Source organism: Desmodus rotundus, chromosome 6 (genome assembly GCF_022682495.2).
Source record: "Desmodus rotundus isolate HL8 chromosome 6, HLdesRot8A.1, whole genome shotgun sequence".
NCBI classification, from domain to species: Eukaryota; Metazoa; Chordata; class Mammalia; order Chiroptera; family Phyllostomidae; genus Desmodus; species Desmodus rotundus.
In genome coordinates this window covers 28712537-28763965 of record NC_071392.1, presented here as the reverse complement: position 1 = coordinate 28763965, position 51429 = coordinate 28712537, and the positions used below count along the sequence as shown (strand labels likewise).

The 51429-nt window shown below is 40.2% G+C and overlaps 1 protein-coding gene and 1 non-coding gene across 2 annotated transcripts; one reads left to right on the top strand and one right to left on the bottom strand.

The window, feature by feature from the left end:
• Window positions 1-23018: 23018 nt before the first annotated feature.
• On the bottom strand, window positions 23019-35154 carry PDK4 (pyruvate dehydrogenase kinase 4). The gene is made up of 11 exons (XM_024577164.4): window positions 34713-35154; window positions 33477-33618; window positions 32227-32298; window positions 31891-32075; window positions 31638-31724; window positions 31116-31193; window positions 29236-29312; window positions 27371-27469; window positions 27067-27177; window positions 26657-26770; window positions 23019-25255 (listed from the first exon to the last, which is right to left on the bottom strand). Exons 1-11 carry the CDS (start codon window positions 34840-34842, stop codon window positions 25112-25114), a joined length of 1239 nt encoding a protein of 412 aa, XP_024432932.1. The 5' UTR covers window positions 34843-35154; the 3' UTR covers window positions 23019-25111.
• Window positions 33734-33839, top strand: LOC112319904 (U6 spliceosomal RNA). Its single transcript, XR_002976385.1, has one exon. It is a non-coding gene; the product is annotated as a U6 spliceosomal RNA (small nuclear RNA).
• Window positions 35155-51429: the final 16275 nt, after the last annotated feature.

Genomic DNA, 51429 nt, shown 5'->3' with positions numbered 1-51429 from the left:
CTCAGCAGGGAACATGCTGTTCTCTCTGGGAGGTTGCCAGAAACTTATGAGAGAGTTAGATCAATGCCAAGAATAGACACCAAGGCCTCTCTCCTGCTTCATAAGGGGACAGTGTGTGGTGCTGGGTTGCCACCACCCCCCACCTTGCTCCTCCAGCCTTCCAAACCAAGAGTACAGGATGTTTCTGTGCACTTCTCAACCACTTGGTTACTTTGTAAATGTTTACCAGAGACGGCTATACATTTAAGGACAACTGTAATTATACTATCTAAAGCCAAATGCAAATATGTTCCTTTTATGTGTATTTGTTTTGCATCTGAAAGCCTCCAGCTATGGACCCTAGAAGCTGCCGCACCCAGGGAAAATAACCACCATCTTTTCCCATTTCAAACAGGTCCAGGCAGAGCCTGAGCTGCTACCCTCCCAGGTTAGCTTTGGCAAGGAGCACAAAGGTAAATTGAAATTCTACTAGTGCAGGCAAAGGGGAGAGAAAACTTTAATCTTCTCTCAGAGGTAATAGATATCTCTCTGCTCTCTTTGCTAGGCTCTCTCTAAATCCTCAATGTCTCTGTCTTGGCCCAGCTCTAAAACCAAATATTTAGAAATGTTTCCTGTTCTCTAATAATAGAAAGAATCAAGTGTCCATTCTTAAATAAATATTTTTTAATTTTTCATATAGTCCCTCTATTTGTATAATATATACCTTTTTGTTTGAAACTGCGTAGTTTTTAAGTTTCTAAGATTCAACTGCTTTTTTGGTTTATGACATTGATATGAACCAAGATGTATTCACAAGGTGTCAACTACTTGAAATGTAGGCATTCCCTCCATCCGTCCATCCATCCCTACATCCATCCAGTACTTTCTGAGTTTAAAGTCCCTACAAGTAACTAACCAGTTCTCATAGGCTTGAAGTTGAGAACCTATAGTAATTAAGAGCTGGTAAATGTCACATAGATCCTTCTTGCTTATTAAGCAACTGAAAATAGAAAAGCTCAGGGGAGAATGATCTGTGTAAATGTGAAGGATTCTGCCATGGAGAGATTTCACCAACCATATGTAACTGTAAAATATAGAAAGTCAAGCCCAGGCAGGATACAGCTCCTTCTGGGCCTGGGACCTGCTAATTGGTTTCACATGCATGCGGCTGGAACCCTCAGGGGGCTGGATTCTAATATGGGGAGAGAAATGAGATATTCACTGAAAGATACATCTGAGTCAGACTGAAGGAACCGTTATGACACTGAGCTGCGGCAGTGATCAGTGTTAGTGTGAGGATGACACCTCATTTAGGGAGATACCGATGGCCAAAAAGAACTCCATCTGAATGCCATTTCACGTTTCCAAAGCGTGACCTTGGGTTGGTCATTCATATTATTTATTGATTTGATACTATTTATTGAGCCCTGTTTTGTGCCAAGCCTGAGGTGAGGTGATGGAAATTCCCCTGCCCTCATAGCACAGCATTAATTACCATTTGTGCTTCACTTTCTTAAGGTATAAGAATACCTAACATGTAGAGTGGAGTGGAGTTCGTATACACTGTACGTGGGATAGGATTCTGAATGGGGCTTTCCTTGCTGTCTCAGAATTGCCAACTGGGTTGTCAAGTGGGAGATAAATAGAAGTTTGGGGTCTATTAAGAGGCAAGTTTCCTTGGCTGCCCCAGTTATCACTCTCTACCCACTGATGTAAGTTTGAGGGAATGACTGTATTGTAAACCTTCAGCTTCCAAAAGAGTTTGTGTCTTTTCCTTCCATTCTTGGGCGGGGGGTGATCCTTCTAAATTAAGTGATTGGGGTGTTCCAATAAAATGGTTTGTAGAGATGGGGGTGGAGGGTGCTGACAAGAAGTTAAGCCTGGAGTTTTGTTTTTCAGTTGGCTACCAACTTAGGCAGTGGGCTTGCTGCACTGCCCGATTTAGGCAATGGGAAGAGATTTAGGGAGAGAACTCAGGGTAGAGAAAATGAGCAGTCGAGGAATAGGGCATCCCCATTGTCTGGCAGGAAAAGAACGCACAACTCTTCCTGTAGGTCAAGTGGACACCACGGAAGGCTTGAATTATTGTCATAAAACTCTACTCTAAACTCTGAGTCACTAAGAGAAGAGACCCCAGCAGGGAGTCTGTGTGGCAGATTATACCAGGACGGGAGCCGAGCAAGACTGGAAAACGTCCACTGGAGCCGATTTCCTAGGAAACGTGGCACGGGGAGGCCCCCCAAAGGGCCTTCCAGAGTGTCACCAGGTGTCTCCCAAGGGGGGTGGCATTTGGGTGGCTGCCATGGGGTAGGTCAGAGATCACAATGACAACAGGCAAGTAAAAGCATTCTGCTTCCTTGGTGGATTCTGTCTCTCTGTCCTTGACATACAAAGGGACCCAGCAGAGGCAGGGGTTAGAGGGAACATCAACAGAAGCCCCTTCTCTTTCTCCACATCCATGCCTCAGGCCTGTCCCTGGGTCTAGGGGAGGAGAAGGACATTTAAACTGGGTGAAAAATAAAGTGGATGGCACTGGAGTATATATTTTACAACCTGAAAAGATCAGAAAACTCGCATCTGCTGGAGATGCCATAAAGTCTTGGGAAGGGGAGGTTCGCCGGGGTGTGTTTTATGCCAGTGACTGGAACATAAAGAGCCCGCGTCTTGAGCCCTGCTGGGTTCACAGTGCTCAGTAAACTGCTGACAAATGCTTAGCAAATGAATACTTGGTGCTACACAAATAGATGATATTATTATTCCTAGTCCCTGAAGAGAATAAATACTCAGAAAATATTTATTAAATATTCAGAAAATATCTATGTACATTTAAATAACGAAAAACAAATGCAACATTTTTATGTGCTATTCAACGTGCTAAGTGTCTATTTCCTCAACTATAGAATGGGAGTTTTGACAAGGACCATCCTGAGTAATTGTGAAGGTTAATGAAATGATTATGTAAGCACACAGGTGATGTTAAAAAAATAACTGCTTTCCCCTTCTCACGGTCTGAAGACACTCCCAGGGTGAGAGGGGAATATCTGAAAAAAAAAATACCCGGATGGTTCATTTGCGAATTCAGCTATGAAGAGCTGGTGGTCGTTCGTGTGGCATCCTTAAGAGGAGACACAGAAGATAAGGACTATTGGAGCAGAATGACATGCGGGTATTCTAATATTTATTTCATAACATATTGCTATTCTGATATTAATATTCATAGTTTATTTTAAAACAGTGTTCAGAATTCAGAAAAAGTTAAGAATTATCAAAACTAAATATTTTATATATATTTTGCATATAAAATATAAATACAATAAATACATATTACATAACATTGAATCAAAGTTGAATTTCAAAAACGTAAATGTTAAATATACATATTATCATTCTAATTTGAATTAATGGGAGGGAAAAAGCAATAAAAATAAGTATTCAAAATAAGCTAAACATTTCATAAAATGAAGAAGAATTAGTCTTGAAAATGAATTAAATTATTTGATTTTTTTTTTGGCAGGTATAGTGTTAAGTACAATGTGTATTAATGGTATTATCTTCGGTGGTGAGCCTAGTGTTTGGGCAAACTTTTTCAGCCACTAGAAAAGTTCTTGCATATTTTATATCAGTGGGAGGAATAGTGAGGAGATAAATATAAACTAAACCCAAATATCTTTCTCTGAATTTTATCTACAAATAATCACATGTGAAAATATAAAGGCAATCTTTTAGAACTTTTAATTTTTATTAAAGACTTTTAATATTTTTTTTGGCTATCATTTTTGTTATTAAGGCCCAGCAGTCAATTTGCAAGATGCCTGGTTCTTAGCTTTTGCTATGAAAGAGGCTTTGTTTAAACACACAAAATAAATCAATCTGGCAGATAAGAAGTTTCCACCATTAGAGCTGATTGTGTTCCCTATCAACCTGACCCCATTGGGAACGCAGATATCTCAAGGGTAAGACTGAGTCTTTGTTCTTATAATTCTCTTTTAGGGAGGCTCTCTTTCTTTACATATTCAGGAAACACTAAAAAGAAAAAAAAAACTTTTAAGCATTGGAATGAGAGCGAATTTGATCTGGGAAAATCTGGGTTAGTGTTCCAGACTCATTCAAATACATCGAAAGATTATAAAGCCTCCATTTAAATGCTGAGTTTAACTCTCTAGGTACTTCTCAAAGCATAAATATTTCAGATTTTTAAAATACTGAGATAGTGGCAGCACACTGTAAGGGGGGATTCTCTCTTCTTTTCCTTCATAGTTCTTCTGGCTGGTCTAAGAATCAAACTGACGTGAGACAGATTAATTTAAGAAAATGACCAAATTCAAAATATATGCACATGGGGGGTTTCGTAAGAATATAGAGACAGGGACAAATGGGGCCATTAAGGCTTACATGCCACCTTGAGCTAAGCAGAAGGGAGATGGTGGTTTGGGCTTCCGGGGGGAAGGTGGACAATTCACAGGCAGATGAGAAGGAGCAAATATTTGGCGAAAAACTCCTTGCTGGGTCAACCAGAAACAACAGACACAGACGTGAGTCTCACAAAGAGACTTGCTCGGCTCCTCCCTGTCTCCTCCATTCGTTCTTATTTACCTGTAGTTACTGTGGAAGAAAATGGGGTTAGGTGAAAAGTAACCTAAGTGATCTAATCATAGTTCCTAGCTGCAGGTCATGTTGGGTAACCATGCCCCAGGCACACAATTTCTATGGCAAAAGGTTTACCTTGCCTTAAGCAAGTCCAGTCCACTGTTTCTGAGCATCTAGGTCAACACACCTTTGAAATGTCTCCTTTCAGACCCCTCCCTCTAAAGCCTGAGAGCTAGAATAACTAACCTGTAATCCTACCCCCACTTTGGTGTCTCCCACCTTCACGTAATCTTTACATTTCCTCCTTAGTTTCTTTTATTTTTTGTTTGTTTGTTTGTTTTTAATTCTTTTATTTTTTTAATTAAAAAATTTTTTTATTGTTATTCATATAGAAGAAAAAAGGAACCAAAATATAACCTCCTTAGTTTCAAATGCATAAAAGAAACTGCCAGACTGCCATTCTCTAGAGCATTTGCAATCTTGCTCTGTGGATTACGTCATCAGTTTATCTCAAATAAACTCTTTAAAACTTCTCTACAAGTTGGGCCATTTCTTACGTCAACATCATTTAGGGCAATAGCCTTTTTCCCAGAGCAGGTCCTCTATCTAAATTCTTGAAAGCAGTTAGGAGGACGAAACGTTCTCCCTGAGTCTTTTCTTTCTTAAAAAATAACCAGCTTCGAATAATCAATGTTCCAAACAAGCCTATTTTGGGGAAGTAAACTGTCCCCTTGACACCGACATGCTATACTGGAGTTATAGAATATTGAAAATGGACAGAGTTACTCAGTAAAATCATCTTGCTTAGAACGTTTTTCTCTGTTAAATGACTATAGTGGTGTCTAAGTTCCCTTTTTGAGTAAGTCCACATTGATTTAAGACAACTGTTTAATGACTTGGCATCCATTTTTTACCAGCCAAGTAGTCAAGAATGGGACCTAGACCAAGTCCATTGTTTTTTGAGGCTGGACAGGGGAAAGACAACAATACATAAGCAGGAGCATAATTATGATTTTAGGGTAAAACCCAAGGAAGGAGATGCAGCAGATTGGCCTTGGAAAACCTTGGGTTGCCTCCTGGAGGCAAAGTGGACTTGGAAGAAATGCTGGTAAAATCAGGTATTTAAAAAAAAATTTAACGGAGTAATTTGGAGAACTAATTGACTTTATTAAGTGATTCATGAATCAAGCAGCATCCCCTCTAGCACTTAGAGACATACTCTAAGGGGTTGTATAAAAGGAAACGTTTTTGTAGGAAGAAGGGTGGGACAAGGGAGTTACTAATGAATGAAACGAAAAGATTATTAGGCCAAGTCACCATGTATGGGGGAAAGGGAGTCTTTACTATGCCTCTTCTTCCTCTGGGGGATGGAGAAGGCCTAGGACAGATGACCTTATTGGTGCTGACCAGAAAATTCCAGACTGGTTGATTAATAAGAGTACATTTCTGGGAAGGATGGAAACTGCAATTAGGTCAGATATTAAATCTAGGTTTGGTATCATGGGCCTCAGTGTGAGTGATGCCATTTTGAGCCTGTGGTTTTTCTCTTTCACACAGGAAAGGGCTAGAGTGTAGATGGACACCTCATCTCCACCACCTCATCTTATTGCAGAGCCCTTGTATTAAGTGCACCTGAGAAGATATATCTTTAAAAAGAGATGGTCCATGCTCTTAACAACTTGAGGAAGGGGGAAATAATACGTAGTATGTGCAAGTTAAGAGAAGAGAAGCACACATTAGTATAGTCAGAGAAAATATTCAGGAATAAATGAAGAGTTAATAAGGTCAGAAAAGGAGTAATGAAATAATGAAGTATGGGTTCCTGTGGAGGGGGATATTTTGAGCCAGATTTTGAGAAGTTGGATGTGGGTTGATAAAGAGGAAATATCTTTGGCTCCTCTTTTTGCAAGGTAGTGTCAATTCTGAGTGCCTTCTTTTCTGGCAAAAAGAGGAAAATGGCAAAGCCTGGAGATATTTCTTTATGTAAGTCTAGGAGGTTTCATAAAACTTTCTAGAGAATCCAATGTTTTCCTTGCTGCTGGTTGTTTCCTATAAATTTAGTTTAATTACAGTATCTTCCCAGAAGCATAGTTTTGATAAATAGAGCGATTTTCTTTCTCTGTTGGGAATGAAAAAGAAAGCTGAAGCTTTAACAAGATTTCCTTTAAAGCAACAGCCTTATTTTTCAAGGCAAACAAAAATTTCCTCATTTCACATTTAAGATAAAGGATTTAAAAAAGTCGCATCTAAGTCCTATGAAGAAAATAGAAACATTACAAGAGACGTATCAAATTAGCAGTCATGGTGTTTTAGGTCTGGCAAACGTGAGGTCAAATTTGGCTCAGGCTTTTCCAACTGCTGGGCTTTGAGAGTCTATAGATATCCACCAAATAGTCTTAACCCACCCAATGTTGTTTTCAAATTTCTTATCCAAATTTTAATAGAGTAGTTGTGATTCAGTAAGTAAAATAATTACCAGATCAGCTTTTTAACGTAACATTGAAGGTTCCATAGTAGCTAACGAAATCTCCACTGCCTTCAGCTTCCGCCCGCTTTGCTCTCATCACCCAATGTTTTTAAGAATTTGAATTCGTTGCCAGCAATTTTCTGTCCCTGTTCCACCTGATGCTTTCCCACCCTTGAATCTGCCCCTCCCCAGAAGCACTGGAACTCTGCTGGTGCGAGAGTTGTAGGACGGTGAGCGGTGAGGAGGACAGCGACGGGTGTGTTGGGCTGACTGTGTCCACGTAAAAGGTGTTGCGGTCCTACCCCCCAGGACCCGGGAATGTCGTCTGGTTTAGAAATAAGGTCTTTGTAGATGATCGAGTTAAACTGAGGTCATTGGGGTAGGCCCTAATCCAATAGGACTGTGTCCATGTTAAACGGGGAACTGTGGACACAGAGAGGAGACCGGTGAAGACACAGGGCGAATGCCATCTGCCACTGCAGGGAGTCCCACGGCTACCAGCGAGTAGGAGAGAGGCACGGAACAGACTCTCTCTCACACCCCTCAGAAAGAATCAACTTTTCAACACCTTATTTCGTATTTCCAGCCTTCATAACTGTTAGACAAAACGTTTCTATTGCTGCCCTGGCTGGTGTGGCTCAGTTGGTTGGGCATCACCCCACAAACCGGAAGATCGCCAGTCCCATTCCCGGCCAGGACACCTGCGTTCAGTCCCTGGTCCGGGCGCATTAGGGAGGCAACTGATCGATGTCTCTCTCTCACATCAATGTTTCTCCCCCTCTCTTTCTCACTCCTCCCCACCTCTCTAAAATCAAACATAAAATAGAATAAAAAGTTTATGTTGTGTAAGCCACACAGCTTCTGGTGCTTTCTCCCTGCAGCCCCTGGAAACTCACGGGGGGGGGGGGGGTGTGGAGGGGGGGGGAAGGACCTTCACGGTTAGTTTTGGCAGAGGAGTTCCAGAGCAGTGTGAATGGAATCCAATGCTTAAAAGTTGAAGTCAAAGCACTTGTAGTATTTTTTAATATTAATCTTTAAAATATATATTTGATGATAACAGAGCTAGAAAACCAACAGGAGTGACAGAAAACATCCTATACTTAAAATTTCAAAATTGTGTCTTCCCCCTTTGTGGGTCTTTACTTCTGAACTGACTTTTCCTCTGGCTTCCTCCTGCAGAATGTATCTATCCCTGGTGTCCGTGCCTGGTGAATTTGAGTCTCTCTTAAATGTAAAAGCCAAGAGGTATTTTATTTTTAGTATTAAAATAGGTACCTAGACCTGGGTGGTGTGGCTCAGTGGATTGAGCACCGGCCTGCAAACTGAAAGGCTGCAGGTTCGATTCCCAGTCAGGGCACAGGCCTGAGTTACAGGCCAGGTCCTCATTTGGGGGCCTGGGTGAGGCTACCATCAATGTATCTCTCGCACATCAATGTTTCTCTTCCTTTCTCCCTCCCTTCCCCCCTCCCTAAAAATATGTAAATAAAATGTTTAAAAAATAAAATGCGTACCTAATTTAACTCTAATTTCCCTTGACCTCTGCCACCTCTGTATGTAACATGTTTGAGTCTCGCCTAAACTCAGATTGGACCTCCACAACCTTAGCAAAACTGTCTGGGAAGATCTGTTACATTCCTTAATCATCTGCCCCAGTGTATCATGTTAAACAAAAACTTTCATGGCTGAAAGCTCTTCGGAGAGAAAGGGTTAACTGAGCCATGTGCTAACCAGAAAAGCACCAGGTCTTAGGGCATGAGGTCTGAACCATCAGCAAAGCTAGATGGAGAACATAGTATGTCTGTCATCCTGGAGTTGACGGGATTTTTTATGCCTCAGCTCAGGGAAAGAAAGATGTAAGTTGTTTTGAAAGAATGTACCTCGGCTGTAGATAAGGGTGGTAGGAGAGGGTGGAGCAGGGCTACTTCTAGGACAGGTGCAGAGCCCATGAGGGAGAAGTGTTTGTTTCTTTGGATGGCTGGGGGCAATAGTCCAGAAAGTTTATGCGTAAGCAAGTGTTGCCCAATGTTCCCTGGTGTCTGGCTGTTTTATTTAGCTAGCTGCAGAAATAACCACCTGGAAATTAATTCCAATACACTCTGAAAAGTAAACAGTTTTTTGTTGGTTTTACCTGGAAGTTGTTAACTGATCAACCTCTATTGTCCCTTCCTTCTACCCCGAGGCCTGCTGAATTTAATTTAGGACATACCAGAATTTTTCCTTGTCAATCACTTGCACTCAGAAAATTCTTTTGCCTCCTCACCTGTGTGGCTCCATTGGTTGGACACCATCCTGGTGAAGTTGGCTGGTTCAGTTCCTGGTCAGGGCACAGGCCTGGGTGGCGGGTTTGGTCTCTGGCTGGGGCATGTGGAGAAGCACAGCTGATCAATGTTTCTCTCTCACACCGATGTTTCTCTCCCTATCTTTCTCTCTCCCCTTCCCTCTCTCTAAAATAAATGAATACAGTCTTTATTATAAAAAGAAAATTCTTTGGGGGTTCCCCTTGGAGCCATAATTCAAAACAGTGTTTGTTCTTAACATGATCTTTAGTAGAGATGAAAATTGTGATAAGACAAATCTATGACCATTAGGGTAAAAGTCACAAGTCATTCATTCTCCAGTCTTCACTAAATAACCCTGTTTCATCTCATCTTAAAGGTTTTGGCTCTCAACTTTCAGTCATTTGAATTCTTAGAGAGAGACCCCTCATCGATTTCTCCATGTTAAGATATACACCAGCCGAATGGAAATGAATTTTTAATGCATGAAGTAAAAGTAACTAGTATGTATGTGGAGAGGTAAATTTTCCACAATAAACTTTCTAGGCAGAAGTCAAAGTCCTTGTATACTGAGCTCCTCAGATATAACGTATGCAGGTCTTTAATATCCCTTAAAAAATACGAAGACATGGTGCAACTATGTTGCTCACCATGTCAACACTCCTTTGCCAAGTGAGAGAGAAAATGATACGTGTTGGGAGTTCTTCAATTTAGCTCTACAGAGACTTAAATGTTTTGACTTGCTGTCTGCTCTCTAGACTCTCCTGTGTACAAATCCATTTCTAAGTTGTGTAAAGTGCTACCTAGATCACTCAGCTCCTTGGTCAAAGTCAATTATGGCTTTTTACTGGGTGTCAGATCATGTCTACACTTTTCAAGATCCTAGATAATCTCTACCTATCCCAATTTCTTTAAATTGTCTCCTGAGGACATATTTTTATTGATCTGAGAGAGAGAGGAAGTGGGGAGAGAGAGAGAGAGAGACATCAGTGTGAGAGAGGAACATTGATTGGTTGCTTCCCAGGGATCAGCCCACAAGCTAGGTATGGGCCCTGACCGGGAATTCAATCTGCAGCTTTTTGGTGTGCAGGGTGATGCTCCAGCCACCTGGCAAGGGCGAGCCCGAATTTTTATTTCACATTTCCCCATCCTAAAATGTATTTCCTTTATTTTATTGCCTTTTCCCTTCCTTGTCAATTCCAACATGGGTTTACACACATAATATTCACTCAAACACATACTCACACTCCATATTTCATATTCTGGCCCTGGAATTATTACATTTTTGACATTTTCTGCAATCAGCTTATATGTTTTTTCCTTCTCCCAGCTGGATTCTAAACTTATTTAAAACTTCAATTTTCTTCTAGGAAGTTCTGTTTCCCTCTAGGAAGCTTCCCCGATGACATTTATCTCAATTACCCCTGCTACTTTTTAAGCATGAGACTAACCAGTGCTTGGTTAAATATGCTTTTTTACATTGCTTTTGAATTTTTTATGAGCATACAGGCTGTGTTATAATTTTTAAGTTTCCTTTATATCTCTCACAGTCCTGGACACCTAATGAAGCATAATAAACAAACATTCAATGTCAACCACCCCCTTTCCACCTCTCTGCAGAGTGCTGCAGCAAAGACTGAGTGCAAGCACCTGTTTTATTTTTTTAGTAGAAAAATAATTTATTAAAGAATAGTGGAAATTACCCTGGTGCCCATTGAAATAGAATGGATAAATACATTGTGATATAAGTTGTACAATGACATATACTATGATGAAAAAGAGTAAATCATCAATATGTATCACAATATAAATGCATTTCACAGACACGATATTGAGTAAACCAAGCCAGGCATTATGTACTGAGTACGTGCTGTGTATTTCGATTTGTATAAATTTCAGAAATAGGCAAAACAAACCTATGGTGTTAACAACAGGACGGTCATTCAGTTTTGGTGGTCAAAGGGCTGCAAGGGGACATGTGGCGTGCTTCTGTGGTTCAGGGTGCTGGTCACACTGTGTGCTCTGTCTGGAAAGTTCCTCGAGCTGTACGGTGTTGAGATGCACTCCTTTCTCTATGTACATCTTCATGAAATTCACACAGAAAGAGATCAGAAGGAGGGCTATGGATCGGTCAAAATATGACCCGTAAATGCTGGAGACACAGTTTTCGGGCTGTAGGTCTGAGCACACTTCCTAAACCTGGCACAGAACTTGAACGAGCAAACTGCCATTGAGCCCTGGATGCTGTGTGCTCTGTGGGCCCTTCCCCAGGAACAAGCACCTGACGTTCTGTTATACAAGTATGTGCATTTGCTTATTTTCTCTCTTGTGAACTAGAATGTGAGCTTACTGATGGCACATGGTGGGTGGGTACTCAGCAAATTTTTATTGAATGCATTTGCCTTGCTCATAACTGAGCTAAACTCTCCTTCTCAGAGATGTGTTTGTTTTTAGGTATATTAATCTCATCCATCGGGGTACAGTCAATTCTTGCTGTCCTGGGACACACGTGCTTTAAAGCAATTTCCCAGGTTCCTTGTCTGACTCATTGGCAAAACATCTTTATATGAGAAACCCAAGGTACCAAAAATACCTATCCATCCCCTTCTCCTGGGTGGACAAAGGCGATCAGGCTCACTGGCAGTCTCCATAGCTTTCACCATCCCCATGGACCAAAAAAGAAGACACGGCTCTCCCCACCCCTGGCTCCCCTCCACCTCTTTCCACATCTGAGGTCTGTGGGAGCTGTTCTCCAGGCACTGATCAAGACTGAAATAACTGTTCTTGGTAATCTTTTGATGCCAGACCCTCAATTTATCATCTTGTGTGTTCCGACCTCCCCAATACTCATCTCTTTTGACAATATCACTCCTTTTTGTTCTTTCCCAAGCTCTTTCCTGTGTCTTCTGACACCCAGCCCAACACACCAGCTAAGCAAACATTCCTTCATTTTATTACATTCATATAAACTTGACATTTCCAAATCACTTCTGAAGGTTTCATAACAAATATCTCTGGGTTAGGATGGGCGGTTCCAAGGTCCTTCTCTTCATGATTTCCTCATGCCATAGCCCCTCTGCGCTTTCATGGAGAAACTCTATAACTTCGCAGTGCATGCCCATCTCCCCCTTTTTTCTCTCTTCTATCTGGGAATCCCCTCTCTGTTACTGTCACACTAGAGCATGAGCATTAGGTCCCCCTTAACAGTGTCTTGCACAGAGCAGACGTTTTAATGTGAATAAAATCCCACCTAACAATTTTTTTTCTTTAGGGATCAGACTTTTGATGTTACATTTTCAAAACCCATTGCCAAAACCAAAGCCATCTAGTTTTTCTTCTATGTTTTCTTTTTTTTTTTTGCATTTTTAATTGTTGTTCAAGTGCAGTTGTCTCCATTTCCCCTGTGTTTTCTTTTAGAAGTTTTATAGTTTTGTGTTTTATGTTTATGTCTGTAATCCACCTTGAATCACATTTTGCGTAAGATGTAAGATTGTTTTGTCTTTTGATTTTTTTTTTTTTTTTTTTTGCTGGGACATCTCATTGTCCCAGCATTAATTGTTGAAAAGATAATCCTTTCCCCATGGGATTGCTTTTGCACATTTGTCAAAAATCAGTTACCTGTGTTTGTTTGGGCTTCTCTTCTGTGCTCTCTATTCTGCCCCATTGATTCGTGGGTCTATGCTTTCACTGATCCCACGCTGTCTTGTTTACTATAGTTTTAGAGGCTTTCGAGGCTTGAAACCAAGTAGTATGAGTCCTTCAACTTTGTTCTTCTTTAATTGATATTACCTGATTTTTCTTCTTTAGCTTGTTCTATGGTAGATTACACTGACTGATTTTCCAATGTACCAGACCTGCAGGAAATCTCTCTATCCTCAAACCTCTGATCCTCTCATTCTCCCATTTCTCTACTAATAAGCTTCACAGACAAAAATATGATCCACTTACAACTTCCACAGATTTCTCTTGCTGCAATGGAGGGCATGTTTCTCCCCAGAGCGACTGGAATCCCCTCCCACCTCCACTCTGACCTCAGCCTTTCCACTGCAATGACATTCTTCTGGTTCGCCACCATCCTTTCCTTTGGGGAAATGTCTATTCTCATTTCACATTATTCTGCTCAGTCTATAGAGTTCAAATTGGGCCAACTGTCACCCGCCCCCCACCATTCCTCAAGCCCCGCGGGGAGGCACATGACCCAAGCTTGGACAATCGGAATATTCCACTCCTGTGTTTACAAAGGCATCTGACCAAAGTGGAGCCAGGCCACTGTCCTGGGAAAGGTGGTGCTATCTTTTCCTCTTGAAAGGCCTGTCTGAAGAGCAAAGACAAAAGAAACGTGCAGAGGTGGGAACAAACTTGGCCCACTCAAGGGGCAGCCAGAAAGCTTGTGTGGCTGGAGGGGAAAGAGTTGCGGGGAGAATGGTAGGAGATCAGTCTGAAAATGGACTTAAGACTGGATCTTGAAAACATAACAAAGAGTTCTGATTTGATTCCAAGAAAATTGAGAAAGAATTGCAGGGTTTTTCCTGGAAAGAAATGTGATCTGATGTACATCATTAACCCTACTCTCCCTCTTAAAATATTCTCTGTTCTGGGATGCTTCTGATTTTTCTCTCACGTCTCACAGCCTCCCACTCCTCTACGCAACTGCTAAATCAGGTCCTTTCTGGCTCCTATCCCTCCTTCTCCCTTCGCCACAGCCTTTCTTAGACCCGCACCCCCAGGGCTTCTGTGCCATCTTCATTCTGACCATTCCCAGACTTGGATCTTGAGCTAGATCTCTCTTCTGAGTTTTAGCTTTCACGTACCTAATTGCCTCTTTAAATTTTTTTTTTTAATTTACTTTTAGAGGGAAGGGAAGGGACTAAGAAAGAGAAGCAGAGAAATAGCAATGTGCAAGAGATACATCAATCGGTTGCCGCTTGCACACCCTCAGCGGGGGACCTGGCCTGCAACCTGGGCATGTGCTCTGACTGGGAATCAAACCGGCAACCTTTCCGCTCACAGGCTGGTGCTCAATCCACTGAGACACACCACCCCAGGCTCCAGCCTCTTTGACATGCTCACCTGAATGCTTCATATGCACTTCCAGCAGACATGAAAATAACCAATTGCATAACCTCCATCCTGAAACCTGCCTCTCCTCAAAATCCCTACCTCTCAGTGAATGAAAGTGACAACCACTCACCCACGTAGTCCAACTTCCTATTTTTGCAACACTCCAATTTTTCTTTCTCATCCATTCAATTACCAAACTCTGTTTACTCCAGCTCCCACGCATTTCTCAGGTCTGGCTGCATTTCTTTATTCTCATTGCCACAAGTGTATAGTTGCTAACTGTTCCCACCCCAATTTTGCATTCTGTTTCCAATCAAATCCATTCTACACACTGTAGCTCCACCTAACTTTTTAAAATAACAACCAGAAATCATGCTACTCTCCCCACCTGAACACTTTTCATGACTCCTTATGGCCAGATTGTAGAAGAAGTGTTCAAGGTTTACTAAGTGTTTCATGGTTTGGTCTCTTATTATTTATGTCTCTGAGTTCATTACCTACCAGTTTCATCTCTACTCCAGATATCAGCCACACAACCCTTCTTTCATTTTACTGAAACCACCATTCAGTCGTCTGCCTTACTCCTCCCACATGCTGCACCCTTTCTGTTGTACCCCGTGTGCCCCACCTCCACTAGCTTTGCTTTTTGCTGACTCTAATTTCTTCTCCATGCCTCAGGCTAAATGTTACTCATCAGGGATATCTTCTACCACTTACCTCTTCCCCACCATACAGTAGATTAGATCTCATTTTACTTTTCCATAGCACTATCTTCGTAATTGTCAGGAAGTGAATATTTTTTATGTGTTTCTCTGGCTGGGGCTTTCTGGGGAAACTTTTGCCAGGACTTACCATTAAAGGACAAATCTTTAAACTTAAAGATACCTGGATAGATAGTAAGGGACTTGCCTCTCTGGAGGTATGTGCTTGTCTCAAGGGATGACTAATTCCAAGAAGGTAAACTCAGAAAAGCTTCTTATATTCCAAAGGGTAAGATCTGAGAATTCTTCCTCTTCTCTCTCAGAAGAGTTCGTGTACCTGAGGGAGCAAAGTTTTCTCTCAGTGTTACACGAAGACAAAAGGCGGGGACAGCCGTTCCTCTTTTATATTAACTCTCAGATTTTTTAGGGTTCTTCACCTATAGTACAGACCCCAGTAAGTATAAGGTGACAGCTGCCTCTCAATGCATCACCCCTGAAGGGGGAAAAATTGGGACCAAGGGAACTGGTGCAGTTTTTACAAGTAAGTATAAAGAGTTTGTCCTTGCCCCAGAAATCTTGCATCTAACTCTCAAGATAATATGAATAAATGTTGACATTAAAACATATCAATATTTACAAATTTAGTTTCTATATTCACAAATAGACTATACTGCCCTTGAACATTGGAATCGTTGCGATTCATGTTGGTATTTCTAGTGCTTAGAAGCATGTGGTGCTTAAGAAATCTTTGTTTATTGCTTGCTGAATAAGTAAGCGAATCGCCTTGTTGATGTAAGAATGTCCAAAGCTCTAAAGAATTTTTGTAAGTTTATTTGAACCAAACTGATGACATTTTCAGGGGTGCAAGATCTCAAATGCTCCAAAGAACAACAGTTTTGCATTTTCTTTTATGCATTGGAAATTAGGGAGGGAATATAAGGAAGATTACAAGAAGGTGGGAAAAAGCAAGGTTTGGACTGGATTATGGAATAATTAATGGCATTATATGTTCTCTTGAGGGTGGCCACTTTTACTAGCAGGGGTCTAAAAAGAGGCATTTGAAATAGGCATTAATCTAGATGCACAGAAACAATGAACAAGGCTTGCCTAGGCAAAGATAAGCCTTTTACTAAAAGTTACACGCCTGGGGCATGGCTATCCAGCTAGGAATTTATGATCAGATTATCCTGTGAGGTTACTTTCTGTAGGACCCCTTTTATCATCTATAGAACCCCTTTTTTTATCCACTGCCTCAATGCTGGAAGAATAGTTAAGTGCCAGTTAGTAGAAGGTGAGGGCTGGACTAGCAATGCAAAGCTTTGACGGCTCAGCAAGTAGATACGGCCTTCGGTCACACTGTCTGAAAAACCCCGGGGCCAGCAACTGGTTGGTAAGGCTCAGTGCTGATGAGGCCAGTGGCAGTGTTCTCTGTCCCTGTAGATTAGTTATGGGTTACTCATTTGCAATGACCTCACTCTGATTTGTTGCTGTGCTGGGTACATTCCTCAAAGTAGCACGTTTCTTCAGAGCAAAGTGTACAGCAAAATTCTGGAGTATATGGTACTTTGAATGAAATCCCAACTCTGTCCTTTGATAGAGGCAATTTACTAGATTCTTTGTGACTCAGTTTTCCATCCGGCAATGGGTTAAATGACAATATCACAGATGTTGTGAGGAAAAAAGAAGAACCTTTGCCCTGCCTGGTGTTGTTCAGTAGATTGAGCTTCAGCCCAAGGTCGCTGGTTCAATTCCAGGTCAGGGCACATGCCTGGGTTGCAGGCCAGGTCCCCAGTTGCGGGTGTGCAGGAGGCAACCAGTTGATGTTTCTTTCTCACACAGATGTTTCTCTTGCTCTCTTTCTCCCTCCCTCCCCTCTCTCTAAAAATAAATAAATAAAATCTATTTTTTTTTAAAAAAGGGAGTACATTTATACAAAGGAGTTAACATAATATGTTGAAAAGGAAAAAAATGAGTTAATTAATGTAAAATCCTTAGGAAAATACCTGCCACATAAGTTCCACAGATTTTCTTTTTGCTTACTTAGTATTCAGTTTTAAAAGTGTTCAGACAGAGAAGTCTAGTGAAATGAACTTCTGTTCTAATACATGAAATCAATATGTTTGTCCAATGAAACTATAATTTGAAAATCAACTCAACGTTATAACTTATAGATTATCTTTGTTTAAGAAACCATTTCCTCAAGTTCAGTGGTAAGTTTTATTTCTAAAATAATTTCTCCCAAATTAGTACATGGTAAGTAAAATCTTGCCTGGAACTACCTGGATTATGTAAAACTAAGAATAACATCTGGCCCTGGCTGGTGTGGCTCAGTTGGTTGGAGCATTATCCCCTAACTGAAGGGCTGTGGATTCGATTCCTGGTCAGGTCACATGCCTATGCCGCAGGTTTGATCCCTAGTCCAGGCACATGATACTTCGTGCAGGAGCATAGGGGAGGGAACCGATCAATATTTCTCTCTCTCTCTTCCTCTCTCTCTCTAAAAGCAATGAAAAAATGTCCTTGGGTGAAGATTTTTTAAAAAGTCAAAAAAAAAAAATCACATCGGACTGTACACCACTAAAAATACAGGTATATTTTTAGTTACAAACAAAGAACTATTGTGAGGCATTCAAAAAAAAAAGTAAGAAAACATTCTTTACTTTTCAACAAGCTACGGAATTGTTTTTAAAGGCTTTAAAAAATTCATGTTTTGAGCTTTTTTTTTTTTACCCTTTGGAGGCCTGTGTTCACTAGATGAAATGTGATATGGAGAAGGGCAAAGAGCCTGCCTGGGGACATCTGAAGCTTAATTGTTACTTTAATGGCTTAAGTCTCTTTTCATCCATTTGACAAACAATTATTTGAGCAAAGTGCTGTGTTTCTATTTGTGTTGATTTATGACCATGTGGTGAGCCAGCTTCTTCTCAGTGTTCAGGGAGGTACGCTTTGTGCAGTGTCCTGAAAGGGACCTAGGGGAGTTAATAAATCTCATTATATAACACATATGGCACGATCATCTGCCCAGCTTTTGGTTGGACAGCATTACCAAACAGGTCAAAGATCTGGGTTTGACCCTGCCTGAACAGGTTTCGGCCTTGTCCAGAAGTTTCAGGTCACGGCCTATAGCTGGACCTAAAAATACAACCCTGGAGTCAAAATCGGCAGACAGGGTACATTAGAGCAAATGTGTTATTATCAGTGATATTGAATGCTTATAATACATGAATTCATACCTGTGGGATGATACTTTATTTTTATTTCTATCAGCTTTGTATAGGAGCTTAGGATCCAATATTTAATACTTAAATAACAAGATTGATAAAATAACTAATATCTAAATAAACTTTATGTGCAAAGGACTATTATACATGCTTTATATATATTGACACATTTTAATTTTTGCAGCATCCCTATAAGAAAGTTTCTATATTATCCCCATTTCGCAGATCATAAACCTAAGGCAGAGAGAGAAGTGATGTAACTTCCCACAGCTATTAAGTGGCAGAGCTGGGCTGGAGATCTAAGCAATTCGGGCTGCAGAGTCTATGTGCCCGACCTTTGTGACACTCAGGCGAAAACCCACTGTTTTCACCCACAGACAACATACCATAATGCTCTCTTTAGTTATTGAGTCTTAAATTAACTTCCCATTTGAGAAAATTGTGTTAATTGCTGCACTGCGTTTTGTAGATACACTGACAGTGAAAGACACGATGTTAAGATTTTAGCAAACAGAACTGTTTTGATCTTTTTACTACCCTAGCAAGTGGCCCCTTGACGCCCAGGCACCACATCCAGACATTTCAACTGTCTTCAGCTGAGCTCCAACTTACCCATTCCACCCAGATACTTTCTTCATGGTCTTCCCACTTTCCTCACATGAATTGTCCTCTTGCCCTGGCTGGTGTGGCTCAGTGGGTTGAGTGCTAGCCTGTGAACTGAAAGGTTGCTGGTTTGATTCCCAGTCAGGGAATATGCCTGGGTTGCGGACTGGGTCCTCAGTTGGGGGCGTGCAAGAGGCAACTGATCAATGTATCTCTCGCACATTAATGTTTCTATCCCTCTCTTTCTCCTTCCCTTCCCCTCTCTCTGAAAATAAACAAATAAATAAAATCTTTTAAAGGAAGTGCCCTCTTTCTACCTATTCACTTTAGCCTGACATCACCTTTTCTTCCTTAAGTTTCTGTAGCTATTAATGATAGTGCATTTGCCAAGGAATGTATATTAGAAATTATGGCATGTCCTCTATGTAATTTGAACTGTTGTTAAAATCTTTGGTCAACTTCTCAGATGTTTGTGTCTCTTTAACTCTTCAATGGAACTCTAAACTTGGTGAGGGCAAAGACCTAGTTTTAAGCCTAAAATAAAATGTTTAATTTAGTTTGTATGTATATGTTATAGCCATGGTCCATCTGGAAATAAATATGGATCTTTCCCAGACTGACAAGAAATGATGAGGGTCATTAAGAATACTATTAAGATGATTTGCTTTGGTTTTAGATCAATACAATAATCAGCTCACTTAGGAATTGTTCCATTGCTATCCTCTGTCTTTTTTTTTTAACTCATCAAAAATATATTCATCAAGAAATACTGCTCAACGTCTACTGTACATGAAGCAGGCTTAGCATCATGGTTTTGCATAGGTGTGTGTAATTCATGGTCCTGGATTACAGGGAACACAAAATCTTGTTGGGTTTCTGGATTTTACAAATCCATAACATTTAACTAGCAACCTTAGGAATCGTGTGATAAATACTAAAATGATCCTGACCATATGAGAGTTTAAAGGAGGAAGTTGGGAGAGACAGCACTTTGAGCTTGGATGCTTTGTCTGTGGAGGTGGAATTTGAGTTGAGTCTAAAAGGTTAAGCAGCATTTTTTTTGGGGGGGGGGAACAGAGAGGAGAGAAAGGGCAATTTGGGCAGGCATACTTCCAATGAGCAAAAGGAAATATGTGTGTCCCATACTTATAGGAAAATACACTGAACAGTTCAGTAATGAAAGATATAAGTTGTAAGGCTGGTCATGTAGGTTGGATTGTAGATAACTATAAATATCAAATTCTTAGGTACTGGGAAGCCAGCAAAGAATTTTGAGCTTGATAGTGATATTATAAGAAGCCTAGTTTGGACTGAGGAGAGGCTGGAGGCTGGGTATTCAGCAGAGAATCATTAGAAAATATAAATTAAAAAACCGTAGCATTGGAAGTGACTTCCTTAAACAACTAGATGTTATTTAGGTAGAAGAGAAAAGTGGAACTCAAATAGGTAAAGAGAATTGCCTATGAACATGGTATAAGGTTTTTCTTTGTTTTCAAATTTTCATTTTGTTTTCATATCACAAATTTATCATTAAAATTTTTTGTTAACCTTAAAATAAATTTAGAAGACTGAGTTAAGGGCAACACTATCAGATATCAAAGTATATTTTGGGGCTAGAAACACATTAAAGGGCATAGTTTTAATGAAATTGATTTTAAAACTCAAGACTTTGACATTCAATAGGTTATTTGTCTTAGATATTAAAGCATCCTTTTACATTTATGGAAAACAGTATGCTAATAAATAATTCCTAGCAATGTTGCATTATTGGACAACTAGTCCTGTATTAGTTTCATTATGTTAAATGGTAGCAGTAAACATGAAAACAAGGTCTTATAATTCATTGACAAATTATTTTGTTGCTGGACTTATTACTGAGACAGCTCACATTGTTTAATAGATTCAACATGTTTTCAAGGTTACTGACATTTCTGTTTGTTTTGAGTGACTTTTGATGTTTATTTGCACTTGGGCAGAAACTGAAAATTCAAATTAGAAGACGGTTGCTCCTTCTCTTTAAGCTGCCATGAAATATGGATAGTAACAGTTTTCATCTAGTCCAAGGTGAACAAGAAGAAAGCATAGTTATAAAATCTGAAACACCAACCCATTTGCTTAAGAAATTTCCTTACTATGACTAACTTTTATCCATTATTTAATTTATTTTGAAATATGTGATAATTTTCAATGGCCAAAGGCCACCAATGGAGAGCAACATTAAAAAAAAAATAAAAGATCAATTGCAATTTAACTTTTGGAAAAAGTTAGTTTAGAAAAGTATGCCAGAGTTCCTACAATGTTGTAAAACTTCTTGTATACCATTTAAACTTATAAAATTTGATGTGCATTTATTTAACATATAATTCCAATATGCCCTTAAATGTAAGGATGCTGTTCTATTGGCAGAAGTTTATTTATGTGTTTATTCAGGTATTTACCCAGGGAATGGTAATTGAACATCTAAATAACTGTGATGTAAGGTAAAAGGTGAAAAATTTAAAAAGGTATGTATGGATGGAATGTTAATTGGGATAGCATCCCTCTGCTCTAAATATTCGTGGTTGAGGGCTTAGGGACTTTTTACATAAGCTCCTGTGAGATTATGGAAGTCCCTTGATTCTTTCACCAGGACGGACCAAAGTGCCCTGAAGATTTCAGATACATTTGCACTGCTGGTACACGTTTAAGTGTTAGGACAATATCTGAAAATATAGTCAGAGAATTTGTAAAGGAACTACCAAGGTCAGTGCCCAAGCAAGTTACTAGTTCACAATGATCTCTCTTTGCCTTTGCACATGTCATTGTAGCTAAGGCCAAATGCTCCTACCATTTCTAACCAAATTTGAAATTTAGAAGAAACAGTATAGTTTTGATGACTATTCAGTCCACTTTGTTGGACTTGAAAATTAGTGTCTCTGGGGGTGAGTACACACATTGTGTCAGAACAATATTTGTGTGTATAAATGGGGGATGGTGAGAGAGTATCTTAGTTTTTATGGGAATGTGAATGCACAACTTCCCTACCTCCCAAGCAGCTTCAAACTTACAACTAAATCCACTGTGTGTGTGGAAGTGCTTGCCTGTGAGTACGCATATGCCCATGCGCTTCACCGTGAATGGGGAGTCCTTGATGGACATTAGCATAGTTTCTTTTTTTAATTTTAATTTTTTATTGTTATTCAATTACAGTTGTATGCCTTTTCTCCCCATCCCTCCACCCCACCCCAGCCAAACCCCCCTCCCTCCCCCACCTCCACCCTCCCCCTTGATTTTGTCCATGTATCCTTTATAGTAGTTCCTGTAATCCCCTCTCCTCACTGTCCCCTCCCCACTCCCCCCTGTCCATTGTTAGATTGTTCTTAACTTCAGTGTCTCTGGTTATAGGATCTAAAGTCATGGTGGAGGCATTTTTTACTCAAATGTGATTATTCTGACAACACTTTTTATTCTAATTTTCCCTTCTTTCCTCCCTTTCTTTCTCCTTCCCTCCCTCTTTTCCATCCTTTCTCTTTCTTTTCTCCTTTTTTTTTTCTTTGCAAAATTTTACCACCAAGGGCATTATGGAAGTGGGCAAAACTTGTTGACTAAAGATAGAATAGGATTAAATTAGTGACAGTGTGAAGATAGAAAAGATAACACATGCCACCATTTAATTTAGTAATTTGTATCCTATTTATATCTTCTTATTATTCAGATATTTAATCCAGAAGTTGTTTGGGAATGTAAATGATCTGAGTGATTATTTTGGAGTTCCACTGTATTTGTTATGTAAGTATAGTCATTAAATGAAATTTTAAAGTAAATTTACCAAAATAGAGAATATAACCATTGCAAAAATAATTATGGAACATATTTATGTAGATAAAACACACTTTGTACTATGTGTTATTTGGGGCATACACAAGAAAGCAAAAAATAATAGAAACTTCTGGACTGCTATAGAATACTTACTTATCTTTTGTTTAAAAATTAAGATTTTAAGTTAATTTCAATACTTGTAAAAGGCTACACTCAATATGTAGTTAAATTAGACTTGAATGTAAAGTGAGGAAAACGTTTACCTCAAATTCTTCTTAGTACTTTGCCATTAATTTAAGAAAAGAACTTTAAAAGACTATGCCTATTACTATAATAAAAATATTTATTATCAAAATTGTCACATTTATCTGTACACAGCCTAAAGTCAAAAATACAATTTATACATTAACAGTTTAAGTGGGTCTGAACATTTAGTATCTACTCAGTAAAATCCTAAATCTTTTCCATAAATTTTACAAATACCGATGTAGTCTACCTCTATTTTATAGAGCTGTATTTACATAGCTGATGACGCTACCGAGATACCAACATTTCTTTTTCTCTAGTGTTTTCATGATAGTTCACAGTGGGTTAATTATTCAACTGCTTGAAATCTTTGGTAAATACAAGTATTTACATACAAAAATGTTTACATTTCAGTAAAAAAAAGAAAATTCAAATAACTTATCAAGTAGTTTTGTGTCATCAATAAATGCATACGCCAGAATCCTATCATCAATGGAAGTCGCTATCTAGGACCTCTGATGATAAAATCTGAAATTCACAACATAATCGGGGGCTTGTATGGCCACTCCCAGAAGTACCACAACACTAGGCCGTGACAATATTAAACACAAATGTTAAGTTCAACACATGGACAGTACTGATTATTTTCTAATGCAGAAAAGCCTAGTTTTTTCCATAACCCAGTTTAAACATCGATTTGACACATGAGTTTATTATCTCATTAAAACCTACTATCTTGCAAGAGTGAGTAAGTCGTTTAAAGAAATACTGTTTTGAAAGACACCAATTCATCCTCTTGCCAATAATTTGTCCATGAAAATATGGATCGTTTCTTGAAATAATTTGAGGAAATATAGCAAAATGCCCTTCCTTCCTTCCTTTTCTTCATCCTTCCTTCTTTCCTCTTTCCTTCCTTCTTTCATCTTTTCATTCCTTCTCTAAGAGTAATGTACAAGATCACCCTGTCAACCTGCAGATTATACTGAAGTCCCCAAAGTTCCATATGCAGTTTAGTTTTCCCTCATTAATTCTCAATCGCCGTGATTCACCAATGAAAACATCCTGGCATGAAATCCTCTTACTCCCAGGCTGCTTGTTAAAAATACTCTAAAAAGTATTTAAATTCTAATGTCCTTGAGTCATTTCATAATTAAGTTTTTTTATAGACACATTAATGCTGGAGTGTAGAGAGTATAACTAAGTAAATCAAAAACACATTTTTTTTAAACCTAGAAAATGGATGTTTTGGGATTGCCACCACCACAGGGTGGAGAACAGCTCTTCTGAGTTGTGTTCGGAACGCATGACTTCGTTCCCTACATCAGTTTCTCCAGGCTACTGTTTCATTTATAAAAAAAAACAAGATGAGAGATATTTTTGTCATCACTTTGGCAATTCTTCTCTCCCTCCAATCGTCAACATTCTGAACTCAGTGCATATTTTAAAATTCACCCAAGACTAGGTAGGCACCTTGCAGTAAGTGTTCACTACTATGCGATGTGTGAACAGGGAAAGCAGCAAAATAAAGGCCCTGTATTTATCAGAAAAGGCTTTCCTCTAAGTTTTTACATAGGCTCAATGCCTTGGCTGAAACTTTGAATAAAATGTTTTGACTCATTGGTCACTCAAAGTGAATGTTATTTTAGTCACCAGTTTTTCCTCCCTAGAGCACATGATATATGCGAAATATGCATTTACATACATTTCTGGTCATAGAGTGTAAAATAAGCCCTGCTCCTTCGAAAGGCAGGAAAATACTGGTATAATTGACACGATGTTCAATAAATACTAATATGATGTCAACCAGAAGTCTAAGACATCAGTCCATTGAAACTGATAGCTTGTATCTTCACTTTGCTCCCTTTCCCACTCCTGCTGATAAAGAGATGAAAAGCGGAGTCTTATATCTTCTTCTGGGTTTTGATATAAACTCAAGCATTATTCTATGTTGAACAAATAAAGAGCTGGCCATCTGTTAACTCCTGTCGTCCCGCTCTGTGCTCTGCTGGGTCACAGAAACGAGCTTTATTCCTCTTCCCTTCAGTGTTCTGGTGAAGGACTTTTTGTTACTGTTGTTTGGTTTTGAGGGAAGAGGAGGTCACGTGCAAACATTCAGAAAGCAGCACTGGCGGAGACCCACTTTGATCCCTTGGAGTGTCCCGAGTGCCCGCCTCACACGGCCACTTTCTCCTTCGCCACATTCTTGGGTTCCCTGCTCGGGACGCACCAGTCGTCAGCCTCGGAGATCATCTGATAATGTTTAAAGGCTGATTTGTTAAAGACCGGGAGTTTTTCTACAGACTCAGAAGACAAAGCCTGAAAGGAGAGAGTGAGGAAAGAAGTCAAAACAAAGAAATTATTCATGGCGTGATTTGTACCTGAAGTGATTACTCAAACTAAATTCAGAGGTAAGAAGTCAACCACTCAAATACACTGTTTTTTCTTTTTAAATTTTTTAAAAATACATTATTTTAATTAGTTGGGTAATAAGAGTGCACCAGAGCCGATAGTGTGTTAGGCACTGTATAAAAGAAAACTAAAAAATAAATATTATCTCTACCTTATAGGGGATAAAATAGTGTATACACAATTTAAGTTAGGGAATAGAATTTGTGTTCAATATTCACACATGTACCTTGTTTTGTCATTACTGATATGATAGAGTTGAAAAGCAAAGCTATTCTTTCCAAGCAAAACCTTTTTATCTATGGTAAAGAGTCCTAATCTGATACTATTAATCTATTAAATCTGATACTACAGAGCTATAATCTACTAATCTTTCCCAGTACTTTGAAGACACTGGCTTATTTAAGAGATGAATGCATTAATTATTTCAGATGGTCAAGAACCACTTGGCAAACAACTCCCTGGGACAGAATGGGAGCCTAGAAGCTTCATGTTTAATATCTGTAAGTATATTTTCAGTAGAAATACCGGGTCCAGCAGAAGTAACGCCTGCTTGAGTGTGGTTGGTAGGGTAATAAAATGGGTATAACAATTTGTAGTTCTAATTTGAACATTTCTCGTAAAATGTCATATGGTGTGCTTGAGTATGATATTGTTATGCTACAGAATTACATGCTTATGATTTTGTAATACAACATTTTGTAATAAAATAGGGGCATTATTTGTACCAGACCCTGTAGTTGGCAAATGATAAGCACAATCAAGAAAGTGACCTTGGCGAATAAACCGAAGCTTTAAAAGAAATAGAAAACACATGTACGAAGTTTTACAGTTTAAACAGAAAATGCCCGGGATCCCACTGACAACTTGTGAGCAGTCAGCTTCCTTTTCCCTGGATTTCTAACGTCAGTTTAAGGTCTCCAGTAACTTGATATCAGTTATTTTTTAGGCTGGAGCATTATCAGCATCTTTTTTTCACAGTTGAAGTAGAACAAAATTACAGCTATTCTCACAGATGCCAGAGGAGTTGCCTTAAAAAATTCATATGGGCATGTCCTCACTCTGAAACAGGAGTGCCGATTTTGCTTCACTTGAGGCAGGTAGCCTGGCTCCTCCTCCTTGTTTGTAAGTTGCCACATTAAATACTAAAGAGTGTATCTACACACACCACACAGAAAACAGAATTGCTTTAGTCATTATTTGCATGAACTCAGTCTGGGGTTTTCATTGCGGGCCATGGAACTCAGGGCTGTAAAAGAAGCAATCTTTTCAGAAATGTGATTTTTTTTTCCTACTGAGTTTAAAGTATACCTTTAAGTAGATGATAGCATCTGTTCCGTATCCTGATGAAGAGTAGAGATGCAGATCTCCTTGAAAGTACTTGGCATAGAGGCGGGAAATCGGCAAGCCGTAACCAAAACCGGCCTAGAGAGAAAAGATTAGTTGTTGGTAAAGAGGTGGCGGTGATCATTGGGATCCGAAATGTGGAAAGGAGATATTATCCTGCCTGATACTGATGTCCTAGGACCTAGATAAAGATCTTCTGTTTCCATCAGAGATCCCTAGAGTTGTGTCACTATTTTTAGCTGGCTTTATCATTCTTTCTCATATCCCTCTGCCCAATTTAAATGGATTAACTTGCCTAAATACTTCCGTGTAATCCGAGCTCTACCTTTAGAACTAGGTGGCTGGGATGAGCTTTGCCATATAACTGGTCTTACCAAAGGAGCATTCCGGGCACCGTCCATCACCGGCGTTGGTGCGGTGGAGTACGTATAACTAAAGAGGCGGTCGATGATCCTCAGGGGAACACCACCTCCTCTGTCTGAAATCTTAAACCAACAAACAAGTCGTCAGAGCTACACGTTGAAAACAATGTGCATTTGTCTCTATAAAAATGTCTTTCCCTCATTGAAAAGTCACTTAGTATGCGCCTTTGAGCTATTGCTCAAAGCTGAGAGACTACTGTTGGTGACTTTTTAATTCTCTCAGGAGAGACTCACAAGAATATTAGAGAACAGTTACCTTAATTGTAAGATCTTCCTTCCCCAGGACCACAGTCACCTCCACTGGTGTGAGGGAAGGACAGTTTTCCTGGTGTTCGACTGTCGCCCTCATTGCGTTCTAGAGAAAACAAAACAGAAGAAATTCAATGGCAGGAGAATGAGGGACAATAGATACCTGTTTTTTATGTATAAAATAAAAACAGTACAATTCCTATTTCTCTTAAGCTAGTAGTTAAAACAGCTCTGTAAAAAGCCATTTATGAATATGTCATAGAAGATACATAATGAAAAATATTCATTCACCATGTAATATAGCTCCTGGGAGTGATGTCTAACAGAAAAACCACTCTGCTAGTTCTCAGGTTCTTATTTGTAAGCTTAATTTAAACATACACAGGGTTTTTTATCATCCATTTCCTGGCTCCCTATTTTCTGTCTTTCCATTACATTTTACATCCAAACACTGAAGACTATCACATAACAAATGAACAGTGAATCACTGAACTAATGTGTTGGTTTTTAGAAAATTTGCTGGGAAAAAGTTGTTACCATTTAAAAGGATAGTGAATAATTCTAATTTAAATTTCAATTTGCACGTGATAATCATTTTAACTTTTGCCAGTGATATCAATATAAATCTATGAGTTGGACCATTCAATTTAAAAGTAAACCAAATCAACAAAAAGTATCTTTTGTCCTTTCACAGGGAAGAAACTCAAGTTTTCAAACAATTGGATGCGTCTTATACAGATACAGTTTTGGCTTATTTCACCCATTTTTCCTCCCTAACCTTCCAGCAAATTAACTGCTTTCTGGTTTCTATCTGATATGAAGTTCAAATCATTAGCTCAAGTGAAGTAAAACAGATCAGATATTTATAGTATAATCAATACCTCACTGTACTAACATTAAGAATAAGTTAGGAAACAGTAACTTCTGAGAAGAGCTGTAACAGAATTAGAAGTAAATGTCACTTTTTTAGGCTTCCTTCTCCCTAGTCCAGATGACTTTTGGAAGCATCACAAAGCTTTGGGTGTTTTCTATCTTTTGGTGGAAATATAGTCATAGTTTGGTTTTAGAACATAGGACAGGATCTGATTTGAGCACCTGGCTACCTCCGACCTGTATGTAACATCTGTGTCCTCTGAGCGTCTTAGAAATGCATATTCTCAGACCTAGAGAATCAAACTCTGCCAGGGACAGAGCCTAAGGATCTGCGTTTTCACAGGCCCTCTGGGTGGGGCTAAAGGGCATGGAAGTTTGAGAAGCACTGCCCTCCAGTCTTGCCACAGAAAGGGGACTGTGGACCTGCAGCACCACCTGTTAGCTTATCAGAAATCCAGTATCTCAGGCCCCACTTCCGACCCACTGACTCAGTATTTGCATTTTAACCAAACCACCAGGTGATTCATAGGCACGTTGAAGTACAACATGGAAGGAACGGACTGTCCTCTGAGCGTATTCTAGACTCGGGTTGCGATCCTGCCACTTACAGGAATTCTGCACCTTAACCTCTGGATTTGGAATTGGACCAGTCTGTGGGGGTGGAAGAAACAAGGCCTCATTCCCTGAAGTCTTCACCCCATGAACTTTCTTAATGAATACATGAGTGAATAGCCCTTTGTTGGGCACCTGAACAAATAATGGGACTCGGGAGCTCTGAGACAGGGTGATTCATGTTGTGCATTCTTGAATGCACGTTGATGCTACAGTGAGCTCTATGAACCCTTTCACCCATTAACTGTGTCCTCCTTTTAGGTGCACAGAAGCTCACTTAGCAGAAGACAGCGAGTCTCCTGTGTAGTCAGAAATGATAAAGGAACTTCAAATGCAACCAGTGGATTTTTAATAAAAAAGAACTGCGATCAGAGTGAAGTGTCATACCTTAAATAGTTCAAAGAGCATATGGTGAAGGTGAGAAGGAACGTACACAATGTGAATTGGTTGTTCTGGAGATTTTGCTAGGAGAAAAATGAAACTCATTAGAATTAGTAAACAAACACTTCATCAAAATAAACATCCAGATCTATTTGACTAATATTTTAGACTTAAACAGGATTGGCATACTCCGCATCCTCCTCACACCAAAATCCTACCCTAGAACCTTCCCTGTTAAAAGGAAACACAACTGGTTTATTTTCAACATGCTTCTACAGTAGCTGCCTAGAGCTCTATGACGAGTTTTTGCATTTCTCGACGAAGGTACGAAGCAGATGAAGTGTGTGACAAGGGTGCTGTAAATTAGATTACACGGATTATTTTTTCTATTTTCCACACTTTTGTACTGGACAATATCATTGTAAGAAAGAAGGCACATTACAATATCATTGTAAAAAATGAGTGTGCCTATAGGGTAACATCAAAAATAAAGCTAGCTACAAGTTTCGTATTTGGAAATTGAAGTAACACATAGAAAACTATGGGAAAATAACGTCTGATTATTCTTGATTTTTATCAATCAGATATCAAATCTTATAGACTAACTATGCTCAAATTTCACCAAGAGGGTAAAGAAAACAGAGAAACAAAACCTCATAATACTGTTTGAAAAGAAAAATAAAATAATTATTCTTTGGCGTGCCAGGCCTTGGCAAAGTTTGAATCAGAAAACACAAGGTCTGGCTCAATTCCTTCTTTGTTTTATCACCGTTCAAGCAGTTTATCTAAAGTTATGTAACAATTTTGTTGATGTTTAGAGATACTTTGCAATCTTTATTTGTAGTTTTATTTTTAGTTTGGCCATCAGTTGCATTTACATACCCCCAACCCATAAGTTAGGCTACTCATCATTTGAACAACTTAATTTTCACTCTCACCACCAGTGAACATTGTTCATGTGTAACTATTACTCGGAAAAGAGGTTTACTTTGAATTGAAAAGAGAATGTTATTCCAATTTAAGTTTGCCTTCATGCTTTGAGAAGCAGCTATGGAATAGGATAAAAATAGTGCCTCGCATTCCTCATGTAATCACTTCAGGAATGTAGGAAGACTGTCTTCCAGGTACCCTTCAGTTGAAGCTACTAAATAAAGTATGCTCTGTTTCAATATAAAACTGGTATATATTTATAGCGCATTAAAAATAATTTTGGTGAGAACATTTAACATGAGAGCTACCTTCTTAAATATTTAAGTGTGCAATATAGTATTGTTAAGCACAATGTTGTCCAGCAGATTTCTAGAAGTGACTCACCTTGCCTAAGTAGAATTTTATACCCATTGAATAGTGACTTCCCACTCCCAGCCTCTAGCAACCACCATTCTGCTCTCTGCTTCTTTGAGTCTGACTTATTTTAAATACCTCATGTAAGTAAGGATCATGCAGTGTTTGTCCTCCTGTGACTGGCTTATTTCTTGTAGGGCAACTTAAAGTACTTTTGTTTCCAGATCTTATGAGTAACCTCTTAAGGAGGATGTCTCCACTACCAAGTGGTTCCTCCTACTTCTGGCTCCTCTCCGCCCTATTCTGCAGTAAGCAATCTTTCTTTGATCTAAGATACTGGAACTAAATTGTCACTGTATATACCAAACTATTTGTTTAAACTATTCTTCTTCTTGAGTCATCACTAGCAACTGAATATGCTCAGTTGGAACTTTCCAGTTGAGATAAAGACAATCTTGGTTTCAAAATTAAAAAGTGTACAAACTAGGCACATTCAGAAGGGAAGACTGGAACACAGAAGTTGCTCTGTATTTACAACATTAATCATAGTGGGAAGACACTGAATTTCACATACATTAAAATATATTTTATTCACAGCTTACCATTCACTTGCGTGAGCTTTAATTCTGGAGATGTTAAATAATACTGATCACAAAGCATCCTTGAACTCTCAAAGGCATCTGGAATAGAAGGTTTTTTTCCATAATGATGAAATCAATTTGTGCCAAGTAAAATTTTCAAGTGATCTTCAGTATGTACACTACCCTTAAGCTAAAATATGCATTAGAGTACAAGTTTATGTATATGAAAAAATATCTTTTTAATATTTTATTGAAGAAAGAATTATGACAGTACTTCAGTTATAGCAATAGAAATATGCACACATCAGAGATCAAATACTATATAAGAATATGACATGTTAACCTGATGTTTGGATTTTTTATAATATTATAAATGCATGTTTAAACCCCTGATCTTCAAAAACAAAAGATTTTCATGACAGTATTCATAAAAATATAATGGGAAAACTCTGAGTATAAATTCATTTACAGAGTCATCTCAACTGTATGTCAGCCATCTAGTATATATTTTCAATGAGGGAAATGAAGAAATCTAGAAATTACCTTGGATCACTGCTACTACATCACAGTTGGGATCAATGCTTCCAATGTGGGTTGGGTGTCTTGTCTCCAAGTCACTAAATAAAAGAACTGTTGAAAAATAAATATGAACATATTATATAATATTATATAAAAATCAGGATAAAGATGATTAGAACTACCACTGACCAAAAAATGTGACCCACCAAATAGTCTAGTTAGAGTATGGCTTATAGTCTACACCCATCTCTGTATAACATGATTACAATGAACTTACTGTGCTGGTTCATTAGCATCCGGGTAGAAATACGGTTCATGTAAAATCGATCCAAGAAATACTGAAGATTTTGGTTGGTGACTGGGTCGACTGAGCAGCCATCTTTATATTCTATGACTCCTTGTGCCATTGTGGGGACTACATTATGATTTCTATTTCGAACTTTGATGAGAGTATCTACAAAACTAAGCCAAAACACATTTACATTCAGTGAAGGTTCAGGTAAGATTCATTTACTTCTATTTCTTACATTACAAGTGTGCATATCATTTATTATGGGAATATGTCTGGAAATAGTCAAAGTTTTAGACACTTAATCTAATGTGTAGAACTTACTCTGATAATGTTCTCCAGTCTTCTGGATTTCTCTCATGGAACTCCACCAAATCCATCAAGCTCTGGATGTACCTGTAAAGTGACAGGTGTGCTTTAAGTTTTTAAATTGAATAGTGAGATACAAAAGGCTGAAAATAGCATCTTTTCCAAATGATTTGAAAAGAGAAAGGATTATGCTTAAAATTAAAACTCCAAGACATTTGGAAAACAATATCTCAAAAGAAAAGGTTCAACTTTGATCCTTAACTTCCTAAGTTAAAACTTTTATTTCTTTAACTATTCCAGATCTGCATTTTCTGTTTTGTTTGGCAAATGTATTTTTTAATAGCAAAGGCACTTAAAAGCAACATTTTAAGAAAACTTTCATATTTTTTCCTAATCCATTCATGGGTGAATAGAAGTCTTGAAAGCAGTGTGTACTATGCATTGAATATGTATGTCAGATTGTAATGTTTAATGGGTATATAATCCATATAGCTCTTGAATCAATGAACAAAAAGCTGTGCAGTCAGTGGATTAAAGTGAGGCTCTGGTGCGTACCTGCCTCCGTGCATATCCTGGCTCTAGCCTCTGAAAACCTGCTCCTTTGGATTATCTATGCTCTCTAAGCCTCAGTATCCTTATTTATAAAATGAGATGATTGTAACTGATACATAACTGGCCGTGTGCTATGAATTCTAAGTGCTTTTTAATGGATTACCTCATTTAATTACACTCAAATATCCCTTTGAGGCATATACTTTATTCTCCTCTGTAACAGATGGGGGAATTAAGGCATAGAGAATTTAAGACACTTTCCAAGAACTCCATAACTAAGAAGAGGCAGAAGCAGGATGTGAACCCAGAGCCTGCTGTTAATAGGTTTGTAATTTAAAAAGATGAGGTCCTCTATGAATAGCAGTCATTCATATCTATTTCTAGGATAGGATTCCTTCTACAACATCAAGCTCTGTCTTTTATTATTTAAAATACAAAGCAAACTGTAACTCTCAAATAGTTTTTATATTTCTCTTAGAAATAAAAATTATATTGTGAATGAATCTCCTTTTTCAGGATAAAATGTCTGTTTCTAGTTTTATAACTGCCCTTACCATAACTTACTTTAAATTAATAAAAAATTATTTACATTTCAAAAGTATTTACTATTCAAATCACCTGTTTTCCAACTATGATACTAATATATTGTAAGAATTCATACTCAGATAATTGTCTCAAAACTAGAGACTGTTTCAGAATGGTTCACTACTTACCAGCTTTTAACTAACTGCACTGAAGAGGTATTTACTAATCGATCAGGAAGGATATCAATTTCCTTCAGGATATTGGCAAGCCTCACAGGCAATTCTTGTCTCAAAAATGCAAAAGAAGTTCTTTCACATGCGTTTTCCAAACCTGTAACAATTAACATTTATTTAGTATTTGGAAACAAGTATGTCTAAATGATATACTCAAGTAGCATTAACCATCCAATATTAAACACATACATATATCATAAAATTATTTTTCAGCGCTCGTTTTGGCAGCACATATCCTAAAAACTGGAACGATAGAGAGGATTAGCCCGGCCCCTGCACAAGGAGGACACGCAAACTCGTGAAGTGTTCCATACTTTAAAAAATAAATAAAACAAAATAAAATCATTTTCACCCTCAGTTGGTTTACAGTTTATAGATAATTCAAGAAGTATCTTCTTGCCTTTTTCTAAGTTACCAATATGGGAATTATTGTTGCTGTTGTTTTTAAAGAGGGTTCACTTCCACGAAGTCAGACTACCCCTACAGCTCTTAATATACGGGAGAGAATGCAGGGTTCAGTGGAGGCCACAATGTTTAGAGTTCCAGTTATGAAATCGGAGTGGGAGATAAGAGGGCGGGCGGGGTGGAAGTTGTGATGTTTCCAGATTACTAATAAATAAATAATATCACCTTTAAATCCTTGACATTTTCCTTGTAAGATTGTTGTGGAAAGTCTAGAAATACTTTCAGCAGTATTGCAAATATTTTTAAAAAACTTTAATGGTGGAGAAGCAAAGAAATTTGTTAGGAATGCAGAGATGTACCCTGTGAAAGGTGGCCAAGGGTTAAAAACCTCAATTTTAGGCTACTTTATAAAGTTAGGAGTCTTTTTCAAGAAATCCTGTGCGGCGAAGGGATCAAGTTTCTCATTCATTGTTAAATGCTGACCGAAAGCAAAAGTGTTTTGACGGATGCTTTGGACGGAAAGATGAGCTCAAACCATCCAACATCAGCGGAGCCGCAGCGGAGCCGCAAGTGGCCTCCACCTGTGGACAAAAACTCTCAGCAAGAAGCCGGATGGAGGAGAAGGCAAGATGCGCTGGTGGTCGAGGATCCACGCTTCAGCAGAAAGTCCGACCCCTTCTTTTTAAAGAGGCCAGACCTCCCTGCACCGGGACTTAAAGTTAAGGCAGCTCCCTAACCCCAACCCCAACTCCAACGCCCCCGCCCGGACCCTACTTCCTCGCTCACCAAAGTCCAGCAGCTGCTTCATGGACAGTGGGGACGGGCTGTAGCGCGAGAAATGCTCGACCTCGCGGGGGACCAGGCTGGCGCCGCTCAGCGAGCGGGCGCTGCGCATCGCGAAGCGGGCCGCCTTCATCTTGATGCCCACAGGACCTGGCAGGGGCGAGCTTGCGGGCGAAGGCTGCTGGGGACAGAGCCTGCGACCGAGGAGAGGGCGGGCCGCGTCCGGGCGAGCAGCGCAGGTGTGCTGGCAGGCTGGTGCACCTCGGTCTGGGCTGAGGGTCAGGGGTGTTATGGAGCAGAGGAGTCTGGAGGCGAGTCAGAAGGAGCAGTGAGTCAGAGGAGCAGCAAGTGTCTTGAGACTCCAGTGCTCGTCTTGCCACCACCGGCCGTGTCCCGCGGTTTTATTCGTTTCCCCCGCACGCTCCCCCCAAATCCAACGGGGAGGAGTCACTGGGACTTGGAGACGCGCCCTGAGCCTGGGGCTAGGCCAATCCACTTAGAGAAAGAACTTTGGGCCCCGCTCCCCGGTGGCAGTCACTGCGGAGTGTGCTGGCGCAGGTGCAAGAGGCTGAGAGGGTTAAGGGGGTAGGAGGAGGCCGAAGTGGGCATCTGGAAGTAGGTGGGCTCGAAATCAGCCATTTGGGACAGGGCGCCGGATCGCGTGGGCAGGGGGCCAGCCCAGACTCGTCCTTGTTGACAAGTGCAAGGCTGTCTCAATGTCACGCGTTCCTGGCCAGAAACTATTTCCAAGAATCTGGGCTCCGGGAGCTCATTGGTCCTTGCTCAGAGCGGGCTTTTACAGTAGCCAATCAGCTGCGTTCAAAAGTATGGGTTTCTCTGCCATTGGACAGCGAGAGGAATAAACAGCCTGAGGAGTTCTTCCAGCAAGCAAACAGCACGCATCAGGAACTGGAAGTACTTTTTTGGCTGAGACTTGAGGAGCTGACCAAAATACATTAACTTTTTCCTGTGGCAATAAAAGGCCATCAATATGCTTCTTTCTATTGGGCTTAATTCCGTTAATTAAAAACAAAATTAGAAAAGGATCAGTTTGCCAGTTTGACCCACCTCCTTTTACTTCCATCAAGAATTTGCTGGCTCTGTTCCCCTGTATAAAATGTCCTTAATCCAAATCTTGGCCTAAGACATTCTTTTCTAGCCTTAACTGCCTAGCAAACTAGGCTCTGCAAGAGATCTTTCCTGATTGCTTCTCTTCCTGCTCTTCCAAATCTGGCCTTTGTCACTTAGGACATTATATTGTAGCCACTTATGTTCTCACATTGTCCCTTCCTGGACGCCCTGCCTTGAAAGGCATCAGGGTTGGGACTATGCCAGATGCATCTTTGTGATTTCTACCCTGTTTTGTTCCTGCTAAAACTAGGGAAACATAGGAAAAGTTCCAAATTGCATCTCCCTTTGGAGATGGGTCTTGATACTATTGTGACTTATATTTTTGTATTTTGAATCCTTTGTTACATATTTGCATAGCTTGGTAAAGCAAAAAAAAAAAAGAAAGAAAAAAAAAGGAAGGAAAGAAAGAAAAAAAGAAAAAGAAAAAAAAGGTGTTCCAGAAGCTAAATCAATCAATAAATAAAACTCGTCGATGGAGCAAGTAAATTTAAAGTAAAAATCCCTCCTTTTACCGTGATTACATCCCAAGAACAGAAGTAATAGTAATAGGAAAGTATGCATTTGCCTTTTCTTACCATGTGTGTGGGATCTGGAATCAGCAAAAGTACATATTAAAAAGAATTATACCCTTTAGTCTGCAGAGGAAAGGCAGTGGAACGATACATTACAGGCGGTTCTAATTTAGGAAAACCCTGCTGAGTGCTTGACCTGACTAGCCCGGCACTACTGTCCTGAGTTGTGTGATGATTAAAGGTCAGGTGAAGTCTTATGACGGTCACAGAGATGGCTAAGGGCTAAATGTGAACCGAGGTCACTAAACTTTTGTCTCCATGTCATCCCATCCAATAATATTTATCCTCTCACAGGGAAGTGAATTGCATTCTTTAGTGTCATTTCTCTATGACGGGAACTGGTGTTATAATTGGCAACATTTATGGCAGCTGGACTGGAAGAGCCGGGTCAAGCTGTTTACCCAGTTGGCCAAGACACTATGTATGACAGGTATCCCTTGCTTTCCGAAAGTTCGAAAGTTTGTGTTGCACCACTTTGTTTTTATGAAAAACCTGTACCTGTTGTCTCTAACTGAAAGAAATCTGGAAAGGATTTTCGCTTTGGTAAGAAAAGAGGGGAAGCGAAAATAGCATTCAGTGTTTGTTTCCCAGCAAGCTCTACAGAGGCAGCACGTACCCAGAACAACGTGAGGGCACCGCCGTCTCAGCTCCCTCCCCAGAAGCTGCACTCAGCGTCTCAGCCTCACGCCCTCATGGCTCTGAACTGTGTCTGTGAGCAGCTGTGCTTCCTCTCAATTTATTTTGTGCATCTGTTGATGAGATGCATCCTAAGGTATCAGAAAAGCCTAAGAGAGTTTATAAGGGTGTTACACTTAGTATAAAACTATATGTAATTAAGTGGCTTTGGTATGATTTAGTAGGTTATTTTGGAGTATGGGAACTCTCAAAGATTTTTCCAATAAATTAATGGTAATTGCTCCTTTGCTTAATGCCACTTCAGCTTACGAAAAGTATCACAGAAACACTCTACTTTTGGATAGCAGGGAAAACCTGTACCATGGTAAGGATAAGCAAGTGATAAGCAAGTGACTAGGAAAGAGAGTGACATATTTTCAGGCTGACACAGATCTTGGAGGTGATCCAGTTGCTACACAAAGAAAGTAAAGGGAATTATTTGGGGACAATGGGCAGGGACAAATCTGCGCATTCATTTGAGTAAAAGTAGACTCTGAGTGGACTATCACACAATTCGGTGCTAATGGTCAGAGGGGTGTACTGAAGCTCCCCTTTGTACACAGTGCTGGGCACAGCAGCTCTGCTTGAGGCACTCAATTCCCCAAGTTTTCAGGGGCATGCTTCCCTACCTTTAAATGAATTCCAGCCAGCTTGCCTGGAAAACCTAACAAACTAAGGCCACTGGTAGAGTTTTAAGAAGGCAAGCCACACTTTTGCCAGGGGGCTGGGCATGTACTATTAGATAAAATACGTCAAGACCCTTAAGGAGATGCCTATTCAACTTTCCACCTGCATGAACATATTCCAAGGAAGCAATTAAAAATTACATTAAGAGAAACTTGAAAAGCCATGATAGAAAGATAAGCAGATTTGACTATGAAATATTTAAAGTTTAAAAATGATCAGCAAACTTGGAGAAAACATTGTATGTAACAGACAATGATTATTTAAGAAATGATTTCAGCAGGTTACAAAATTGTCATGATCTGTTCCCGCACGGAGTTGTAGACTTGTGGGGGAAAGAGATGTTACGAAAGCGATGGATGATAAGCATGCGCATTAAATTAGGACAAGGGATGTGAAGAAAAAGCACGGGAAGACTAATGGGCTGGAACTACTTCTATTTGGAGGGCAAGGATGGTCTCTCTGAGAAAGTGACAATTATGGGAGATGGTGCATCCTTCTATTGGGGGATGAGAAGGGAATATTGGTGAAGAGAGTGGGGAAATCCAGGTCTAAATCACTATTTGGTCTCTAATGTTTAAAATTGTTGTTTTAGAGGATGCTAGATGCTAGGAGCTGGACTAGATGTCTTGGTGGGTGCAAAACATCTTCTCTCAAGGCTAATAGTAGTGGGTGATGGAAAGCAATGGCCAACTTTTTTTTTTATGGGGTTTTCATTTAATTCTCAGGGCAAAAACCTCACAATTAAATGCATTAAAGAAAAGAACAGTTCATAAAACAGACTTGTTAATGTGTCATGTTAATGGTGACAGTAATGGTACTGGATGGTGGTGACACAGGAACTCAGGGGTGTTTGGAGGACGAGCTTTGTTGGGAATCAGAGAATGCTTCCTCTGAGAACTGGCTTTTGTGGTGATCTTAGAAGGACGAGCAAGATTTGACAAATTACTGGTAGACAGTGGAGAAGGATGTCTAAGCCCGAGCCAGAGCAAAGGTGAGGGAGTATAGTGGAGAAAGGAGACTAGTTCAGTCTGGCTGCTATCTGCAGTCCCTGTAGGGAGGAGACAATGAGAGGGTAGGCTTATATCAGGAAAACCTTACATGCTGGTATGATGACTTCGAGATTCCTGGAATAGGCAACATGAACTGATGAAGCTCATTAAGCAGGGAGCACGTTGCTCCCTGCTCAAGTGCTCCCTGCTCAAATTTGTCAGTGGTGAAACAATTCAATGCAACTGAACTTCATTGACACCCATTGTGTACCAAGCATTATGATAGGTGCTGGGGACAGAGGCGAAAAAGGCATAGCCCCTGTCTTCAAGGATAGGAGACAGACATAGAAATGATCTGAAGAAAAACAGTGCGATGCATATAATGTATGTGTTAGGGGGAGGGGGAGGTCGAGCAGTCAGGGGAGACTTCTTTGGAGGAGGTGACATGTCATCTGAGTTGTAAAGGTGGAATAGAAGTTCAGAAGCAGACAAAGAGGAAATGTGTTGGGGCAGTGGGGAGTGAGAATGAAGAGAGCCATTTTGTTCTTAGGACCCTTAGCCTTTGTGAAGTCTGAGAGAGAAAAACTTTTTTAAAAATGTTGTCTGATGTTTGATGCAGCCTGCACTACTGGGTGGGGGTCTCATTATGGAAGCAGGGAAATCGAAGGGTCAGGAGGAAGGGATAGGCTGACTGCGCAAGGGGAACACAAAGGGAGAGTTTGTCTGCAGACACTGGGTTAATGAGAAACCACCGGCGAAACAGTCACAGCTGTCATGACTGGTGAGGGGAAGATGAGGCGCACAGGCTGTGGAGCCTCACACAGGCTGTCCCTGCACCAGACCGGCTGGGAGCTCTGCAGCAAGCATTTCCCACTGGTCCTACTTTGGTCAGAGACAGAGGTCGTTTCTATGGTACTGGAATGTCTGTGTAACTGGGATTTACACACCTAGCAATCGGCATTTGTAATAATCCCACACTAGCTGTCATGGTGGCAAAGACCAACTATAAACCTCTGAAACTGCCCCCAACTAAGAGAGCAAATATAAAAACAATATGGTACCCTAATAGGAATGGTGGAGATTAGTTCCATTCTTATAAGTATCTCAAGAGTGGTGGTTCCATCATATCTCCACTGAATTCATCTGTGGGAACGTGGTTGTTCCTTGAGAATGGCTGTAGACTACTATAAATCAACGGAGTAGCAGCCCTGATGCCAACTGCCATGCTGGACATGGTACTATTGCTAGACCAGATTAATATGCTCCAGAGACTTGTGATACAGACACGGACTGGGTGAATGCATTCTTTCGTTCCTACCCAACAAAGAAGAAGGAAAAACCCCTAACTCTCTTGTACTCCAAGCTCAGCATCTGCTTACTGGAGAATCTAGACTGATATCCTCTATGTTAGAAGATTGTCCTCTATGTTTTGTTAATTCTAAAAAACATGTCACAGATCATGTATGTGCTATGGTACAATTTTTATTTAATAAAGAAAAGAAGAAAGAATGGAAGAAAGGGAAGGGAAGGGAAGGGAAGGAAAAGAAAGGAAAGGAAAAGAAAGGAAAGGAAAGGAAAGGAAAGGAAAGGAAAGGAAAGGAAAGGAAAGGAAAGGAAAGGAAAGGAAAGGAAAGGAAAGGAAAAAGGAAAGAACTACATGTTTGAATATGGGTTGACTTATGTATGTAAAGAGTCTGGGAAGAAACCTTGCCAAATTCTTAATCGTGGTTTTGGAGGTGCATGGAACAAGGAACTCTCACTTCTTGCTTTATATCTACTTATTATGTTCTCCATGGTGCATGTCTCAGTGCTTTTATACACTAAAGCCAGGAGTAGTTCTTGACCAATGAAAGTGTTTTGTTTGAGTGCAAAGGTTTAGGAGGGTAAGGTGGAGAGAGTGTTTCTAGAAATAAATACCATGCAATCAATGAGTGATGATGGTCAAGCTTCTGTCATTAAATTGAAAGGTAGATTTGGGGTGCTGGAAAGCAGTATAATCCTAGGGAATTTCAAAGGTCAAGTGGATGCGTTACTTAACTTTCTGTCCTCATAGTTCCTTGAATTCTTTAATATCAGTGGCTTTGACACCTACTGCATTTCTGTTGCACATTTCCTTGCCCTCTTCACATGCCTGATGACCAGCCAGGACCACCTCACCTCTGAAAACATGAAGGCCAGTGATTCCTTCTCCTCAAGCCCAACACACTGACCCCTTTTCCCATTTGGCGTATTCCCTCACTCTCTCTAAACCTATTGTGACATTCACGAAAATCTTCTATCTTAACCATCCCCTTGTCTAATGATATGCCATTCATCTGCTTTCCATTTCTTCCCTACCCACCCTAGATCCTCTGCCTCATTACTTCTTTCTTTCTCGCCTTGATCTGCTTCTTGTTCTTCTGTTTCACTAATTAATGAACCGGCACTTTTATTTTCCCTGTGAGATTTCTTCCCCTTGTTTACCACACCATAGCACTGCAGGAGATAATAAGCATCCAGGCTTTTCCCTAAGTCTTGTGCTCCTGGTAGGATCTTTCTCCCAGATGCTGTCATAACACAGCTAGGGGCAGCAGTGAACAGTGCCAGTTGGTTCCACAGGTCAGCAGAATGGCTCTTTGGTTATGATGTTGTACCATCAGTTCTCATGGTCCACCTGGACCGCTCCTATTGTGCCTCAAATTCTGACCTAACTCAGGTGCCACCTGATATTTATTCCCCTCAGTTCACCTGTCCTTGGCTAGTTTCTTCTCCAGCTTCTTTGATGGATTCCCTCAATTGGACCTAGTCTCTCATTCTCTTTGCCCTTCTTCCAAACACTTCCATGTTGCCTTCTGGAACTCAGCATCTGTCTTCAAACTTCCTGCATCCCCCAATTTCTTCTCTGAATATCCGTTTTATATTCTTGCTACACCTTGAGAATATCACGTCTCATGCCATCTCTTGAGTGTAGGTGGCTTTTCTTCTCAACTCGAAGTATTTCACAGGCTGAGGGTGATAGCAGTGTCCTCTGCTTTTCACACCTTGTTTGTGACTGCTCTGCATTCAAAACATCACTTTTCATCCTCCTTTAAAATTACAGGACCTCTGAAGACAGGCATGGCACAATACCATCAACTGCCTTTTTGTCACTGTCCTTTATGGAGTCCCAGGCTACTTCCTAGCTATTATGATTCTTCTCATCATTCCTACTGATTTCAGCACTACTGTGAATGATCCATTTCCACCTTCACCCCTCAATTTATCAACCTCTTCATCTTATCGACATCTGCCTACAGTCCACCTTAGCTCCCCATCCTTTGGGAAAGGGGCAACAGAAACGCAGTAGCTGTCAAAGCCACTGATATTAAAGAATTCAAGGAACTATGAGGACAGAAAGTTAAGTAACTCATCCACTTGACCTTTGAAATTCTCTAGGATTATACTGCTTTCCAGCACCCCAAATCTACCTTTCAATTTAATGACAGAAGCTGGACCATCATCACTCATGACCATACCCTAGAACTTTTCTCCAAAAATAATACCAGCACATTTAAAATGTAAGCTCCCCACTCCCTGTGTAATGCTTCCCCTGTTCCTAGAGTATTTGACTCAACTATCATCTCCAGTACAATACCTCAGACTCACTGGGACTCCCATTTGTCTTCCTTCAGCTCTCTGGTGTCTTCTCTTATCCAGTGTGGGCTTCCTGGCCCAACACTGTTATTATACGCTTGAGAAAACTCTTCTCACACACTCTCTTGCTCTCGCTCTTTCTCTCTCTGTTTTACTTACCTGGTGAACCAAACCTAGTTCAGTCATTCAGAGCAGATAACATGGGTACAAAGTTCAGTCCATACAAGCCAAATGTGCTAGTGTTGACATTTTCTTTCCTTTTCCTTTCCTATAAATTTGTTTAATGCCTATTCTAAGGTTCTTTGGTTAATGTGAGATTTTACCACTCTTTTCTTCAAGGCTTCATCCGTGTTCCCAGGAGCTCATATAGGCCCAAAGTATCAGGGCAGGTGGACATTCAGTGCTTGGTGTCGTGTAGCCATGCTGGCACCCATTGCGGTGTTGTTCATTAAACCTGTTAATACCAACTGCTGCTCTAGTGTCCCTTATTCCCATCCAAAAGACCTGTTGGGGCCTGGTTCTCTCTCTCTCTTTCTCTCTGTGGCCACTGTCTGCTCTCAGTCACAGGGATAGCATTTCGTTCTGCTGTTCCTGAAACATAGCGGACCATAGTCTCCATATCCATCCTCTTCAGTGCCCCTCTGTTGCGACCGTACCACACTGGGCTGCGAGAAACTCTGGAAGGCTGAATCTGGCCTGTCCGCCCAGTGCCCCAGGCGGCCACTTCTACCTCTGCTGTGTTCTTGGGGTTTTGGTACAGAAAATGAGTTTCGAAGGCCTAGGCCCTGAAGGGATTTGAAGCACAATAAATATGCAATAAATCACATCAAGGTTGCTACTATTACCTCTCAGACTAGAAGAGATTCTCTGGTTTGGGGGGTGCAGAAGAGAGTAAGAGTTGAAGGAAAATCGGCAACAGCTCAAATGAATCCTAAGAGGGGGTTGGTGTAAGGATCATAAAAATGGTACATAGGTTTCATGGATCTGAGAAAAAAGAAAACCTATAGCTCAATTCCTCAGATTTCTCAAACTTGTATAAATATTTTTGGCTTCTTTTGTGAGTCACAGTCCAGCTGCCCAAGGGAGGGAGAGGTCATGGGTTTATAAGAAATGTTGGCAGAAAACATATATGGGTAATACTTTGAATATCACATGTATAAACATATGCATAACGTACGTATAAAGAAAACACTCAGAATGTTCAGAGTGGTGATTTGGGGTCGTCAAATGTAATTATCAGTATTTACATTTGCTTTTTTTGTGTGCTTTCCCAAAAGTTGAAGAATGAAATGTGTGACTTCTAAATTATAAGGAAAATAAATGCTATTTCAAGAGTTGAAATGAAAATAGATGTAGCAAGAAAAAAAACAAAACAGGCAGAAGAATTTGGGAGATATCTGTTCAAAATAGACTTTTGACCGAATTGGAAGGCAGAATCAGGACAGGGAACTGGGTCAGTCACTCTCCTGCCTTCTATTTCTACCCCCCTGGGCATACCAAGAAGCTGGGAGACTCCAGAACTGAGGAGCCCGCAATCAGGTTTTTCTCTCCCTTATCATCCCTGCCTTTGTCTTCTGCAGACTGACATTGAGCTACTGCCAGCTGAAACTTCGCCTCCAGTTTTGTGGCTTGTACCCCATCAGGCTGACCATCGCCTAAATTTTTTGAGATTATTGCCACACAGGACATTTCCTCTCCCCCTGCCTGCACCACACTCACACACACACAGGCACACACGCTCCAGCTGAAATCTCTTACTTTGCAAACTCCAAGCTTTGCTCAAGTCCAGCCTTGGTTCGTGTAGCACTGACTGATGGCCTTAGACCACCTTTGCTGGTGTTCCAGATAATAAACGCAATCAGGCACTAGGTCATCTGGAAGGCAATTTTTAGAGGTCACTTCCTTTTGTGATTTCTTTGCTTAATCCAGTGCAGGGGGTGGTCAAACAGTATCTCCGTCCCACTGAACACTCACTTAAAAATGGGAAAATGTAGTTAGTTATACAAACATTCCTTAGCATGTGGTGAATTCAGTCGATGTATGTGTACTGGCTTATTAGTATGTGCAAAGCACAGCCTGTCTATGTGCTTAGCAATAAAAGGACAGGTACCCAAGGGTCACTCACACTCAGGTTTTCTGTTTGTTTGAAATGATCAGTTTCAGCAAGTATATGTGCGAATGGTTAGTTCCTCTTTAACTGTGGCTGGTACCACCAACGATAGATGATAACATCCTTTCCTGTTTGGTCTGGTTTGGCCACATAATTCTTCTCAGCATAGCACTCTGGAGGTCATGGAGTCAGTGAATCAGGTTTGGGAGATGCAACCTCTTGTTTTTCTTGGACTGAGTGTCTAAACAACCGACACATTCTGGCCTGCAGAGGCGCCCCATCCCCCAAACTTCCCATCTCCATACCTCCCCCCTACCTGTCCCTTTGAAAGAATTGCCCTTAGTAAGACAGTTAACAGCAAATATGAAAATCATTCATTTCATCTAACGCTTGAACTTGAGGGAGGGGAAACTGAGGCAGAAGAACATTAAGTCACCTAAATCACCTAGCTACAATTTCAGATTAAACAGAATATACACTCTTCTAAGGCTTGGGGATTCTAAGGTGGTGGTTGTTGGGTTTTTTTGCCTTAGCCTTTTTGATACTCGAGAATTAAGAATACCTGCTTGTTGCCTTGGCCAGCACCGGGCAACTATGTGAAGCCGAGTTTGAAAACAAACCAAAAACATGCTGGAAGCTCAACAGCTTCTTTCTTCAAGGACACTGATTTGGGGGAGTCCCCTCACACGTAGGGCCACCATTAGACTTAGAGAGAGAACTAGACGGTCTTTGGCTCTAACGGTATTAACACAAACACACACTCCTTTCCTTGTTCGGTCCTTCTATTTTGAAAATAAGATTGTGGATCTGAGTGCGCCATTTGGGTGACATGTTCACGTTCTCCATTGATGACAAGGGCCTGGCTGTGTGTCCATAGACGGTGCTGAGCCCCAAGAGGAAAGGTGTGGGGCCCCCCTTTTGTGTTCTCTCTTCACCCCTTTCACGGTAGGGTTCTCCCACCTCTTTATTCAACAAATAGGCACCTCAAAATGCACCATGTGTAGACAAAAAGATTTGTTTTCCTTTGCTATGGCACTAATTCATAGATTCACTTCTTGTTTAGAAATAACAGTTAAATGCCTCTCTTCCACACACGGTCTTCATCAACACTGTGTTGGAAGGAGGAAACTTAGCCGGTCTGGCAGAAACTAAACAGGCGCTGGGCCTGACCGGGAAAGTGGGTGAAAGGGCAGTCCCACACCCACAGCCGGGGTGCTCCGCCCCGAGGTGAAGTAAACAAAGGGAAGTTTAGTAGGTGAAGGGTCATTGCTATGAAGCAGCAGTCATTTTTCCACTCCTCGGCTGTCAGACATCTAGTTTCTGTTCGTGGAAATAAAGCTCACTAGGGGAAAGGTCCCCCAGAGCAGAGGCAACACTATAATAATCCAGCTCCGCAATAACTGCAGTTGTGTTGAAGGCAACAGGCCAAGCCTGAAGCCTTCCAGGTCTGTAGGAATTCTGCTGCTTGAGTGGAAAAATTGTAAACTGCTTTACAGAGATTGGAAGCTACTTTAAAGATCGTCCTGAACTGAATGTGGCAAAGTGATAAACAAGCTATTCACTGGCAAATTGATAGGATGTAAAATAACTTTACAAGGAGAGATTCTTTTAAAAAGTATATTGCGATAAAGGAACTTGTCAGTTTTCTTATTAGTGGCTCTGGACTAGAACAATGGTTACATTTGGCAACAGCTGAATCCGAATCTCCAGTTAGGGACCCAGGCACTGTAATTTTTACTGAGCATCTCAAGCAGGCAGGCATAATGTGCAGAATTTCTTTAGAGCAGGGGTGTCAAACTCATTTTCGCCAGGGGCCACATCAGCCTTGCAGTTGCCTTCAAAGGGTTGAAATAATTTTTGGACTGTATAAATGTAACTACGCCTTAACTGTTAGGAAGTAGAACTTACATTTGGCCCTTTGAAGGCAACCACGAAGCTGATGTAGCCCCCGGTGAAAATGAGTGTGACACCCCTGTTTTAGTATCTTTAAAACGTTAATGTTTGGAATGACTCCAGTTTAGGTTAGAGATTCTTCATGTTCTAGAGCAGTGCTTTGTAGCTTGTGGGTCTTGGACAATTAGTGGGTCACAAAATCAGTTTAATGGGTCACCTACGGCATTAAAATGAAATAGAATAGAGAAAAAAAGCATGCTTGTGATGAGTGAGTTTTTTTGGAGGGGGGAACTTTTGTTTCAGGTCTACCTGAATCATGATATAAGAGCACTGACTGTTCTTCCAGATTCTAGGAACAAAAGCTTTGCTGCCCTGAGTCCCCATAGAATTGTTCTAATTCAAAGCAGTTGTTGGCTTTGTAAGCAGTTTTGCTGATTCCACAGGATGTTGTGGCTGTGAGCTGGGAAGCCTGCCATGCTATTATTTGGAAATGTGCTGTGCAAACATTATCCCTCCCAGAGTCAGTTCAATAGGAGAGTTTCCTCTTGAAACATCAAGGATGTAAAGGATGGTCATGACCAACAAACATGCAAGGTGACTTAATGGTGAAGTTCAAATGAGAAAGAAGTTGGGTGCTTACAAGCCTAGAGAGAATCTTGTCCAGCGTGAGCTCCATTTGATAACTGAGCTAGCTAAGAAGTGGCCGCAAGAACCCGTCTGACCTGTGGCATTAGGGGGCGGCAAACCGGCTGTCACTAACAGTGTCTAGAATCAGACAAATGGTAGGATTCAGACTCTGAGAGAAGGGGCGTCTCTACTGGAGATGCTGAACAAAAGAATAGAGGACAATTGAGTTGATATTCAAGAACAAACCCAGTAATTATATGGAGACAAGAGTAACAGTGATGAGGGACTCCCATTGTTGGATGGCTCCCTTTCCCTTTAATTAATATCCTTTCTTTTTATTTTGTATTTTTATCTTGATTTTTCTTTTAAATGCATGTTTCTGGGTTATGTCGCTTCCTTGGCTGTTAATGAACACTATGTTAGAGAATCTACACCCTACATCAATTTGAAAGGAAGTGGGAGGCCCCAGAGTTATGAGACATGTGGGAACGGGCAAAAGGAGGTTTCCAGTTGTGAGCATGCAAAACACAGTTTATTCTTGTATTGTTATTTATTTATTAATTATTATATGCATTCTTATTATTAACTGACTTTTGCCCACCCCTGTATATGTGTCTCAGAATGACAGGTTCCTCATTTTATTCTGACATCTTGTCACAATGGTTAAGAAACTTTTTTTTTTTTGCCTCTATATTGAGGAAGAAGAATAAACAACATATCCTCTTTCCTTTGGAGAAAGCTATTTAATGGCTTCATTTACTAGTTTTAATATTTTGATTTGTGAAAGAATTGCTTTCAGTGACTGCTAGTGTTTACCCTTCTTTCTCAAGAAAGGAGGATTTGCTATGTTCTGGCAACCAAAGACACAATTAAAGCTAATTTCTCTATGGACCTTGGAAAAAGTGGCAACAAATAATGGATTTGTCCTTCCAAAAATGTTTCAAGCAAAGACCTTATCCATCTCGTGTGAGCTCCAAACCCATTTAAGGCAGTACCAGACCAGCCATGGGCAATTTTTCTCATTAAAGTAGCATTTAAACTGTTGTTTCCAGATGGCATGGAGACATATCAGATAAACAACACTTGCAGAAAGAATTGGTGAAGTATTGATTTTTCATCAGTCAAAAAGTTTACTTAGCAGATGAAAAATAATTTGCCTTCGTAGTGACATTTTCCTAAGGTCGAGTTGTCAAAGGCATTGTTCTTCCTTAAATTCTCAAATTTTAATTACAAGAAAAGATGAGCATCAAAACCAATGACATGTTGCTAAATTAAAGATCACATCAGAAAAATAAATTCATTTTGGTTTAGATGGATTTTTCATCGTGTCTCTACCTCCCCCCTCAGTCTCCTCCCCTCCCCCACAGGACCAGACTGTTCCGTGTTCGAGTTAATGTGATTTGGGGATCTCATTTCTCCCACTAAGTGAGATTGCTAGGCTGAAAAAGAAGCAGTGTTTTATAACAGAGAAGGTTGAGTGGAAGGCGTGGAGACCCTGGGTTCTTTAGGTCTTTTGATACTCACTCATGGACAGATCCTGAAAAAAAATCATTTGCTCTTTCTAGGTCCCATTTCTGTGTCAATACAGATTCATTGCTGTTGTAGAGAGTGACCTGTAAGGTTCATTCCTCTTCTAAAATCTCCTTGTTTGCCCATTATTGATTTTAAAGTTCTCACTGAATGAGTCTGAGTAATTGTTGCCTTTCCCACATTGAGAAAGAATCTTTGATAAGAGTTCACTCAGTATAAACCTCTTTTCCAAACAACCCCATCCTTATAGTATCCTCGACAAACAGCTGTCTCATTGCTACTAGTTCTGACCTCTGGAAGAACTCAGAATAAATCCAGCTTAGGCTGGGCATGGGATTTTGGTCCAACTCATTGAATGCTCTCAAATGGGCTTTTGAATCTCAAGTGAGTGCTTTAACCACAAGAACATGGGGGCAGGTGCTGGTCGCTTATCATCAGTGACAGGGGCAGATGTTTCCTGTGTGGGAGCCCTGCCAGGCTTCCGGCTGCTCTGTCTCAGAGAGCTCCCTCCAGCCTTTCTGAACCTGATCCTCCGACGTCCTGTGGGCTTTTGTGAACGAATTTTTATTCTGGTTAAGATACTGCTTAGGCACCATCAGAGCTTTTAAAACAGGCCTAGAAGCTGGCAATGAAGATGCCTGAATGACGTGCCATGAAATTTCCACACACACTTGGAGGCAAATGCCATTACTTTATGCCCATGTATGCTTTTCCGCAGACTTCAGATGTTCTTCCTTTGCCATCATTCCCAGGCCTCTCGCCATCTTGTAGATCTACAGTGGTACTTAATGGTTCTCTTACTTCTTAGTGTTCTTGACACCATTCTCTTAACAGTGTGGACTAGGGTTGAATTGCCTTTGGATGCTGTAATCTTTATTTATTTTTTTTGGTTGCGTTTATTGTCAAACTCCAAATCCTGCTCTCCGCTGTGCCCCACAAAACATACACTTAATTAATTGAATTTTCAAACAAAGTGGAATTCTTTTTAATCTCATCAAACTTGCATATCCAGATCTTAGTGAATTCAAATTCTACGACATTGTCTATATATTAAAAAAAAAAAACTAGTTTGTGTCATCTGAAAAATTGACAATCCTTTTTTTGCCACTTGGCTAAGTTGTTAATCAGAATAGAATCAAGGACCCAGCTCTTTGGAAGAACCCTAAAAAAACTGTCTTTGGGAAGAAAACGGAATAGAACACCAATTTTGCAAGATACAATTGGAGAAAGAGTGCCAGGCTCAAATATATGTGGAGTATGCTACATACTAAATTACCCTTTTTGAGATTTAAAATACATACTGATGATTAAAAACTCTAAGAAACTTCCCTTCACAGTGACATTGGTAAACGAATGAAGCCCTTCCCAGACTGTGTTCTGCTAGGTGTGCCCTGATCAAGTAACCCAAGAAAGAGTGGCACACACCAATGCTTCTTTACCGTAGGACTTTCGGAACTGTATTTATGGTAATGTATAACGGGGATAGACCGATAGACCTCTGTAGTCTTCCTGCAGTCTCCTGAACCGCAGCAGCTTTTTCTTCACAAAGCATCTTTCAAGACAGGTGTAATAAATTGAGTAAACCCATGTCAGCGAATATTTTGGTACTATGGTTATGATACTGGCTCTATGTCTGCCTAGCTTTCCGATCTCACTTTGTGAATTGATTTGATGAATGACAGGCTTACCCCAGGCCTACCAGCAAACATGAAGAGCATTTTTTGAAAGAAGCCAGTTTTTGAAAATCAGTGTTGAGTTAAAATCAACTTTATTATTATTTGCGTACAAAATGTGATGCTTATAAGTGTACATACTTAGAGTTTTGACAAATGCACATATCTGTGCAACCACCACCACCGCTAAGATACAGAACATTTCCGTCACCCCCAAATTTCCCCACACCCTTGTTCAGTCAACCACTGATCTGCTGTTTATCTCTGTGGATCAGATTTCCTTTATTTCCCTAAAATCTCATCTACAGGTTATCGTACAGCATATACTTTTGTGCCTGGTTTATATCACTCGGCATGCTGTTGAGATTCATCTACATGTTTCATCTAGTAGTCGTTCATTCACTTTATTGGTGAGTAGTGCTCCGCTCTACGGATTCAACACAACTTGTTTACTCGTTTGCGATGGGCAGTAGGCCTGTTTCTAGTTCTCAGCCACGATCAGTGAAGCCCTTAGGAACACCACACGCAACTCGGTGTGCATGCCGGCGGTGCATGAGAGTTCCAGGTTTTCACGTTCTCACCAGCGCTCAGGGTGGCTACTCTTTTCCATCTGAGCCATTTTTGTGGGTATGAAGGGCTCTCTTGTTGTGGTTTTAATTTTTACTTCTCTGATGACTAGTACTTCTCAGTATTGAACATGTTTTCATTTCCTCTTGGCCATTTTGGCTCCCCTCTTTGTAACATTCCTATTCCAATATTTTGTCTATTTAAAAGTTGGGTTATTTGACTTATTATTGATATCCATGAGTTCTTTATATGTTCTGTATGAGCCCTTTTCCAGATATATATACACAATGCACACATATGTTCCATATATTATAGATACATATACATGTATGTCTACACGTATATTTGGATACTTACACATATTTTAGATATATGTATAATTTCTGATGAAATTATATTTTTCAATTTTTTCTTTAATATTCCTGCTTTTCCAGTCTAAGGGATTTTTACTACCCCATGGTCATAAAGGAAGACGTGAGTTTTCTCCTTTATTCTTGTGTTGGCTCATTTACTTCCTTCCCGCAGACCCCTTGTGAGTTGACTGGAAAAGAGTAAGCTTCGATTGCTGGGAGTCTACATCAGCTAATGTGGCAGGAGCACGGTTAGGCCAGATTTAAAAGGAACACAGAGAACCTTTGTAACGTGTAAAACCTA

Coding starts and splice junctions, on each gene's coding strand:
- PDK4 (XM_024577164.4), bottom strand. CDS start 34,842: ATGAAGGCGGCCCGCTTCGCGATGCGCAGCGCCCGCTCGCTGAGCGGC. Junction 32,299..33,476: donor GTGCAGTTAGTTAAAAGCTG/GTAAGTAGTGAA, acceptor GTCACTTTACAG/GTACATCCAGAGCTTGATGG. Junction 26,771..27,066: donor GTGCCCGGAATGCTCCTTTG/GTAAGACCAGTT, acceptor TTTTCTCTCTAG/GCCGGTTTTGGTTACGGCTT.